This window comes from Carassius gibelio, chromosome B22 (genome assembly GCF_023724105.1).
Source record: "Carassius gibelio isolate Cgi1373 ecotype wild population from Czech Republic chromosome B22, carGib1.2-hapl.c, whole genome shotgun sequence".
Classification (NCBI taxonomy): Eukaryota; Metazoa; Chordata; class Actinopteri; order Cypriniformes; family Cyprinidae; genus Carassius; species Carassius gibelio.
Genome location: NC_068417.1, coordinates 13788090 through 13860178, shown reverse-complemented (window position 1 = coordinate 13860178; position 72089 = coordinate 13788090). Strand labels below are relative to the sequence as shown.

At 36.0% G+C, this 72089-nt stretch overlaps 3 protein-coding genes and 1 long non-coding RNA gene across 4 annotated transcripts; 1 reads left to right on the top strand and 3 right to left on the bottom strand.

Moving 5' to 3' along the window:
* Window positions 1-38672: 38672 nt before the first annotated feature.
* Window positions 38673-41739, bottom strand: LOC127987144 (uncharacterized). Its single transcript, XR_008161057.1, has 4 exons — window positions 41539-41739; window positions 40399-40514; window positions 40171-40255; window positions 38673-39682 (listed from the first exon to the last, which is right to left on the bottom strand). It is a non-coding gene; the product is annotated as an uncharacterized LOC127987144 (long non-coding RNA).
* Window positions 41740-42767: 1028 nt separating this feature from the next.
* Window positions 42768-43998, bottom strand: LOC127987131 (ribonuclease-like 3). The gene is made up of 2 exons (XM_052589431.1): window positions 43831-43998; window positions 42768-43629 (listed from the first exon to the last, which is right to left on the bottom strand). Exons 1-2 carry the CDS (start codon window positions 43984-43986, stop codon window positions 43180-43182), a joined length of 606 nt encoding a protein of 201 aa, XP_052445391.1. The 5' UTR covers window positions 43987-43998; the 3' UTR covers window positions 42768-43179.
* Window positions 43999-49256: 5258 nt separating this feature from the next.
* LOC127987075 (uncharacterized) lies at window positions 49257-58066 on the top strand. The gene is made up of 6 exons (XM_052589370.1): window positions 49257-49417; window positions 50202-50522; window positions 50817-51161; window positions 53495-53818; window positions 56413-56763; window positions 57032-58066. Exons 1-6 carry the CDS (start codon window positions 49369-49371, stop codon window positions 57151-57153), a joined length of 1512 nt encoding a protein of 503 aa, XP_052445330.1. The 5' UTR covers window positions 49257-49368; the 3' UTR covers window positions 57154-58066.
* Window positions 58005-61940, bottom strand: LOC127987095 (SLAM family member 5-like). Its single transcript, XM_052589389.1, has 5 exons — window positions 61663-61940; window positions 60861-61181; window positions 60076-60357; window positions 59421-59942; window positions 58005-58523 (listed from the first exon to the last, which is right to left on the bottom strand). Exons 1-4 carry the CDS (start codon window positions 61808-61810, stop codon window positions 59797-59799), a joined length of 897 nt encoding a protein of 298 aa, XP_052445349.1. The 5' UTR covers window positions 61811-61940; the 3' UTR covers window positions 58005-58523; window positions 59421-59796.
* Window positions 61941-72089: the final 10149 nt, after the last annotated feature.

Here is a 72089-nt window from a genome sequence, read left to right as displayed (position 1 = left end):
CAGAGTTTAACCTTCTACCTTCTGATTTTCATATTGAGTTATGAAAAAAAAAAAAAAAAAAAATAAATAAATAAATAAATAAATAAATAAATATATTATTTTTTTTTTTTTTTTGATCTGATGAATTGACATGCAGCTATTTATGTTTCTCAATCTCATGCCAATGTTATTTATTATACATCACACTCAGATCTTTAGACTTGTGTGTATTTTGAATATATATATTTTTTTTGTTGTTGTTGTTCAATTGTCAGTTAATGTTTTGCTTGTTCACTTTACATTTGAATGAAAGTGTTGTCTCTATCATTACATAAATTACATTTATGGAAAGCATTTTGTCATTTTTATTTGAAAATTTAAGGCAGTGGGGTAACATTTGATTATGATTATTGATTGAAGTATAAATAAATAAAAAATCCCTGTTGACAGCATGATTTAGGTTGACTGAACTAGAAAATAATAGTCAAGTCAACTTTAAGTTGTAACTTGGACTATTTCCACTCTAATTTGAAGTTGTTTCAACAAGAAACATGTTTTCAAGATAACAAAACAAAATTAGGTAGCAGGGTAACAAAGTATTTGTAGTTGACACAACAATTTTTTGTTTACAGTGAGGAAACCGTAAAGTGCTATAGTGTCAAATAATGAGTATTTTTTTCCTTCTTTTCTTGGTAGAAGACCCGGGCCGGCACGTGACATACCTATAAGGCGAACTAGGCAGCCGCATAGGGCGGCAGCTCAGCCAGGGCGGCAAGAGAGAGAGAGAGAGAGAGAGAGAGAGAGAGAGAGAGAGAGTTATTAATTTATGTGTTTGTTTTACATTACGTTACAATTATCACACTTATATCAACAGCATTTGCCCCCGCTCCATTAACTTTAAATTTAGAATAAAAATACCCGCCCGGCTGCGCCCTATTAGTATATATGTGCAAAATACTTTAACGTATATTCAAAAATGTCAAAACTAATAAAATTATCTGGTCATGAGTACAAAAGACAACGGCTTTTAATTGAGCAAGCACTGGAGAAACAATGAGGTTCAAATAATCAAATAAAGAAGTAAATGAATAAATGGTATTCAGCAATTACATGGCATTTGGCTCCCTTTGCAAGCATTTGTAATAGCATGTACATAAATTATTTATTTTGTATTTGCTTACATTATGCATGTTAACAGTTTTATTATTAACCAATCATTACTGCCTCATTGTTTATATATATATATATATATATATATATATATATATAATGCATTTTAAGTTATATATATTGATGTTAAGGCTATTTAAGTTAAGGCTATTGATGGCTTAGATCTGTTCTTATAGCAACAACAACAAAAAATATCACAGTATATTAATACTTTTTTTGTAAATTATTATTTGAAGTAACACAACATGGTTAATTTGCAGTTTCCATGGCTAGCGGTGTTATTGTAAAAACCATGGGTAATTTTTGTAAGGGAACCTGAAAATAATAATAATAATGTGCCTGAAAGTGATAAGGGCCTTGTTTTTACCTGGAAGATTTATAATTTATTTTAATATATATAAAAAATGTAAAAGGTGTGCATTGTAGCTCACACCTAAAAGAACACATTACAATTGTTTTATGACTGCAAGTCTTTCTCCTCAAATGCTATTGAGCTTCAAATTTGCGTTTGAGCGTTTGAGCCCTTGTGAAAAAGTAGCACAATTTACATATGATTTACAGTTTATTTTAATAAATATCAAACATTCAATAATAGCTGAAACCTAGATGAGCAATTACAGTTGTTTTTATGACTGCAAGTCATTCTCTTCAAATGCTACTGACGTTAGAAAAGTGTATACCAATATCACATGTAACTTTAGAGACGGTCCCTAAATTTGAGACTCTCGAACGTCCAACGTCAAGACAACTTTATTTTATTAATTGTTTTTACTTTATTAAGTTTATGTCCTTTACCCGGACAAAGATGTTCATTAATCAAATATGAACATCCAGCCACAAACATTAGGTGCGAGCGGTCTCGAGCGGAGATGGGAGAAGGGCGCATGTTTTTTTGTTTGTTTTTTTTTTAGCAATTGGGATGGTGCCCCCTCTAGGAGCTGGTGCCATACGCAGACTGCGGTACTGAATACATTAGTTCTTTAGGATTGCTCAAGACTGGAAAAGGCCCTGACGTGGCCCTTGATGTGCATGAATTGTTCGAAGATCTGACTTCTTTGGGCAGACGCCTGGTTGCTGGATCTAATCCACTGGATGTGCTTAAATTCATCTGTGAAAAAGGGATGGGATCAATTTTTCCAAATGTTTTTGTAGCATTGAGAGTGCTTCTCACTGTCCCCGTCACTGTGAGCTCTGGAGAACGCAGTTTCTCAAAAATTAAACTGATTAAAAATTATATCCGAAGTACAATGACACCAGACAGAATTAATGGACTAGCAACAATTGCAATTGTGCACGAACTTGCTGAAAAAGTTAAACTCGAAAACGCAATCAAAGCGTTTGCCGCTGTGAAACCCGACAAGCACGCTACTGAAATGTAGGCTATTAGTTGTGTGAATGTGTATTTGTGTGTATCAGTCAAGAAAAAATCGAAACCTACAGTATTTATGAGCTAAAAAAGTTGTGTGCATATGTTTAGTTTTATTCTGTACACTATTATAAAACAGAGATTATATGCAGCTGTTGCATTGTGTAGCATACTTTTTAATATAATCCAAACTGTAACTTCTGCGTGATTTTTTACATTTTATTGATTTTCTGAAAATCAGACCTGAATTCAAAATTTGTAAATTTTACAATATTGCTGATTAATTTGATACATTACAGCATACACTGTAAAAAGTGATTCTCTATACATAGAGAATCACTTTTTACAGTGTATGAAAATAATATTATTTAAACAGTCCTCTATCGGAAAATGGTAAAAAATAGTATTCTTTCAAATGGTGCACTTTTGTACCTTATTTTATCCCTAAAGGTTCATATCAGTATCTGGAAGATGCACTTAAATTGTAGCAGCAATTTCATTACTCATTAAAAAAAAAAAAAAAAAAAAAAAAAAAAAGAAACCATAAAAAGTTTTTATAACTTACCGATCAGACTCCAGCAGCACAAACAGAGCAAAGCAAACATGTGAAACATTTTCTTCATTAGTTCAGTGTCAGATCTAATAAAACATTTGTTGAGACACTGAATTCACTAGAACTGAATCCTCCCACAACAGAGTTTGCTCCTCCTTGTTCACAAACTACATTTGTATATGATTTGTTGTAGTTATGATCTGTTATAGTTTATTTGGCACTCATCAAGACATAATCTGTTCTTAATGAGTGAAGTATTCTTTATTTTTATCATTTAACATACATTTTAGCTGCCTTTTTAGTCTTTTTTAGTCTTTTAGTAGCTAAACATTGAAGAATAGCGTGTTAATTTTACATTTCACGGTGCAAAAGGAGCAAAACTCTAGTGATTTTAAAGTTATCAATTTTAGTTTATGTAAAAACCAAAGTAAAAAGTTAAAAGCATGTATGATCTGTCAGTAACAGTTTTACTGAGGGGCATCTTCTGAGTCAAACTGAAAGCTGCTGTGGTCTTTTTTTAGAAATGTGGTTTGATCTGTTGCTGGACACACATCTTGTAGATGAAAGTGTGTAGAGTGTGAAGAGTGTGTATTTGTAGAGTGTGAATTCACTGCGTGTGTTTTTAGTTTGGAGGAGAAAAGTGTCTTCCTGTTCTGCTACTAAGAATGGTAAAATTAAAAACAAGATATGAAAATAACAAGATGAGATAATGTTTGAGACAGGAAGAGAGAAACAATTACGAAATGATCACATTTAGATCAGCTTCAGTGTTTCTGTCATTAGTTAGCATCATTTAGTCTTTCCCGGCATTTTCATTTGAGTTCATTGGTTTGGTAAAATGCAGTTGAACATTTTTAAATCCATCCAATAAATGAAAACGTGAGCTTGAACTCAAAACACAATATATATCAGGCAAACACAGCCTCCTTCTTTGAGTTTTGAAATACAGTCAATCAGGAGCCTGGCTAAAGCAGCAGTTTAATTGTATTTTTATTTTTATTTTTCTAATTTTTAAATGCATCATATTCAGTCAGAGTGAATATTCAGATCAACATTTATGAGACCTAAATAAAATAATTTATTTGCTACATCTTAAAAATCCCAGTCCTGAAACAAAGCAGTAGAACTGAACAAGATTTGAGGTTTGTCTTTCATCATTTTAACACTAAATCAAGATAAATGATGACAATTTTGTTATCATCGATCATTATATTAAACTCTTCCTTGTGGAGCTCCATGTTCAACTGAATAAACTCTAGATGTTCTCACTCTAACCTGGATTGTCCGGTCAAATAAAAAGTCTAATAACCAGTTGTACATTCTTCCTGAGATACCCATGTTTTCATTTTTATTAGTAGTGCATCCTTCCAAAGCATATCATATGCCTTTTCCACATCTATGAAAACTCATATTAAAGCCTCTTTGTTTATCAGTGCTTTTATTATCTCTGACTCTATAATATTGAGTCCATGTTGACCTACCCTTTCGAAACCCACTGTGGAACAGCATGAACAAGTCTTTACTTTCTATCTCATATGTGAGTCTATTTATAATCAATCTTTGCATTATCTTACACGTGTTTGAAGTCAACGCTATTGGTCTGTAGCTTGCTGCTTTAGATCTGTCCTTCTCTGGCTTTACATTTGGAACAATTATTGAATGTTTCCATGATTTACAGTATGTAGTTTACCTTTTTCCCATATTTTATTATACAATTCTAATCTACTTGCAAGTTCAACATCTGATAATTTTCCTATCATGCTTTTGCAAATCTCATCCTATCCAGGCAAAGTTTATTTCTTTTTTTTCACTCATTATTGCTGTTTTAAGTATACATACAGAGAAAAAGCTGTATCTTGTCATTCAATCATTCTCATGGGCAGGCCTTGGTCAATGAAAGCAGCCATGATTTCCAGACCCTCATTGGCGATACCCATAATGCACTTAATTTCTCGCAAGTATGACATCACCTGACAAAGAGTGATTGTGGACCAGGGGCGAGGGTTTGGAGTCCGTATGGGTTTGTTCCTCCTTGGTTAGGAGTGGGCAATATGATAAAAATATAATGAATCTTTTTTTTTTTTTATATATATATATATAACTTCATCATGATTCTTTGTCATGTTGGCTTTTTTTTTTTTTTTAATTTTGCAAGCTGTTTGAGCATTACAGCCAAACAAATTTCCCTATTATAAAGCCTTTTAAGGTAACATTATGAAAAAGTATGGGAAAAAAAAGTATGAAAACGTATGGTGAATATTTAGGCCAAAGTGCATCGGTAAAGATAGAAATCTTTGTTTTTATTTTATCTTTGTCATTAAACAATTAGAACAAAGATACAAATTACAAATACAGATATTATGCTAATAAAAGAAAGTGTTTTATTTTCAGGTACAATAGATGTATTACAAAAATAATAATTAAATAAAACACTATATATACTGATTCCTATTAAAGCAACTGTATTAAAGTCTTTCTGTCAAGAGTACTGAGTGATTTTTGTCTATGTGTTTGGTGTTTTATTAACATTAAATGAATAATTCATCCAAAAATTAAAAGTGTTTTATTTTTTAATACCCTCATGTACTCACTCAAAAGTTATTTTAAGCCTAAAAAGAATGAGTTTCCTTCTTCTGCTAAACATAAACGCTATTTTGAAGAAGGTGGAAAAACCAAACAGTTTCTGGTCCACTGTGACTTCCATAGGTGTTTTATTTTTTTTCTTTCTACTATCAAAGTCAATGTGGACCAGCAACTGTTCGGTTACACAGATTCTTCAAAATGTCTTCTTTTGTGTTCAGCAAGACTTCAGCTGTCAGTTCAGTAATCAGGCACAGTCTGACAGGCTTTTTCTTTTTCATACCACGCTTTGATTGTGCTCAGAAAAATGTCAAAATGTGTCAAAAAAAGCACACAAACGAAACATTTAAATTACCAGTAAAGCTTTAAAGTGGAAGCAAAAAAAAAAAAAAAAAAAAAAAGAGAATATATAAAGATATATATAAATATTTGCTAGCACTGCATATTGCTAGCATTCATGTTAAGGGTGTAGCTAAAAGTGCCGGAACATCCTAACAGTTTTAAGTCATGCTAACAACATGTCAAAACAAACATGTTATATGTAATCCAAAACACAACTTTTAAAAATCTTATATACACAGAAAAAGCTTTGACCCTTAATAGTAAAATAGTAAGTTTAAAAGGTAAAATCTCTAATGAATATTCAATACGAAAACAACTTTACGGCAACTTCTTGAAGGCCGTAATACTAATGATTTCCTGCAGATGGAGCCACAAGATAACAAATCCTTCTAGATCTAATTTTTAATACATTTCTACCAGAAAGACTCGGGAGATAAAATGTAAGAAGCATACATTTATTGACAGCTCAGCTAATTAATATGTATCCTAATGATATTGAAAACAATTGTTAGTTACTAGACATGACTGGATGTATACCGTCCAATTAAAACAAAGTATTTGTCTAGGCTATTTCAATACAGTTCATAGTCAACATGAGCTGATGATGAATGGACCATGATAATTTCCACTTTAGACTATATTTTTATTTTAGATTTAACCCTGTTTTGCAAAGTGACCATTAACAATTATTAACCATTTGTATTACTAAACAAATAAAACAATAGCAACAGATAAAAAACAAAAAAACTTCAAGTCTATAACACGTCCAAAGCAGTTTCATCTATTCTTACAAATATTACTGGACCCCCCCCCCATGAATAATAATAATAACAATAATAATAATAATAACAATAATAATAATAATAATAATAATGATAATGATGATGATGATGATGATGATGATGATAATGATGATGATGATGATGATAATAATAATGATAATAATAATAATAATAATAATAATAATAATAATAATAATAATAATAATAATTTTGTTAGATTTAGCATTTTTATCTGTTGTTCTTAAACATTAAATGTGTTTACATGAATATATGTATTTTGTCAATAAGCACTACATTTAATTGTAATCTCATTCAGTTTAGTTAGCCCTTCTAAGTCAACAATCTGTACTAACAGCTAAAACAGCTACTACCAGCTTAAACCAGCTAAGAGCAGCCAACCAGCTGCCACTTTCACTTTCATATCCAATATGAACACAGCTTTACAGCACCTAATGTCCGCCAGAGAGAGCCACAGGATAAATTATTTTAGAATGTATAAGAATATAAAGTACAGATCCGTGTAATGAAGAAACTGACTGAAATTGGATCATCAGACTGAATATCTGATTATCACAAACACCAGAAGCACAGACTCTGGACTTTATGAACTAAATATCATCCACAGCATTCACCGTTGTCACAGGATCAGCATTGTCAATATAAAGAGATTCAGGATAACTGTCACTAGTGAGTATAATTTCATTTCACTTCAGTTGTATGATGTTGATTGAACCGGTAAATTGCGCCATCTGGTGTTCTTCTGAAGAACAGCTGCTAAAACAGCATCATGAAGTGAAGTGACATTCAGCCAAGTATGGTGACCCATACTCAGAATTTGTGCTCTGCATTTAACCCATCCGAAGTGCACACACACAGAGCAGTGAACACACACACACACAAAGGGACGGACTGGGACTAAAAAACGGCCCTGGACTTTGACTAGGCCCGGCCCAAAGCAATTGGCACGGAAAACAACAACAACAATAACGCCTGGCATGAGTGTCACAAGACTTTAACTGTGGCTCATGATACTATACCATCCAAATGATAGCAATAGCACTGATGTTGACTAGATGTTGTGTTAAAATGAAAAGAAAAGAAAAACCTCTAGGCTGTGACTATCTGACTTGGGGCGCTTAAAGTAATTTAAAGTTGAGATGGTTTTTCTCTGCCCTTGGTCTAAGCTCAACCAGAATAAACAAATGATGAAATGGATTTAAAGAAAAAAAAAGAAAAAAACAGGTTTTATTCCAAGATAGCATGGAATTGATTATAAAATATGATGTTATGACAGCATATTATACAATCTATTCCATGCTGTCTTAAAATGAATTTATTAATTAATAATCTTAATTAATTTATGCAGCAATTAATCTTAGTGCACAAATAATAATGTCACATCTAAATGAAAATACACCATTACAAATGTAACTTCAAATCTTAAAAGTTTGTAAGCATTAACTGTAACGTTACCAACATTTTTAAAAGTAAAAGCACAACATATTTCTTAATATAAGCTACTGCATGATACATTTTACAGCTAAAATGTTGAACTTGAGCTGTTTTAACTACTGTGATCATTAAAAATGTAGCAACCTGAATATCACTTCCTAACATCATCTCTAGCAAGTAACTCTCTTTCTCCTCTCATGTTCCATACTTGGATCTGGATCTGCCTGTGGAACCCGCTCATCTTTCTGTCCCTCATCTTCACTGGTGGCATGTTGCTGCATAACTGTCTGGCTCTCACTGCTGCTAATATTTAACTGTAAGGTGCTGCTGCTGACTATGCTGCAATATTTCAGAATCTAAATTCCGCAGTTTTTTTTTCTCTCGCGATCAGCCCCACCCTTTTCTTTCCGTTTTTTACCCGCGGCCGGGTAAGAGTGGAAGAGTTCCTACTCTTCCACTTCTTCTTCTCCTTACTTGGCGGCCACGGCCTCTGCAGCCATAGACCGTAAAAGAAAGAGTGCAGCTGGCATCCAAGGTGCATCACTGCCACCTACAGTACTGGAGTGTGAAACAGATCAGTGGGGGAAAAAAACCAACAGGTGATGACTGCGTGAGTGGTGGGCCGGCCCGCCGGCCGCCCTGGAGTTCCGGCCGTTCTGTGATTCTTCAGATCACACAAATGGCCAGTCCGCCCCTGCACACACACACACACCCGGAGCAGTGGGCAGCCATTAATGCTGCGGCGCCCAGGGAGCAGTTGGGGGTTCAGTGCCTTGCTCAAGGGCACCGCAGTCGTGATATTGAAGGTGCACAGCAAAATCCCCAGTGTTAATTTAACACTCCCCAGTGTTAATTTAACACTCTGAGTGTGGACTCATATAAACACTAAAGCAGTGTTAAAAGTAACACTGAAGCAGAGTTGAAGTTAATGAGATAATTAAGAAGTTAATTGAGTTATGATTGAGCATTATTGAAGACACCTGATGTTAACAAGCAGAATCACAAACGAGAAAAATCACAATTTGTGTGTCACCATTATAGTGGTCAGTGTTTGCTTTAGCTGGGATCTTGGCTTGTAACTTTTTACTTTTAAAGTTTGTTTGTCAAACCAAGAGCAAAAATCATCGCGTGTTGATGATTATGTTTTAATGTAATCGTTGTTTGACATGAGTCACTGAACTCATTTACAGTCTTTTCTCCAAGTAAAACTTCCATATTGATTGTCACATTGATTCCACAATGAAAAAAATCTGTATTTTCTATACATTTTGTAGGTATCTCTTGCAAGTGATTCTGATTTTTTTTATTATTATTATTAAAGAATTTTAATTTTAGGCACACACAGATAACAATAATCAACGTATGAATCTCAACAACGGTGACAAACAACATATTCAGATAAACAGACCAACTCTGAACATCACAAAACTAGATACAAAAAATGAACATAAAAACAGCAAAAATAAAATATAGTTAGAATAAAAAGTTAAAAAGACAGTTCAGCTCATAATTTATTCATGCCGCAATGCATGATGGGAGCCATGGATGAGTTTTTATTGGCTACAACATGCTTTTTTGATGGTCACCGTTGTTGTGATGCTCACACTGATTCTTGATGTCTGTGTGTCTAAACAAAAGATTTCTTTTTTACGTAGAACTAACTATTAAAAACATGTCATACTATGTCAGAAATGCTGGGTTGCTTACTTTTCTTTTTCTCTTAATTTATGTATGCAATAAATAAACTTAAACTCAGGCATTCAGGTCACTCTATAACAAATAGCTTTAACCACAATCAATAGCACACATGATTGCCTCTGCTGTGGTCTGTCTGTATGATATAATTCAGTCACCACAGCCACATAAAATCTAAAGTTAATAACTGAAGGGTCAAGATCCCAACTAAAGCAAACACTGAACACTATAATGGTGACACAAAAATTGTGATTTTCTCCGTTGGTGATTCTGCTTGTTAACATCAGGTGTCTTCAATAATGGTCAATCATAACTCAATTAACTTCTTAATTATCTCATTAACTTCAACTCTGCTTCAGTGTTACTTTTAACACTGCTTTAGTGTTTATATGAGTCCACACTCAAGAGTGTTAAATTAACACTGGGGATTTTGCTGTGTGGAGGGAGAACTGTACATGCACTCCCCCGACCCAAATTTCCATCCGGCCTGAGACTAGAACTCACAACCCTTCGATTGGGAGTCCGACTCTCTAACCATTAGGCCACGACTTCCAAATCACCACTGAGAGCTTTACATGTAGCAGCAGCAGCATTTAGAGAACTGTCTATAATAGCTCTTTTATAATTTACTCAGTTTTACGTCATACTATGGGCCTAATATCATCCATTTTGTGCATTTCAGATGACCACTTTCAATAGTTGGATGATAAACAGGTGAAAATAAATCCCACAGACTTGCAATGAAGGTGGAACCCAAGCCTTACCTAGAGACTAGGAGATCACAAGGGGGTTAGGTTTTGCTCTTTCGAAGGAATAACAAGTCCAGAGCGCCCATGTATAATTGTTCCAGAGATGCTTGAACACTATATGGCGCTCTACCCAGTGGCTCTTCTCATTTCTATTAAATAAATCCATGCTGTTAGATTTTACTTCATAATTGTGGGCTGAAAATGATTTCTAAACTGATAACAAGTCAGTATTCCAGCAGTCACTTCAATATAGTGACAGATTTCTCAGAACTATGTATAGAAATAATTTAACAGATTCCCACTGTGAAAACTTCCACACCATATCATCTTCTTAATGAAGGCTATTTAAGTAACTACGGTGTGTAAATTGGCAGAATCTTTTAATATAGTTTTACTCCACTAATATGTAGTTAATATTACCCAGCGTGTTGAGATGTGATGTTCATGATGGTCAGAGATCCAGTTTTATTGTCCATCTTCAGTCTGTCTCTAAATATCTCATCAAAATATCATGCCTATGGAGAAGATTCCTGCAGTTCTACTGATTTCAGCTATAAGAAACGTAATATATTTTGGTTTATCAGTGGTTTCTTTATGAGAAAAGCATTTATTTATTGTGCACCCTATCGGGTTAAAGTAGCGCTATTATTACAGGACCAGATATAAATGAAGTTGTGATTTTCTTAACGCATGTGAATGATAGGCTACAGCACCACTGTGCATTTGATATTCCACATTAGGTTCCTTTAAATAACTTTAAATCAAACACTGCGATACAAACCAGAGGGGAAAAAGCAATACATATAGAGATAAAAAAGAAAAGAAAAAAAACTGTAATAAAAGCATGAGTAAGGGCCCAATTTTTAATAAAGGCTCAATCATTAATTCCAGTATATGTGGAATTTGGTCACCGTTTTTTGGTGACATTTGCATACAAATGATCCTTTGTTTTCTGCAACGAAAAACAGAACAAAAAACAATAGTCAATCTGATGCAACAGACCAAAAAAAAGAAAAAAGAAAAAACAAACAAAAAAAAAAAGGCCTACTGTAACAAAATAGAAAATAGAGAACTTTTAATTTGAGTGTCAGAGGTTGCCTTCCATGTTTACTCGCAGGAGTTCATGAATCAGGCTTGCTTGCATGCGTTTCACCCCGTCATTTGCATCAAGATGATAATTTGCATTGCTGGCGGTCAGTGTCCCGTATAAGAGGAAAATATCATCTTATTCAAATGAATGAAACGTGATCATATCTTCGCTGATAATCTCTTGCAGCTACATTAGTATTCTGCGCTACTAACTTAAAGCCCAGGCCTACTGTCTTTTTTTTTTTTTTTTTTTTTTCATACAATGCTGCGTTTGATTAATTCATTACAAATCGTGAAGAGAAACAAATGTCTCTAGGTTCTCTTTTTTCCGGAACAATTTTATTGTATATATATATATATATATATATATATATATATATATATATATATATATATATATATATATATATATAAAATAAAAACATAAAATTGCAAATCAGACACTTGTATGTTAGTATTTACAGTAAGGTGCTAAGTGTAACAACAACAAAAAAGCTTTTTCTTTTGGCTAATTAACCAAGGCAGATCACACAGATCATCTCAGTGACTGTCTGATTCATACTGCATACAAATGAATACATGCATACATAAAAATAATGAACCAGCTTCAATCATCTTGACTGAGTGCAACACATCCTGCAAACAGTCATAAATGATCTTACCATTTTCCGTGCTGTTGGTTTAAACAATGCTGAATCACTTCTGGTCTCGGCTGCATTAAAAATAACCACAAATGTGTTAAAACAACAAAGCTTTCAATATTATACCAGAGTTTGTGCCTTAAAAAGCCAAATAATTGAGCATAGGATTGCTTTTTGTACTGACCTGTTTTTCTACATTTCTTGCAGATGCAAAAGATCCCGACTGCAGCTACAATCAACAGAGTTCCAGCAGCAGCAGAAATCAGAACTATGTACAGTAAAGATAGATCCTGATCTATAATAAACAATTCTGTAATAGAAAAAAAATTCATTTGAACAAATTAGTGAATTTGTTTGTCTGATCTACAACAAACACTATAAAAACATAAACACTATATAACATTTACAGTAAATCAATATTGACTTCACCATACCTGAACATGTGTGACAGAGTTGTGTGATGTCCAGATGTGTGGTCTGGTTTGTGATGGGATTGTTGATCACACAGCTGTAGCTGTTTTTCTCCTGATATTCCACCTCCAGAGGTAGAGAGAGACTGATGCTGAGATCAGACACACTGATGCTGGACAATAAACTTTTTCCTTTGTACCAGGAGAGAGTCACATGATTCACATTTACCACTGAACACACCAGTGAACAATTCTGCTGTGATGATGATGAAGAAGATGATGATGATGAAGAACATTGTGACAAGTTACTGCTGATGACAGGAACAGGAAGATGAGCTGAAAACATGATAGATTAAAGAGAAACCTGGATCAACAATCTTATTTTTTGTATTATCATGAAAATAGAAAGGCCTGTTAGAGTTTAAGTTTTTAATGTTTACTATAGTTATTTTGAACATTTAAAAGAGTTCAAACAACATTAAATAATGTTTTTATTTTATAATTATTATTATTTTATTTTTTATTTTTTTTTGGTTACCATTGTGGTGAAGAGTAGAGCTTGTGCTTAGGTTGTCATTAGCTGTCATACACACATGTAAAGGTTTGTGTTATTGTTTGATTTATTTTGCTTATTCTTAGGAAAGAACAAAATAGCCAACACAACACTTGCTCACATGCAAAGTGCGCTGCTTGTAGCACGCAAGTAATGATGATAGCAAAATGTTCGCATGACATTAGCACAGTTGGTGCTCATGTAGCCTAACCACAGGGTCTATACTTCAACATAATGGTAACCTCAAAATCAACATAAACTCTTTTATGTATTTAGCAGACATAGAAGACACTTTTATCAAAATCAACTGACAGTGCAGTCTGGCTATCATTTTTGTATGTTCCCTGGGAATCAAACCCACAACCTTTTGCACTGCTAACAAAATGATTTACCACTGAGCCACTAGAATACAATGGCATGTAAGTGTTTTAAACGTAAAAAAATAAGTAAAAAACAAACTTTAATATTTATTTCCAATAACACATTCCAATAACAGCACTTAATTTTCCTTTGTCTATACCCAAAGCATCATGTGAGCTAGAAACCCACTGCCCAGTTTCAGTCAATGCAACATAAATGATTCATGTAGGCCCAACTTAACTTCAACGCGAGAAATTTGCATTCAAGCTTTTGCTTCGGAGCCGAGCACATCACTTGCTGCAATCACCGGAGTGTTACAAGCGAGAGCTGGTGTTGGTGTGACGGCGAGATCCAGCGGTTCGTCTGGGTTTTCTGCGACAGCTCCCGCGTTCCCCTGAGCGCTTCAACACCTCTGAAAGGGCAATTTCTTTCACAAAAGAGATACGGGCCGATTTGCGTCTTTTTAAAGATGTCATTTCACACGTGTGTTTCTGGGTGCGGTCGATGCATCGCTCCTCGTGATGGTCACGATCGCTGTGTCACGTGTCTGGGTTCCAGCACGCTGAGACTGCGTTCGTGGATGGCTCATGTTCTCATTGCAGGGACATGACCATCTCGGCATTGAGATCGAGACTTGATTACCTTAAAAGGTATAGAGTCCCCTCTGCCACACCCTGTTCTAGCTATTCTTCTCGTAAGAGGGCTACTTCGGCTGGTGGCCAGGGTGATCTGAGGGATACTGTGTGGGCTTCCCCGACGAGCGAACCTCCTCGGGCCACACCCCCGTCATATACGCCGCAGCCGGTTGAGTTTCCCAGTCGGTTCAGCTGATTTGGGAACACTTCGGAGAAGCCTCTCCAGAAAATTCCCACTGCCAGTTGTTTTACTCCCTGACCGAGGGCACCCTCGGCATGGACGCCCTGGTACACATCTGGCCGCTGGGCCTGCGCAAGTATGCGTTTCCCCCAGTGAGCCTTCTTGCACAGACATTGAGGTCCTCATGGTTGCGCCTTTTTGGCCCGGCCGGACCTGGTTCCCCGAACTTGTACTCCTCGCGACAGCCCCTCCCTGGCCACTTCCTCTTAGGAAGGACTTTCTTTCTCAGACATAGGACACCCTCTGGCACCCACGTCCCGATCTGTGGAACCTTCATGTGTTCATATGGGTTCTGGACGGGTCACGGAAGGTTTAGGTACCTTGCCACCACAGGTGATAGCTACCATCACTTCAGCTAGAGCCATGTCCACCAGACATGCCTATGCTTTGAAGTGGAACCTCTTCCTCACTTGGTGTTCTTCACGATTGGGTCAGTGCTTTCCTTTCTTCAGGAGGGGTTGGAACGAAGGCTGTCTCATTCCACCCTCAAGGTCTATGTGGCCGTCATTTCGGCTCACCATGACCCTATTGAAGGTAAGTCTCTTGGGAGGCACGATCTGATCATCAGGTTCCTGAGAGGAGCAAAGAGGCTCAATCCGCCTCACCCTCAGCAAGTCCCTTCTTGGGACCTCGCAGTGTTTCTATCAGCACTGCAGAGAGCTCCCTTCGAACCCTTGCTCTTAGTAGAGCTAAAGTTTTTATCTTTGAAAACTGTGCTCCTGACGGCTTTGGCTTCGGTGAAGAGGGTCGGGGACCTGCTGGCATTTTCAGTTGACGAAGCGTGCCTGGAATTTGGGCCGGCTAACTCTCACGTTATCTTGAGACCCCGGCCTGGGTACGTGCCCAAAGTTCCCACCACTCCTTTTAGGGATCAGGTGGTGAACTTGCAAGCGCTGCCCCTGGAGGAGGCAGACCCAGCCCTGGCGCTGCTCTGCCCAGTATGTGCACTCCACACCTACGTGGACAGAACTCGGTGCCTTAGGACCTCAGACCAGCTCTTTGTCTGTTACGGAGGCCAGCAGAAGGGAAAGGCTGTCTCCAAGCAGAGGTTATCCCACTGGATAGTGGATGCTTTTGTCCTGGCTTATCAGGCTCAAGACCTGCCATGCCCCCTAGGGGTGAGAGCTCACTCAACTAGGAGTGTAGCTTCCTCCTGGGCGCTGGTGCATGGCGCCTCGCTAGCAGACATCTGTAGAGCTGCGGGCTGGGCGACACCTAACACATTCGCGAGATTTTATAATCTCTGTTTAGAGCCTGTGTCCTCCTGGGTACTGGCCCCTTCGGGCCAGTAAGGATGTGCTTGGTGTCAATCCGCTTGCTGCTCCATTCCACTCCGCGGACTGGATGCGTGCGCTATTCCCCTCAGGTGAGTTCCTCAGTCAGAACCCTGGGTTCGTCCAGCACTGTTGATGTCCAACACTTGCGTACATGCCACTTGCGTACAATACATTTGGTCAGCCCTGTGTGGGACTAGGTGCCTCCATGTGTCGTGATCCCCCTTTCTGGGTAATCCCACGTGTGTATGTCCACAGTAAGTCTCTCCGCAGCATGTGTCTTTCCCTTGGCAAGCCCCTTGCCAGCTCTGTCGTTGAAACTTCCACCCTGCGGGCTGGGTACCTCAGAGTTCTTATGTATCACCACCTTGGTACATACCTGCCTTCTGTAAGTCGTCTCACGGGCAGGCAGCCTGCTAGCATATGTCCAGCTGGAATATGCTGCCCAGTGTATTCTGTGTGAGCTATAGGCCCTAACTCGTGCTGGCCTCACGACAGGGTGCTATCACTCACACGGGTCGCTGGAAGACAGCCATGTGGCATTTTGTAAGGGACCCCATGTGTAACGTCAAACGTGACCGACTGAAAGGGAATGTCTTGGTTACGTATGTAACCCTCATTCCCTGAAGGAAGGAATGGAGATGTTACGTCCCCTTGCCACATTGCTGTTCCGCTGAACGGCCGGGTCACTGGCTCGGCTCCTCAGCGAAGACTTGAATGTGAGATGCTCACGTTGCTCCTTATATACCCGCTCTGCGGGGCGGAGCTCGCGATGCAAATTCTGCAGACCAAGGTACTTTGTGTACCATTGGCTCGTTTTGTACGAGTGGCGAGATCCCATTCGTAACGTCTCCATTCCCTCCTTCAGGGAACAAGGGTTACATACGTTACCAAGACGATTTATGTTGTTTTTGCTTATGTCATTAAAGGAAACTGAGCAAACAAGTTTTTTACATTATTATTATTATTATTATTGTTTTTTGTGTTTCTTGAGTGAGTTTTAAGTCTTCTGACGGTCAGTAAGAGTTGTTTAATCATCAAACATTTTATTATTCTGGATTTGGCAGCAGTAGACCTAAATTTATGGCATGAAGATGTTAACCGTGAAACAAATGTTAAAATACTGTAAGATAATAAAACCACATATATACATGCGTAAACGTAAACAATAAGAGTGTTAAAAGCAGCACAAAAAAACTAACTTTTACAAAATTGTATATAACTTTGCCACTGTGACTCTTTAAACCCAATGGTTATTTATTTAGTGAGGTGATGACCATTATGCCATAAACACCATTTATGAAGCCTAACTTGAAATTATTATTCTTTTAATAATAAAATATGTGTAGGGCAGGGCAAATTATCTTTACTCACCACAGACAGAAATACTGAATGGTTTTAATGTAAATTTCGCTCCACTTATCTTTACTTCATAAACTCCAGCGTGTTGAGTTGTGATGTTTGTGATGGTCAGAGATCCAGTTTGATTGTCCAGCTTCAGTCTGTCTCTGAATCTCCCATCAGGACCATCATATGTGGAAAAGATTTGGCTATTTATTTTAATCTTAGCTATGAGATACTTTTCATCTCCAAATTTCCACAGTATGTCATCGTCTTCACATATTTCAGTAAGATCAGTGTTCATAGTGACAGAATCTCCCTCCATCACTGACACCGACTTACCAAACACACCTGGAGAACAAACAGATTTTACTCTGATTAATGCTTCTGATTGTATAAAAAGCCTGAAATCAGTGATTGAAATTACATTCACTGTAGCAGTTTCTATAATTTTCGAAATACTCACCAATAAGACGACACCAGCAGAAACAGAACAAAACAAACATGTCTTTTAAAAAGGCTAATGATAAATGTGCTCTTGTGTATGTTGAAATGAAACTTGAACCGGCAACCAGCCAGTGAGCGAGCTGTTACCACACCGCAGCAACCTTTAACAGAGTAGTGTACAGCAGCTGAAAGCCACATGGACTAGTAATTCTTTCGTCATTTTATTACTTTATTGCACACACACACACATGTTTGTTTTTTGAAAAGTGGGGACATCCCATAGGCGTAATGGTTTTTATACTGTACAAACTGTATATTCTATGGCCCTACACCAACCCTACACCTAACCCTAATCCTCACAGGAAACTTTGTGCATTTTTACTTTCTCTAAAAAAAAAAAAAAAAATTCTGTATGATTTATAAGCGTTTGGAAAAATGGGGACATGGGTTATGTCCTCATAAGTCACCCTCTCCGTGTAATTCCTGTGTCATACCCATGTCATTATATGTTTATATTAGTTTCTTAAGGACATTTTACATAGAAGGAAATAAGTTGGGGTTTTTGGATTGTATTTGGATAATTGTATATGCAAGTGTTCATTCTATATGCACCAAGTGTATTTCGTTCATTCTAATTTTGTTATTTGTACTACACACTCCACTTTCCATAAGTACTTCTCTAACTCCGTTAAATAAGAAAAAAAATAAATTAGTTTAAATGGTGCAAATTTTCATAATTTCTGATTTTAAGATGATTTTAAAAGGGTTTTGTAACTTACTATGAACTATTGTATATGGAAAAACTCACATCGTGACTAACAGTACATCTAAGTCAAACTGAAAAAGGCTGTGGTTGGTATTCTATTGAGTTGTGGTTTGAGTCGGGCAAACAGCTTGTAGGTGAGAGGAGAAGTAAGTGTGTGTGAGCTTAGTTTGTGTGTGAAGAGTTAATGTCCTCACAAAACAGCTTTGGAGTCAGATAAAAAAGTATGGAATCCATCAAAAACAGTTAAATTGGGGTCAGTGGTGAAACTTGACCTTTACTATGATATTAAAGCATTCGTTGTAGTATCAGTTATTGTCTTGCAATGGCTAAACACCCTCTGGCTCCGCCTGCAACAGTAGCCACACCCCTACCTCATGCTATTGGCTGAGCTGGGAATTGACAGATCTGAGCAGATCACTCTCAGTGTTTTGATGATGCCTGGAAGGCTTAGTGTTCACACTTTTAGGGGAGACCAACCCATCAATGGCTAACTGTAGTAGTCAATTCTGAATAAATTTAGTTAAGATAATGCATTTTTACTCCAAACTTTTTACTGCACCTTTGTAAAGGTGTATTACTGGTTTGGTCAGTACAGATTAAAGAGGTCATATGATGCTGCTTATATGAACATTAGTTTGTATATTTGGTGTAATGCAATGTGTTTATGCTGTTTCAGGTAAAAAAAAAAAAAAGAATTCCATACTGTACATAATTGTCTCTCCTCTATGCCCAACATTTTTGAAAAACATTGATTTTTACAAAGCACATTGTTCTAAAAAGCACGGTGTGCTCTTATTGGCCAGCTATCCTGTGTGTTGTGATTGGCTGAATACCTCAAGTGTGTGATGGAAATGTTATGCTCCTCACCATTAGTGATGGGAAGTTCGATTATTTTCCGTGAATCGGTTCTTTCGGACGGTTTGATTCAATAAACCGGTTGAAAAAAAAAAAAACAGTTCACCGGTTCTTTTACACTCAACGTAATGACGTCATTGGCGATGACGTAATGGCGTCAAGTCTATCAAAACATTCAAATATATAAAGTCAGTAATCATAACTTTAGTCAGTTAAAAACCTCATAATCATGAATAGTTTACAATTAAGTTTTGCAACAACACACCCAAATACAGTAACAGCAACATAATGTGCATACGAGGATTATAAAGTAAATAAATTAGGTATGATCAGCGCAGAAACCATGATCAACTTACTATACATAATCCAATTGCGATGTATTTGTTATTAAATTAACTTATGTTTCGCCAGATTGCCCTTCATTCAAGCACTCGGTTTACCCGCGATCATATTAGCACAGAATCAGTTCAGAATCAATCACCAAAAGAATCAGTTCGGTTCAGACTGAATCACGCATGGGCAGTATCATCAGCTCCTCGGTTCTCGAATCGGATGCGTCCGAAAGAAACAGTTTTTGATTCAGTGTACTGATGATCCGAAAACCAATGCAACCAGTTTTTGACTCGAAAACGAGAATCACTCTAACGTGAACGTGCTGCAGTTCAGTATCATCAGCTGCTCTACTCGTGATCATGTTCTGTTTACTACAAACTCAATTTGTGAATGTGTCATCATTTACTATATAAACAGTACAGATGTTTCATAAATCATCCCTTATTCATATTAAACATAGAGTCTTTAGATTCTTAATTATTGTCAACTTCCCTGAAAACCCCTTTGGCCTATGGCCTATACATAATCTACAATATACAGATTAGAAACATTCATCTTAAATGTATTTATTAGTTATTTTATCACACTTTCCGATGTTTAACAAAATACTTGAAAAATTACACGCATGCACAATATCATCAGTTCATCAGTTTTCAAACTGGACTCGTCCGACAGAAACGGTTCTCAGTTCAGTGTAATGTTTGAGTAAATGAATTACTCCGGGATATTGGTTTGTTTGAACTCAGAGGGAGTGTCAGCCACATTAAAAAAGTTAACAGCTTAAGTCATTTGTGGATTAATGCTTACTGGAGACGGGAACCGTTTCAAACCATTCAGTTCGATTTGGTGAACTGGTTCAATCAGTTCACTAAGAAGAACTGGTTAAATTGAACGATTCGTTCGCAAATCGGACATCACTACTCACTATACTGTGATGCTGTGTCCCAGTGTGACAAAACAAAAACATTAAAAACCATTTCAGACGAAACATTGGTTGCATCCAGTATAATTACTGATTATAATGACTTTTACTGTTTTTAACACATTTAGTTTCATATCAAGACACTTAAGCACTTTGGATAAAAGCATCTGCTAAATGAATAAATGTAAATGTAAATGTTAAGCATAAAACCATGACTGCATTTGTGACTGGAGAAACAACAAGTGCTACTCTACACTGCCCAAAACTGGCGTTTGAATCGTCAGTGGCAAATTATTTACATATGTAAACACACTTACATACTGTGAGTCAGAATTTAGGCTGTCCTTGCAAAGTTGGAATTACCCCACTTTAAAGAAACGCAGACGGCATTGTAGGTTACTGTCTCAGGAAACACTCCATAAAATGCGCAGCACACATCTGAATATTTAGGTTGGTTTATCAGCATATCTTATCAGAGACACAATGTTTCCTCTACATCTAGTGATAGGCCTAAATATCTGAAGCATGGCCTACAATCATTGAGCATATTTGAGCAGTTCCTGGTCATGTGGTCTAATACAACAGGCACGCACATTTTTGCATAGCTTCTGCTCCCTCATTTGTGTTTTCTGCAGCTGATGTTGTCTAATTTTGTGCGTTCTCCCTCTGTGCTTGCTGGGAGAAGATATGTGGCAAGTGCAGAGAGTTACTGATGTATATCTGTGATGTATGGGGCAGCTGTGGTCTAATGGTTAGAGACTTGGATTTGTTATCTGAAGGTTGCTGGTTTGAGTCTTGGTGCTGGCAGGAGGGGGGTGAATCAACAGTGCTCTCTTCCACCCTAAATACACATGACTGAAGTTCCCTTGAGCAAGGCACTGAACCCCCAGTTGCTCCCGGGGCATTGGATATATTGCTTCTCATTGCTCCGGGGGTGTGTTCACTTCTCATCGCTGAGTGTGGGCACATGGATGGGCCAACTTTCGCTTTTTCTCACTTTCATATCAGCTGATAAGAAGGACTTCAATCCCAGAGTGATTCTTCTGCAACACCAGAAGTTTTTTTTTTTTTTTTTTTTTTGTGAATTCAATATACAGTTTTACATTATGTATTCAATACATGAATAATAATAATAATAATAATAATAATAATAATAATAATAATAATAATAATAATAATAATAATAATAATAAAACATTCAAAATTTATTTTAAAAATATCAATTTAATTTGTGTGGGGTTTGTAACAGTTCTCAAAGCCATACTCCTCCAGATAGAAGATAGAAATGTCTTTAAAGGGGAAAGTATTGTAATGCATCTCATTACAGACCTTGTATTTTTATACAAATTTATTTATATAAATTATTAAATTATTTGTATATAAACAATTTATATAAATACATTTGTACATTTGTAATAAAACACGTGAAGAAAGTCGACACATTCCACCAAAAAATAAGTGATAAAATGCGAGATAAAAACAAGCCTACTGAAAACACAGGGCAGAATCTTATATGTCTTATATTTAGTCTACCTTGTTTTATTATTAAAATGATCAACTGAAATGATAACCATCATTTAAAACCGCCTTATTCGGCCAGGGGTTTGAAATGAGCAATTTAATATAGGCTACTAATGTGATAAATCTGTACTGTGTAGTCTGTACCTACGATATTTTACAAAAGCAACACGGAGGAAAGTCTTTTAGCACATGCATGTTCAAAAAGCACAGAGGCGTTCACTGTATGTCATTGCTCTACCCTCTGTGAGGAGGCTGGTGATTAATAGTCTACTTTCACTTCTAACTGACTGCATCGCCATCCAAGCAGAAGTCAGGACTCTATTGTTTATGAGTCTGCATTCATGAGTGAAAAAGTGGTGAAAATGAAGCTTCTCTTTAATTTTCTTGTAGTGATCCTGTATTTTCTCGAGAATGGTAAGCTCTTCCTTTGTTCAAATCTCTTGTTCGCTCAAACTCTAATGTGTGTGTGTGTTTGTGTGTGTATAAGCGGTAGTCATTTTATGTATAGAGACGGTGATAACAGTGCTACCGCGGTCACATATTTCGATAGGTAGCACCTGTTAACAAGAAAAAGACGTAAAACGGGGTCCTTATGATCAGGTTAACTGATTTGGTATAAAAACCGAAAGTGGCATCATTCCGTCAGCAAATGTTGATGTTTTTAACATCAGTTCATAAACTGATCAAATGGCTAATTGGAATGTAACGTAAGTTGATTTGGATAAAAGCTTCTGCTTAACTAAAATATAATGTAGCCTAATAAATTCTGACAGTAGCACTCAATCAACCAGAGTGGATTTTTTAAAATATTATCTATCTATCTATCTGTCTATCTGTCTATCTGTCTGTCTGTCTGTCTGTCTATCTCTCTCTCTCTCTCTCTCTCTCACTTTCCGGTGTGACTGTTGCGCGAGGGTGTGGTTGCAGGTGCAGGTGCGTGGGAGAGAGCGGTTTGCGTGAGTAAATGTGAGATTGGGAGCGTGGTTCTTTTTTTCTCTATCTTTACTTTTCTATTTTTTCTTCTATGTTGTTTTAGTTTTATTTAGTTCATTATTAGTGGTGTAGTTTAAGTGGGTTCGTGGTTCTAGTGGAGGCGTCGACCGGTGTAACCGGGAGTCATGCCGGTTCGCGGTGTTGGAGGAGGAGCGGGGCTTGAAACGCTCACGCGTAGACATGCTTTTAAACTTTGTTTAAGTATTGACTGTTCTGTGGAGGATTGCGCTTTGGCAGTCGGGGAGATTGTTGGTTATGAAAGTGTTAAATCCGCGTCAAGGATGAACAACGGCGTCGTGATCTTTGTTGATAGTTTTGATAAAGTTGCAACAATTGTTGAACAAGGAGTAACGATCAAAGATATCTTGATTCAAGCGGTGCCGCTCGTTAATCCGGCAAAAAAGGTAATTCTGTCGCAAGTCCCTCCATTTATAAGTAATGAAATGTTAGAGAGAGAACTGTCGAGACATGGACAGCTAATGTCGCCGATTAAAACAATTGGCCTTGGCTGTAAATCTCCCCATTTGAGACATGTTGTCTCTTTTAGAAGACAGGTTTTCATGATCCTTAAAAACAACAGTGAAGAATTAAATTTAGTGTTCAAGTTCAGAGTGGATGATTATGATTACAATGTTTATGTAACGTCTGGAAGAATGAAATGTCTAGGATGTGCAATGGAGGGCCATCTTATACGATCATGCCCAAAGAAATTCCCTGTTGTGATTAATAATAAGACCATAGAACAGGGTGAGTCAAGTAAACCACAGAGACAAAAAAACAATGAGTCAAACGAATCTCAGGGACAAAAACAAAGTGAATCAAATGAAAATCAAGGGCAAAAACAAAGTGAGTTAATTGAAATACAGGGGCAAAAGCAGAGCAAATTAATTGAAACGCAGGGACAAAAGCAGAGTGAATCACATGAGATTCAGGGACAGAAACCGAGTGAATCACATGAGATTCAGGGACAGAAACAGAGTGAATCACATGAGATTCAGGGACAGAAACCGAGTGAATCACATGAGATTCAGGGACAGAAACCGAGTGAATCACATGAGATTCAGGGACAGAAACCGAGTGAATCACATGAGATTCAGGGACAGAAACAGAGTGAATCAGATAAAACTCAGGGGAAAAAACAGAATGAATTACAATTTTTTCAGGGACTAAAACGTAATGAATCAGACGGGTTAAAAACTGAAAAATCACACAAAGCTCAGAAGCTTGAACAAAATAAAAGATCAAGACAGAGGAATGAAGAGCTTTTTCAGGCCCCATCTCCAGTTAAAAACAGTCGACGGCATGATATGGAAAAGGCCAGAAATAGCACTCAGAAAGTAGTAGAGGAAGTGGAATGTCCTTTGACTGAAGAAAGTGAGATGCTGGTAGATGACAAATATGACGACGATATTGTTAAGGAAAAAAAAGCAAGAGATGAGTTTCAGGAAAAGATTTCTCTTCATGATTGCTCCCAAACTTCTTATAGTGACGTTGAGGTAACCTCTGATGCAGATTCTGTAGTTTCCTCACAATCCTTGCCCCTGGAAAGAGGGGGCTACTCTATGTTGAGTATTAAGAAGTTTCTTAAGAGCACTAAAGGAGCTAGGAATGTTAGACTTGAGAATGTGTTTCCTGATCTGCAACTTTTTATTGATTCAGTTAAGAATTTTCAGAAAAGTTCTGAAAGTGCAGGGGAAAAAATCTTTACTGATCAAGAGAGGTTTCGCTTAAAGAAACTTGTTTTAAAAGTTAGAAGACAGTTAGAAGATGGCGAATATGTTTAGTATTTCATATTTGTTTATTTCCTGTTTCTCTTTTGGTTTTCTTTTTTTCTTTTGTTTTATGAGTGAGTTGAAAATAGGCAGTCTGAATTTGAATGGAGCTAGAGATGAAAGAAAAAGAGCTACATTTTTCAGACTGTGCTCCCTTAAAAAATTAGATGTTATCTTTGTACAAGAGACACACAGTACTGTTGATAATGAAGTCGATTGGAAGAGAGAATGGGAGGGTGATGTTTTTTTAAGTCACAAAACTAGCAACAGTTGTGGAGTGGGTGTTCTTTTTTCCAAAAGTTTCAATCCTCAATCTGTTGAATGTGAAGAGTTTATTGAAGGTCGACTATTAAAAGTCAGAGTATTATATGAAAATGTACAATTTGTATTTATCACTGTATATGCCCCGGCTGTTGGTAAAGAGAGATTGACTTTTTTAGAAAAGGTAAATGATGTCATTAGAGATTGTAATGATAAAGAGTTTTTATTTCTAGGTGGAGACTGGAATTGCACAGAGAGTAGACTTGACAGAAATCATGTAGAGCCTCATCCTGCCTCTCGTACTCTTCTGATTCAGATGTTAGAGACTCATGAGCTACATGATGTGTGGAGAGGGTTACATGACAATCACAGGCAGTATACCTGGACTCATTGTAAAGACAATTTATTGTCTATGGCCAGACTTGATCGTTTTTATTGTTTTAAGCATCATTCTAGTGTTGTTAAAAATAGCTTTATTAGCCCTGCCGGTTTTTCTGATCACTCACTTGTTGTGATTTGTGTCTTTCTGAAGTGTGTAAAGCCCAGTAGCGCCTATTGGCATTTTAATACTTCTCTACTCGAAGATTCAAATTTTAAAGACACTTTTGTCTCTTTTTGGAAAAATCACCAAAGTACAAAAAATTATTTTATGTCTTTACAACAATGGTGGGACTTTGGAAAAGTTCAAACAAAACAGTTATGTCAACAGTATAATTGTAATGTTACCAAAGGTTTATTGAAATCAGTAAAAGCTCTGGAGGCTGAAGTAGAAGAGCTTCAGGTCTTGGCTGAAGCCACAAAGGATCAATGTTATCTTGAAGCTCTTGAGATAAAAAAGTCTGTGTTAACGTCCCTGCTTGGTGTATCAGCTCAAGGAGCTCTTATTAGGTCCCGCTTTAAGAGTGTGGCAGAAATGGATGTTCCTTCACACTTTTTTTTTGGATTGGAGCAGAAAAATGGTCAAAAGAGGTATATTCACAGTCTAAAGTCTGACTCCGGAAATGTGCTGTCTGATCATGCTGCTATCCGTAAGCTTGCTGTCAGTTTTTATAGTGATTTGTATAAATGTGAACACCAAGAAGAGCAGATGTTAGCTCAGAGTTTTTACTCTGGTCTTCCCCAGGTTAAACAGGAAAGTAATGTGGTGTTGGAAGCAGATATTTCCCTGGGGGAGCTGTATGTAGCTTTGCAGAGTATGCAGAGCAGGAAAACTCCTGGACTAGACGGTTTACCTGTTGATTTTTACAAGTGTTTTTGGTTCATAATTGGAGAAGATCTCCTGGCAGTGCTAAAGGATAGCTTAGCCAATGGACGTCTGCCTTTAAGTTGCAGGAGGGCAGTTCTTACTTTGCTACCTAAAAAAGGTGACCTGCAGCTCTTAAAAAACTGGAGGCCTGTGTCCCTGCTTTGTACTGATTATAAGTTACTATCCAAAGTTTTGGCAAATAGGCTTGTTAAAGTGATGGATCAAATTGTTTTGCCTGATCAGACCTATTGCGTTCCTGGCAGGTTGATTTCTGATAACATTGTTCTCATTCGAGACTTGTTAGAAATCTCTAAGCTTTTTGGTCTTAAAATGGGAATTATTTCAATCGATCAGGAAAAAGCTTTTGATCGTGTTGAACACATATATCTATGGCAAACAATGATCGCCTTTGGGTTTACTTCTGGTTTTATCAACAAGATCAAGACTTTGTACTGTGATGTTCAGAGTGTTTTAAAAGTCAATGGTGTTTTGAGCACTCCTTTTCAGGTCCAGCGGGGAATTAGACAGGGTTGTGCCCTCTCTGGCATGTTATACTCTCTGGCTTTTGAACCGTTTTTACATAAGCTTAGATCTGTCTTACAAGGTGTGATTTTACCAGGGTGCAGTTTACCTTTAAAGTTATCTGCATATGCAGATGACTTAGTTGTCATGGTGGATAACCAACAGGATATTGATATGCTAACTAATGTTATAGATCAATATGGTGTCATCTCTTCAGCCAGAGTTAACTGGAACAAAAGCGAAGCTCTCCGTATAGGAGTGATGGAAAACAATTTTCAGTTACCGGTGGGATTAAATTGGAAGACAGACGGGGGGTTAAAATATTTAGGTGTTTTTTTGGGCAATGAAACCTTTGTCCTTAAAAACTGGGATAATGTTCTTGAAAGGACTAAAGGTTGTTTTGCCAGATGGAAGTGGATTTTACCGAAAATGTCTTATAGAGGTAGAGTTCTTGTCATTAACAATCTGATTTCATCCACATTATGGCATCGTCTTTCATGTGTAGATCCTCCCCCAGATTTGCTGTCAAAGATTCAGGCACTTCTTGTTGACTTCTTCTGGGATCGTCTGCATTGGACACCTCAAAGTGTGTTATTTTTGCCGAAGGATGAAGGAGGACAAGGTTTAATTCATCTGAACAGTAGAGGGGCAACTTTACGTTTTCAGTTCGTGCAGAGGTTTCTGTGTGGTCCCGTAGACCTAGTGTGGAGACCGTTGGCATGTACGATCTTGAACCAATTAGGTGGACTTGGCCTAAACAGAACACTGTTTCTGATGGACTTAAAGCAGCTCAACACCAGTGGATTGCCAAGTTTCTACCGTGGGCTGTTCAGAGTCTGGAATCTGTTTAAAACGGAGAGGACAGAGCATCACACATCACTCTATTGGCTTCTTCAAGAGCCAGTGGTGTATGGGACGCGTTTGAGTGCGGCTTGTCCAATAGGTCCCAGTTTACTCAAACAGTTCTGTTTGTCCAATGTTGTGACTTTGGGGAATGTAATTCACTTTACAGGTGCAAACATGGATAATGCTCAACTCCTTGCTTCTCATTTAAAGGTGCATTCTGTTCGCATGATAGAATTGATGCTCAAAAAGTGGAAAGAGGCTTTAACAGATGCAGAGCGCACATTGCTGCATTTTTATGGTGGTGATTCTGTTCAACATAGTGTTGATGATTCCTTTCCCTTGATGAAGGTTCTCCCAGACTTTAAGGATTGTACAGGGTTTTTTTTAGGAATCAATAATCCCTGTCTGTCTATTCATGATACCGATAAGAAATTGTTATACAGATTGATTGTAAAAATCTTGAACAAAGATAAGTTAAATGGAAAAACTGACACTCCATGGAGAGCTCGCTTAGGTCTGATAGACGGTGTTGGACCTGAATGGAGATCGCTGTATAAACCACCATTGCTGAAGAAGGTTGCAGACTTGCAGTGGAGAGTTTTACACACCGCTGTGGCTGTTAACTCTTTTATCTTTGTTTTAAACTCTGATGTTAATCATGACTGTCCTTTTTGCACTCTTCGTGAGACAGTTTTTCACTGTTTTATAGACTGTTGTCGTCTTGTGCCACTGTTCTCCATGTTGGAAGAGCTGTTTAAATTGTTTGGTGTAGTTTTTTCCAAACAGTTGTTTATCTTAGGGTACAGGTATTCCCAAAAAAAGAGGGAGCAGTGTCAACTCTTTAATTTTATTTTGGGAAGAGCAAAGATGGCTGTGTATATGAGTAGACGAAATAAGGTTGAAGGATTTACAGATGATGATGCTGTTTTTGTATTTGTGAAAATGGTGAAATCACGTTTACGAATCGATTTTAATTACTACAGATTGATGAACGATTTGGGAAAGTTTTCCATTATTTGGTGTTACATGGATGTGCTTTGCTCTATTGTAGAGAATAATCTCATTTTCAAGAGTGTGTTGATTTAATGTGATTTTACTTGATTGAATGTTGTTCTTACAACTGTTTTAATAAAGTAATTGTAAAAATCAAAAAATCAAATCTCTCTCTCTCTCTCTCTCTCTCTCTCTCTCTCTCTCTCTCTCTATATATATATATATATATATATATATATATATATATATAAAAAACATAAAAATTTAAAAAAATATATATTTTTTCTTATTTATGGCCAGTACTCATGTATATCAAATGTATGTATTAATTTGTATAATGGAAAAGTTTAATTATATGAATGTGTGAATGCATAAAGGGGGCAAAAAATATGATGTGAATTGTTTTGTGTTGTGTGTTATCATTAATGAGAATGAGTGAATGTGCGAATCATTGATGTTCTTCTGCTGTTTTTGCATGTGATACATTATGAATTCAGACATACATCTGCTGACAATCTTTATGATCAGTAGAAAAACGTTTTTATAGCACTATTGTATATTTTTGTTTGACTTATGTTAACTTTTTTCTCCAGGTGTTTCGAGTGTTAATACAGACGTGTCAGCGGTTGAGGGAGATTCAGTCACTCTATGTGATGATATGGAAATAAACAAAAATGATGATATTAAATGGTATTTCAATAACACTCAAATCGCTCAAATCAGTGGAGATCAGAGTAAGATCTGTACAGTTGATCAGTGTAAAGAGAGATTCAGAGACAGACTGAAGCTGGATCATCAGACTGGATCTCTGACCATCATGAAAATCAGAACCACAGACTCTGGAGATTATAGAAAGGAGAACATCAGCGGCAGCTCAGACAGTTCAGAGATCTTCAGTGTTTCTGTTGATGGTGACCAGTTTCATTATTGCTTAAATTCAGTTAATATCTATTAAAAGTACATTGTTAATGTATCGTTTTTTTTTTTGTTTTTGTTTTTTTACAATTATATTGTTGTTATTTTCTTTACCTGTATATTAATTAACATACAGTATAGATAATCTCTTTACAAACTTGCTGTGCCATTTACATTACTAAACAGATCATTTTAGTTAAAACAGCCAATTACATTAGCAATCTCTTAGTTGTAAGAGGTAATTTTGTTCATAAGAAGCTGACTTTGAGCTCAGATGGAGATGACAGCTATCAAACAATCTGATCAGCTTTTGTTATTATCTCTTTAAATCTAATGTAAAATAATATGTAGCACGTGTTTATAAGCACATCATGTGTGACTGTTTCTTTTCAGACAGAAAGGCTGTGTTGTCACTTTCATGTTCAGATTTTTTGTTTGTTTGTTTGTTTTCCGCAGCACAATGATCCTCCAGAAGTTGTTGGTTTGTGTTTCAGGTGTTTCTGCTGCTGAACGAGATGTGTCAGGGATGGAAGGAAAATCTGTTGCTTTAGATCCTGGTGAAACAAAAAAGCCAAATTATCTGATGAGATGGTATTTTTATGACACTCTCATCGCTGAAATCACTGGAGATCAGAGTAAGATCTGTACAAATGTTCAGTGTAATGAAGGTACTGAGAGATTCAGAGACAGACTGAAACTAGACAATCAGACTGGATCTCTGACCATCATCAACACCACAAACACTGACTCTGGAGATTATAAACTTAAGATCACCATCAGTGACAGAAGCTGTAGTATCACCAGAGTGAAGAGATTCAGTGTTTCTGTCACTTGTGAGTATATAATTCAGTGCATTTTCTTTTGAGGAGTTTTAAATGGCAGTTCAGTATTTTTGACACAGTGTAATTATGTGGTGACTGCTTTTGCTAAAAACAACAAATTATGCATTCAATATACAACTGATGACCAAAGTAAAAAATATCACTCAAGGGTTGTTAATAGTGGATGGGTTATCATTCACTCTTGTAATAATGTCTTCAGCTGTTCCAGATGCAGGTCTGTCTTCAGGCGCTGTCGCAGGAATAGTTATTGTTGTTCTGCTGGTGGTGGCTGCTGCTGCTGCTGCTGGTGTGGTTTACCGTCGCCGCACGAGCCATACAGCTGTACCACATTAATGTAAGTATTACATACTGTACAGTTGATTTAAATATGAATATATATATATATATATATATATATATATATATATATATATATATATATATATATATATATATATATATATATATATATATATATATATATTATTATTTTTTTTTACTATTGTTAGTATTATTATAGAATTATATTTTTTATATGATGTCATTATAAAGTGTAAGGTGAAAAATATATGTAAACTTTGAACTGTCATCTTTGAATTTGTATTATATATATGTGTATCTGTATGTATGTATGTATATATATATTATTATAAAATACAAATACAAGTACATTTAAGAAATATGAATTTAAGAAATTACAACCTCTGTATGAGCAACAACAAAAAAAATAATATAAATAATAATAATTCTCCTCATTATTTTTACTTTGTGTAAATCTGTTTTCTTACAGGAGAATGACGATGTTAATGGCATTCCTTTAGGGGAAATTTCACATATACTGACCAAGGCTGATGAAGCTGATGAAGCTGACGAGGCTGACGAGGCTTCCATTACAACAATGTAACATTATTTTTAATTTGGTGCTTTCATTGAAACGGACACTAGAGAATTATGAAATGATGGAGAGAAGAGGATCAGATGAAATTCTTTGTTCACGGAGTAATTGTATCACATTTAGGAATATGAACTACGACTTATTTTCCAGATGATTAAATAGAAATTTGTTACCGTTGGTCTAGAAGTAAGAAACCCTTGGGAAAACTTAATTGTGTTTATATGCGATTCAGTTGAAATATGTACACTACGAATCAAAAAGTCAAGTAATTCCAGAAACCTTCATATCTGAATTGTTCTTATTTTCCATCAAACAGTTAAAATTGAAAACAGTGACGGCAACAAAAGCAGCAGAAAGGATGAATGAAAATGCTAATTCACTCTCTGACAAGAGGTAAAGCTCTTTGGCAAGCAGAAATACAGTGGTTACTATGGTTACCTCTGTAACCCGATAGCACACGTACATCTCAAAGATGTCTATTTGATGTGCCTGTGCCTTGTTTTTGTATATAGCAAGTACACTGACTATATACATTTCCCCTTAAAAAAAAATAAATAAAATAAATTACAAATTCTACTACTACTACAACTACTAACAGTCTACTTAAATGTAAGTGAATTTCTGCTTAATTCAAGACAACATATTTGCCAGTGGGGTCAAAAAAATAAAGAAATAATTCAAACAGAAAACAGTTTTATTTTTCAAAACCCTGACAGACATATTCCCTTGTTCTAAGCATAAACGTAAACACAGCTTAAAATCTTAAGTGATTTTGCTTCTCAAAGTAAGTTTGCAGAGTATAAAGAGGATTTTACTGCTCACACACAGTCTGGAGGACACGAGTGCTAGTAACAGTTTACACTACTCATATGTTTTTACTGGTGTTTTTGATAATATTGGAAAAAGTCTGTTATCATGATGTTGACTAAAGTTTATGATTTAACTATAAACACTAACCTTTAGTCATCCACCCTCATCAGAAAACACTGGCTGGCCAACTATGAATAGCGTTTTACATTTCCATTAGTTACATCAGAACCTAAACCAGCCTTAATAAGCTCAGAAATTCATTGATTTATTTTAAAGTTGGTGAAACTCTTTGCTGTTGCTGACGTTAAACTTGAAAAATAATAAATGTGATGTTTTTCTCAGGAGGAATGTTAAAGAACAGTTCACACAGATGTCTGTATACTTGATAAAACAATGCTATTAAATTAAAATAAGTCTTAATACGTTTGAAATTCACAAAAATTAGTCACTTATCTTACCTAAATTTGAGAAATTCTGTGAAATTTTATGTGTCATTTGATGTTGTCATTTGTCTTTCCTCATATCTCTTTCAGTTATGTTGTGATCATCTTTGATTGTCAAGTGTGATTTGTATTTTATTTTTTACTCAATGACTGATTGTATTTTGCTGACGCGTTTGTCTTGTCTTCATCACTGTTTGATGAAGATGATTGCTTTCACTCAAATACTCCACCAGGTCAGTCCAGCCGTCAGCTTTAGACTTGTGGATTTATTGTTCTTTCTTTTGGCAACACTCTTCTCTAGGTGCTCGTTGTAAAGAAGTAAGTTGCCTCAGTGGTGATGTATAATAATGTTTATTTATGTTGAGTAAATATTTTTTTTTTTAAGTAATGTAATTGTCAATGCTAATATATGCTAAACTTTTCATAACAACCTGCTCAACAAACTGTTTTTTTTTTTTTTTTTTTTTTTTTTTACAGTTTTTAAATATTGTGCCTTGCACTGTAGGCAGAATATTGTTAGACATTTGTCTTTATCGTTCCTTACCTTTACTTCAGCAAACAGTACAAGTAAAACCAGTAATGCAGATTTATTTTCTGAAACAAGGAAATGAACTTGATGAATATTTGTATGTTTTTAAACATGATTAAGAAATGTGTGATTCACTAATAATGTGTGGAATCCGTGTCTCTAAAAATATATTTGTGTGTTATCATAACCGTGGACTAAGCTAACAATGAATCAGCAGTTTACATTTCGATTTATGGAGACAGGTTAGTTTGCTTTTGTGTTTTTCCAGGCCATTTTGCTTGTGGTGGTTTTGTTCACCCTTCTGGTGGTTATTTCTTATATATTTTATGACCTGTAACCGTCAGTGTTGTGGGTAACACATTACAAGTAACTCAAGTAACGTAATCAGATTACTTTGTTTCAAGAAACTAATAAAGTAACACACTACTGTTATATTAAAAACCAACAAGCAAGCCTGGCGTGGATGAGTAAAGAGTAACGCTATGAATTGCTTTTCATAATAAGTGACTAAGTTACTTTTATTTTGGGACTAATGCGATATTGTAATTTAAAATTAAATGTAAAAATGTAATTGAATTAAACTTGCTGAATCTTGTGTTAAGCACAATTATGCAGAAACATGCATGAAGAAGTGCATGCCTTTAAAAGGATGTGACTCTTCAAAAGGAAATAAAATTAGCTCCGATATAATTAGAGATCGCAAGACAGTTTATTTAATTACAACAAACAATGCCATGTTTTAAAGTACATATAATGTTGGCACAGCTGTGATTCATTGGATGCACTGTCAACTTGTGTTTGCCGTATTTATGTGAAAAAACTGGTTGAAGCCACTGCTGATGACATTTATTATTGCTCTTAAAAAACAAAGAAATGTTCACGTGACCACAGGAAAATGGATGGTTGCTTGGAAAAACCGCAAATATTAGTGTGAAATTGTGCATTTGTGGATAGGATTTCTCACAGTTGTCTTATTTTGCCTGGAGGCTTTATAGTAATCAACAGCAATGTTGTGAATAATTCTTACAAAAATACGGATGCAACTTGCTCCAAACGTAAGATCAGACTTCCCTGTTGTTCATCAGTATCACTGCAGCTTGTTGTTGCAAAACTAACGTGACTTTTAAACACTGGGCCATGCAAACATTACCTTGAGTATTTAACCAGTTGACGGGAAGTTCATCGCCTTGACTAAATGCAAATGCCCACAGTGCTTTGTTTGAGCCTCTATGTGCCTATGACACTGTAGTTCTTGGGCCCGTCATTGCTGCTTGCAACTGCTTGCAACTATTGTAACTGTGCTTTATTATTAATTAATCATAACCTACATAAAAATAAAAAATAAAAATATATATATATTGCATATTCTGTTGTTGCTGAGATGCAAGACAATCAAGCAGTTGAGTTTAAGGGTCATAGAGACCTTTTATTTCAACCCATTCTCACTCCAAAGGCGTCAAAAACCGAAGCATGGTCAAGCGCCCCTAGCGTCACTTCTATGACGCCAAATGTGCCTCTCGGCGTCGAATATCGAAGCACTACGACCTTCATTGCTTTCAATGGGAAACTTTTGGCGTCAGAATTCGACACGAGGACATGAGATGTTTATCGCTATGAAATCACATTTTATAAAATGTATTCTGTCTTATTTATTAATCAGATTAGTGCCATATGTTTAATCGCTGTATTATATCGGTCATCCGCGGCTGTCTTTGAGTTTCATTGCGTTTAAATAAATGAACACAGCTGCTAATTAGTGTGATTAAACTCTATCTGTCACCTGACGTGCCATAGACCTTCGATCCGTTTTATATTATTATTAATTTCAGGATTAATGATGTAAGTTGTATTTGTAGTAAAATCATGGTAATCACGACACTTACAATAGTAATAAATGAAATGTGAAGTTAAAACACAGTAAACAGGACATTAGTAACTGTAACTGTAGTTTTACTATGGTATATTAATAATCAATACAACAATACAATAATCACCAAACCAGCTATGTTTGTATCACTGTAATGTTAGTGTTTTTATGTGCTTTTATATGACAGATATCACAGTAATCGTATGTTCTGTACCATGCTTTTAATACCTTTTAATGTAAATCCAAAAAAAAAAAAAAAATCAAATTAAAAATAAATAATAAAACATGCATTTTTCCATCTTGCAGTTCTTTCATATCAGTTTATATATATATATATATATATATATATATATATATATATATATATATATATATATATATATATATATATATAAATATATATATATAAATATTTTGCTCACAGATCATTATTAACATTCTGTATATAATTCAATTTTATTTACTCTCCCCTTTTTATTATTTTTATTTTTAGCTGAAAAGACGTAAAGGCAGTCAGCCCAGTGGTGTTTCTGGAGAGGGATTCCTTCAGAAATGGAGAAGACAGAAAGCTGCGGAGGCAGATATTTGCAGCAGTAAGTCTGTGATAGTTTGTCCCTTTTATCAAACATTCCTGCTGTTATAATTTGTACAGCATTTGTTGTTTCTTAAACTGTTGCACTGTCCAAATACCCACACTTGCCATCTTTGCACTTGACCACTTGATTACTTATTTGAAGTCTTTCCTGTATTTGGCCTAGTGTTCGAGTGAGCATGATGACCACAAGTGTATGTCGAACTTTTCATGACCTGATGACTGTGTTTCCCAATCCTGATCCTGGAGAACCCCAGCACTGCACGGTTTGGCGTCTCTCTTATCTAACAAACACACTTTTGAGGTCTTGGAGACTTCACTGATGAGCTGATGAGTTGAATCAGGTGTGTTTGATCAGGGAGACATCTCAAATGTGCAGTGTTGGGGTTCTCCAGGACCAGGATTGGGAGCCACTGCCTTATGGGACACTTATGTGTTTACAGAGATTTTTAATAACTAATTATCAATATTTCACATACTGTACATTGGACAGCTTCCCATGACCTCTTGTGAGATCTCGGCAAAAAATCTGACGATTTATTCCAAAACATGATGCATGATGGGATACACAAAGCTTTGTATAGTGCTCCGGAGCAGTATTGGAGAGGTTTAGTGTGTGTTAAGGACGCTGTGCTTTGGCATTATTAAGACCGGGGACAGTCTCGTTCACACACTGTCATGTACACACACTCTCAAGTGGCCAAGACTGCAAGTTTGGGTATCTGGACAGGGTCAAAGTCTTAAAAATGATCCCTAAACACATCACAGACTTAATAATCCAGTTTAACACTTGTATGATATTGTACAAGCCCAAGGACGGTCTCATCTGACACTATCAAAAGAATTCATATGACTATAGCTTGCTATTAATTACTTGCTTTCAATAATGGATGGTATAATAATATGGTCCAAACAAAACACAGTGTAATGTATAAGTTGAATGTAATTTAATATTTCCTTCCTTTCTGTCTTACAGGATTGTTTGAGGATAACGCTGTAGCTCCATCATGCACAAGGACTCACCTCGTTAACTCTTTATCCCCCGCACACACAGAAATGGTCCCTGGATCAGTGATTAGACTTTGCAGTGGTTTGATTTTTGCAGAAGATGTAACTTTGTTTTAATTATAAGCTCATAATGAATACATTACAGAACCAGTGATGAAAACAATAGTTAAAAATAGCGCTCCATATTAAAAATATATTGCACACTTGACATGCATGTCTTCATTGTGTTTTTTTGTGAGTTTGAAACATTTACATTGTGTTGTATAACATTTTGGGCACAACACTTTTTCCAGTGTTCTCTGAAAGACATACTGTATTTGTGTTTTGTTTTTTAATAAAAGCATTTTCATTTGCATACTGAAAATAGTTAATGTTTACAACATAACTGCCTTTTTATTTTTTATGGTGGCAAAAACGAGCTTGGTGACAGAGGATGCAGTGTAGTAATTTGGGCATGTTGTCTTTAAATGAGTTTGACATATAAATAAATAATGGAAGATCCTTACAAAAATATGCATGTTTATTATGCTTTATGTATTTATTTGTTCATTCATTCATTTATAATTTCAGTTTTTATTCCTAGAGTTCAAATGGTAGAGAATGGTAAATCACAGAGACACAAATGTGAACAATTTTAACTTTAAAACACAATGTAATATACAATGTACATTTTAGAAGCACGTCATTTGATTAGTAAATATATTTGTCTTTGGTCAAAAAAAAAAAATACAAATCTTAAAAATGTGTCTTATATTTAATGAGAGGAATCTATCTGTTGGATACAACTGCGACTGCTGGGCATGTGCACATCAATATTGCCCAATGTTTGTCAAGCTGAACAACGGAGGAAGGTGAAGACGTTAATAAAACAGAATCTAATAAGTAGCAAGCTTAATCTATTGTTAACCGAATCTATCCCTTCAGCCGAAAAACGAAAGACGTCGGTCATACATGGATAAGGAAGTGTGACGCTGCTGCTCAGCTTTGATGTCATTGGCTATGAATTTTCAGGACAGTCTGTGGTTGGACTATCTTTTAACCCATATTAAACAGCGCATCATGTTAAAAAGTATGTTTTGCTGCTATCATCACATTAGTAATATATTAAGTCAACAATGAAGTGTTGCTATCTTGACAAAAATGACATCTTTAGCGAGATCCTAATCCTAACCCTAAGCATAACTTCAATGAACTACAAAAAACAGCCCCCTAGTGTTGCCTTTGCATAGATAGAACGACGGAGGCTTGTGGGTAATGTAGTTTAAAACTTTTTATTAACGAAACGAAATAAATTATTTATTTTAAGGAAAACTGGATATCTAAATATGTTTATTGTGCAAACCTCTATGATATATTTGAGATGCAGGCTGAAATGTGGTATTTTACAGTGAGCAATATTTAAAATGCCTTTATGTCAGCTTTCCATTTATTTCTGAAAACTGAGCTCAACATTATTTTATCAGCATAGCATAAGTAATAATCCTGCCCATTTTCGCTTTGATATGTTAATTGGACTCTGATTTACAGCCATTTGAAAAGTACAGTTTTGGGCTCTTCCGGGGGATGCTACTGGGCCCCTGGGGGTAGAAGGGCAGTAAAACCTACATATATGTATTCTCCTCATCATGGACAACAAACTGAGCTGAGTCACATTTATATCTGACAGTTTTCACAGTCCTCTGTTTTCTATTCTATTCATCATGACTATTATACCTTTTGACAGGACATTGTGAGGCCATCTGATGAAACATTGAAAAATTTGAAAGAAATGATTTAATAATGAAAATAATAGATTATTTATTTGATTTTTGAAGTATATGGCAAGAAATATAATGGATGAACCTGCAACAACTTGCCTTTATCTATTCCCCACCTGTAAAGCAGTAATCAAGGACAATGTATACACATTGTGATACTTCACTATTACACAAGGACAAATTCATGCAGTGCTAAGAATATTAATTTATATATATTTATATATATATATATATATATATATATATATATATATATATATATATATATATATATATATATATATATATAACTATTTAGCAAAAATCAGTGTAAAAATGTCCTCCTCACCCTCACCGTATCTTGCTCCTCAGGTGCTGGACATCATGTGTGTGCTCTTGGTTTTAATGCAGTACAAGATCCACGTTGATCATTCCTGCTACATTCTCAGTTATCCCTCAAGTGTTTGTAACAATAAAGCCCATGGCACCATCTTGTAATGCAGAATAGTTAATCTCGTAACTCCCTTTATTTCACTAAAAAAATTGCATATTTGTTACTAAAATATAAAAAAATTACTTTCTGGTGTACTGATGTCCCAAATGGTATTAATCCGATCAAAAATGTTTATGTCTTAAATAAAAAAATAATCCCAATAATTAATATGTTGTTTTTCCAAGTCTAAAATAAACACATATGAGCCTACCTAGTAAAATTATGCATTTACCAAGAATCTTCAGAACACAATATTCACCATTTTCATTTTATTGAAGCATAGACTATAAAGTTGATAAAGTAGCATCAAGACGAATAAGATTAAATAAAAATAATTATCATCAAAAATACATTAACCTCATATATAAATCAGTTCACACAGATGAGTGATGAAATGTCCTTAAAAGTCACACAGTCCCATCCAGTCAACTGTGATACAGATCATGTGATATATATATATAAGACATGAGATACTGTTCCAGAAAATAATGATTCCCATCATCACATCTAAACTGGTTTCATCTCCCCATCATGATCTTCTTCTCTCGTGTCTGGAAACAGTTTGTGGTTGATATCCAGCACTGATGTGGTGTAGCTTGTTCTCAGCCAGAGGATCTCTCAGTCCTAACATCCCAGACCTGGTCAAAGTGAAACAAACAATCCAGATGAAGTTGTTTAATGGACAGAGAGCTCAGCTTATGTTCTGTGTGATTTTAGCAGGGTGAGCAACTATGACCCTTGTAGTTCAAGCTGTTTTGAGACCTTTTGAGAAGCTTTTTCTCTGAAGAGAATTTAGCACATCCTCTTCTTTCACTCCTTTCAAGAGCATCACTTGGTCAAAACCCCTCATTTGGCTGATGAGATCATCTGTACAAATTAAAATACTGCAATAAAAATTAAAGAATTAAGAAAAAGTTACAGAGGCAAAGGTCTTGCTCATTAGACTGCATTAGCATGTGTAATTCTCAGAGACTCTAGAATTCATCTATTGTTGCAGTAAATGTGTTTTTTTCCTCTAGAATCTTTCTCCAAAGTTCCTGACTTCTCTCACAAATGTGTTTTAGTCTGTGCAGTGTAAGGCCTGGCTTCAAACCAATCCACTATCAATTCACAATTTATAACATAACATTTAGAAAACAATGAAATAATGTACATTGGTGTTTATATCAACTAAACCAATTTCATGATACTTGTCTACTCTTAAAACAGGTGGTGTGTTTTTAAAAACATAATATTAAAAATGTCCAGTCACACTTTGCTAACATGCTGTAATTGTAATAGTAAAAAAAGAAATCAAGGCTGACATGACCAGTTCTGTGAGAGATCATTATAAAATGTTGTATAACACAGCATTGCTTCAACACACACATACCAGAGGACTTCTGTTTGTTTGAGCACAAGATGGCCATCTTCATTCCTCATCTTGAGCAAATCATTTCCTTGGTCTGCCTTCTCTTCTGTGAAACAAGATAATCTCTACTTACTCTGTGTGCAATTAATAATGCTCATTAAACATAATTAAGTTAATTTAAAGTAAGATTCAGACCAGAGCATTTGAGGAGTAAATGTTGATAAAAAAAAATATTCTAAACAAATGTACCTGGGAAGAGCTGATCATGGCAAGATTCGCTGAGACTCAGTAATAGCTCTTTTAGTTTTTAGGAAGGTTTGTGAGGGTTGGCTCTTGAGTGAGCTGTTGAGCTTGATATTTTAGACCTGAAAAAGAAGAACAGCATTAGGATTTTCTGCAAAAAATCCTGTAAGACAGAAAGAAGGAAATATTATTAATTACGTGCAACTTGTACATTACACCTCTCTTAAAGATGCTGTATAATTAAATGTTAAATGCATCCATTATTGAAAGCAAGTAATTAATAGCAAGCTATAGTCATATGAATTCTTTTGATAGTGTCAGATGAGACCGTCCTGGGGCTTGTACAATATCATACAAGTGTTAAACTGGATTATTAAGTCTGTGATGTGTTTAGGGATCATTTTTAAGACTTTGACCCTGTCCAGATACCCAAACTTGCAGTCTTGGCCACTTGAGAGTGTGTGTACATGACAGTGTGTGAACGAGACTGTCCCCGGTCTTAATAATGCCAAAGCACAGCGTCCTTAACACACACTAAACCTCTCCAATACTGCTCCGGAGCACTATACAAAGCTTTGTGTATCCCATCATGCATCATGTTTTGGAATAAATCGTCAGATTTTTTGCCGAGATCTCACAAGAGGTCATGGGAAGCTGTCCAATGTACAGTATGTGAAATATTGATAATTAGTTATTAAAAATCTCTGTAAACACATAAGTGTCCCATAAGGCAGTGGCTCCCAATCCTGGTCCTGGAGAACCCCAACACTGCACATTTGAGATGTCTCCCTGATCAAACACACCTGATTCAACTCATCAGCTCATCAGTGAAGTCTCCAAGACCTCAAAAGTGTGTTTGTTAGATAAGAGAGACGCCAAACCGTGCAGTGCTGGGGTTCTCCAGGATCAGGATTGGGAAACACAGTCATCAGGTCATGAAAAGTTCGACACACACTCGTGGTCATCATGCTCACTCGAACACTAGGCCAAATACAGGAAAGACTTCAAATAAGTAATCAAGTGGTCAAGTGCAAAGATGGCAAGTGTGGGTATTTGGACAGTGCAACAGTTTAAGAAACAACAAATGCTGTACAAATTATAACAGCAGGAATGTTTGATAAAAGGGACAAACTATCACAGACTTACTGCTGCAAATATCTGCCTCCGCAGCTTTCTGTCTTCTCCATTTCTGAAGGAATCCCTCTCCAGAAACACCACTGGGCTGACTGCCTTTACGTCTTTTCAGCTAAAAATAAAAATAATAAAAAGGGGAGAGTAAATAAAATTGAATTATATACAGAATGTTAATAATGATCTGTGAGCAAAATATTTATATATATATATATATATATATATATATATATATATATATATATATATATATATATATATAAAAACTGATATGAATGAACTGCAAAATGGAAAAATACATGTTTTATTATTTATTTTTAATTTGATTTTTTTTTTTTTTTTTGGATTTACATTAAAAGGTATTAAAAGCATGGTACAGAACATACGATTACTGTGATATCTGTCATATAAAAGCACATAAAAACACTAACATTACAGTGATACAAACATAGCTGGTTTTGTGATTATTGTGTGATTATTGATTATTGATTATTGTATTGTTGTATTGATTATTAATATACCATAGTAAAACTACAGTTACAGTTACTAATGTCCTGTTTACTGTGTTTTAACTTCACATTTCATTTATTACTATTGTAAGTGTCGTGATTACCATGATTTTACTACAAATACAACTTACATCATTGATCCTGAAATTAATAATAATATAAAACGGATCGAAGGTCTATGGCACGTCACGTGACAGATAGAGTTTAATCACACTAATTAGCAGCTGTGTTCATTTATTTAAACGCAATGAAACTCAAAGACAGCCGCGGATGACCGATATAATACAGCGATTAAACATATGGCACTAATTTGATTAATAAATAAGACAGAATACATTTTATAAAAGGCATTAAAAGAGCGTATATACGACTACTCACCCAAACTGTGGAACTGATAGCAAGTATCGCGATGTGTGCTGAATGAGACTTCTTGAACGTGATTTCATAGCGATAAACATCTCATGTCCTCGTGTCGAATTCTGACGCCAAAAGTTTCCCATTGAAAGCAATGAAGGTCGTAGTGCTTCGATATTCGACGCCGAGAGGCACATTTGGCGTCATAGAAGTGACGCTAGGGGCGCTTGACCATGCTTCGGTTTTTGACGCCTTTGGAGTGAGAATGGGTTGTTTATTTGAAGATTAGAGACAGGTGTTGAACATCTTTATCTTTCTTATCCTCATATATTTTTGCACATCCACTACTCCCAATAATAATAATTATTATTATTACTTAAATGCCAAAAATTGTTTTATTGTTCACAAATGCACAATTACACAAAGAGACTTGTAATGAATGTAAAAACAGACTGGTGCACCATGATATGAGAGACTGTATTCTTCATCCTACAGAGTGCCATGATGACAGAGGTCATTTATCTATTACTCCAATATAATTAGCGATAGTAATAAAGTTTTTTAAAGCACAAAAAACACAACAAACAATGTAATACATTTATTGGCACTGTGTTCATGTTCACAGCTGTGCCTCATTGGTTTACTTTAGACTTCATCAAGCAGTGGTTTGAAAATGAACAGCACATCTGAAAACATTGTTAAACGCCACTGCACATTTTGACAGAAAATATGTGGTGAACAAATGATTAGCAAAATATTGTAAAACTTTGTGAGGCTCTATTTAGCCTGTCATCTATGCATTAGTTATGCCTTCATCATAATGTACAGGCCATCCTCTATCACACCCCAAAACAATGTAACGCGTGGACTTCTTCCCTCTATATTGGCAATTTGGGTGTCTCTGGCCACTTTGTAATTTACATGTGACCAGAGGAAAACGCTGGTTGCTCTTAAACAGATTATTGCCCTGTGGAGTTCCTCCTCTGCCACAAACGACGTTAATATTATTCTTATTTGCTTGTATGAAAGTGTTGACTTCTTTGCAGCCATTTGTAGTTCCAGAGGCAGTGATGCCTCTATTTCTGATTTCTCTGTCACAATCACGTTCACTCACATGAGGACCCAAATGCTGATTGAGGAATTTTTGATAACGAGGCTTTATATCATCTGGTTGACCATAAGCAGTGAAAGAAGCAGCCGAGATCAGCAGCAGAATCACAGCAGACGCGTGGATCTCCATCACCTGGTGAACAACACACACATCAACACACCTTCTACTGATGTTTGACTTACTAAAGCAGTTTGATTTGATTTTCAGATATATATGATACTTTACTTTAACCCAGCTGTGCAACTTTTTGTTAAAGTGTTTTAATCAGTACATATTTTTCCCCAAATTTCTTGTATATCTTATACTTGCTGAGTAAAGTTCTAAAGTTCTTACCTTGTTGTTCTGAGTAAATGAATAGGTTGTTTTAACAGTAGTCTTTGCAGTAAGTTGTTCAGAGTCTTGATGGTGTGGTGTAGAACAGTCGCAGCGCAGGATCCCCGGAGAATCAAGCTGATGCAGAGAGAGAAGACGGGTCAGATTTATACTCATACAGCAACATACAGGATGTCCCGAGCATCCAATCAAAGTTCTCAGAGATCAAACAACACCCTTTATGGATGTTAAGACGTGTAAGATGTGCAAGGGAGCATCTCTCTCTCTCACTCTGTGTGTGTGTGTGTGTTTACTCAAGGTCTAGTTCTTGTTTTGTCTGGTGTGCACATAACTGCAGGAAATTATCCAAGGGATGTTTTACACAAGAATTATCAAAAGTGAAGGACAAGAAAAGATATATATATATATATATATATATATATATATATATATATATATATATATATATATATATATATATATATATAAACAATGGCCACATGAAATAATTTATAATTCAGTGCTTCACTTGTGATGGAAATCATTCAGGCAGTTTTATAAAGGAATAGTAGCTTTCAAATAATGACAATACAAAATCTTCAGTTCATAGTTTAATACTGTGGTCTATAATGAACAGCAAAGCTTGTCTTAATCATTTCTTCCAAATACTGTAATATACATGACCCACATGATTAGCAGAAATATCAACACAGGTATAACAGCATATTGAAATATGTGGCCCAATTAGAAAACATTGTCTCGTGTCTTTACCCCGATCCTATGCCTGTGGTGGGTCCAAAATAATGTCTTACACGTGATTGATCAAGTCTGAGATATTGTTGTGCTAGTTTGGAATCAAGACACAGCGAAAAAATATAGAACATTTTACATTTCAAGTAGCTGTGAGAATATATATTGTCTTTTTGCTGTGGACTTTTGCACACACTTTCACCACTTAATTTCTAAAAGTGATAGAATCAGTCACTCTTACATCAGAGCCAGTCTGAGGATCTTTTGCAACACAGACACTGACCCTCCGAACAGAAACATGCAATGTTTTCTGTGTCTCAGTCTTGCTTTCAAAACTTGAATCAGGTGCTTTATGCTTTAGATGCATGAAGCTCATTTTTGACAGCACATCATTTAATATTGTATAAAAGAGTGAACATCTAAGGCAGGGATAGGCAACTCCGGTCCTGGAGGGTTTAGCTCCAACCCTAATTAAACACACATGAACAAGGCAATCAGTGTTTTCGGGATTACTAGATAGATACAGGCAGGTGAGTTTTTATGAGGGCTGAAGCTAAACTCTATAGTGGCCCCCCAGGACCGGAGTTGCCTATCCGTGGTCTAAGGCTTGTATCCTTCAGTGGTGGACGAAGTACACAATCAAGTGCTTGAGTAAAAGAACAGATACGTATAGTAAAATATTTCTCCAGTAAAAGTACTCCTTTTTCAATTTTACCTGATATAAAATCAACTTTACAGCACTTTCTTGAAGCCCTTAATAATGATGATGTCCACCAGAGGGAGCCACAGTAGAACACATCATTTTAGAATGTAACAATATACAGGTGCTGATCGTTTAATTAGAATATCATCAAAAAGTTTTTTTATTTCACTATTTCCATTCAAAAGTGAAACTTGTATATTATATTCATTCATTACACACAAATTGATATATTTCAAATGTTTATTTATTTACATTTTGATGATTATAACTGACAACTAAGGAAAATCCCAAATTCAGTATCTCAGAAAATTTGAATATTCTGAAAAGGTTCAATATTGAAGACACCTGGTGCCACACTCTAAACACCTGCAAAGGCCTTTAAATGGTCTCTCAGTCTAGTTCTGTAGGCTACACAATAGAGTTGGGGTACTCGAACTTGGACTCGGACTCGAGTCCGGACTCGAGTCCAATTTTGAATGAACTCGGACTTGTCACGCACTCGGGTGAATTTGGACTCGGACTTGACACGGACTTGAACATTTTGGACTCGGAAAATATTCCGAGTACAGTCGAGTCCATGTCATGTGTAACAATAAAACCAGCATAAAATTGAAATGATAAATTAATGAATGTCTCCCCTTCTGTCATTTTACTGCACCACACCGGCAGGCAGAAGTCTCCTGCTTGCAGACGAAACACACGCACCACTCACTGGATATCAATGTGGATTAGTGATGAGAAGTTCGTTTCTTTTCCGCGAACCGGTTCTTTCGGACGGTTTGATTCAATAAACCGGTTGAAAAAAAAAAAACAGTTCACCGGATACATAATCCATTGCGATGTATTTGTTATTAAATGAACTTACGTTTCGTCAGATTGCCCTTCATTCAAGCCCTCGGTTTACCCGCACTCATTACATTAGCACAAAATCAGTTCAGAATCAATCACCAAAAGAATCAGTTCGGTTCAGACGCGCTGTGAGTCATTCGGCTTCATGCTGAATCACGAATGCGCAGTATCATCAGCTCCTCGGTTCTCGAATCGGACGCGTCCGAAAGAAACGGTTTTCGGTTCAGTTTACTGATGATCTGAAAACTGATACAACCGGTTCTTGACTCGAGAACGAGAATCGCTCAAAACCCGGGTAGGAAAATCTGACAGGGTAGGATAAAATGTCAGGACACCGGCACATGCTGCAGTTCAGTATCATCAGCTGCTCTACTCGTGTTCATGTTCTGTTTACTACAAACTCAGTTTGTGAATCTGTCATCATTAACTATAAATACAGTACAGATATTTCATAAATCATCCCTTATTCATATTAAACATGGAGTCTTTAGAGTCTTAATTATTGTCCAACTTCCCTGAAAACCCCTTTGGCCCATACATAATCTACAATATACAGATTAGAAACATGTAGCCCCTATCTTAAAAAAAAACGTATGTATATATATATATATATATATATATATATATATATATATATATATATATATATATATATATATATATATATATATATATATATATTTTTTATATATATATATATATATATATATATATATATATATATATAGTTTTATCACACTTTCCGATGTTTAACAAAATACTTGAAAAATTACACGCATGCGCAGTATCATCAGTTCATCGGTTCTCAAATCGGACGCCTCAGAAAGAAACGGTTTTCGGTTCAGTGTACTGGTGATCCGAAAACCGATGCAACCGACTACCAAAGACAGCAGCAGCAACCAACAGATGCTGCACAGATCAGCATTGCAGGATTTGCAAGACCAGAACTGACCAAACAAGCAGTGCTACTTTATGATGCAAGTTCTCCAAGACAACAAGAAATTCATAATGTCATCATTAAGGATCTCCTCATTGGCTGCTCTTTACCTCTGTCAAATGTGGGGGAGAGGCATTAAATAACTGAAATGTCATCTTTAACTGGAGGACAATATAGTGTGATACAATAATAAAATAGGTTCATTTGTATTTTCATGCACTTGTAATACAATAAAACCTTTGAAACCTTTTTTGATAGGAAACTAGTTCTGTTGACATAAAATAAAAATGTTCAATGGCAATGACTAGATGTAAAAGTGGTATTTTTTTTTATTACATTTTTATATTGCCATTGGTTTAATGGGTTGAAAGATTAAAATATTAATAGAATGTAAAAATGTACAATACCAATTTATAATCTTTTTTAATTTAATTACTTTCTGGACTCGGGCGGACTCGACTCGGACTCGGCCTTTAAGGACTCGGACTTGAGTCCAACTCGGCCCCTTTTGGACTCGGACTCGGACTTGGACTCGATGTTTGTGGACTTGGTCTTGACTCGTACTCGACAAAGGTGGACTCGGACCCAACTCTACTACACAATCATGGGGAAGACTGCTGACTTGACAGTTTTCCAAAAGACGACCATTGACACCTTGTACAAGGAGGGCAAGACACAAAAGGTCATTGCAAAAGAGGCTGGCTGTTCACAGAGCTCTCTGTCCAAGCACATTAATAGAGAGGCGAAGGGAAGGAAAAGATGTGGTAGAAACAAGTGTACAAGCAATAGGGATAACCGCACCCTGGAGAGGATTGTGAAACAAAACCCATTCAAAAATTTGGGGGAGATTCACAAAGAGTGGACTGCAGCTGGAGTCAGTGCTTCAAGAACCACTACACACAGACGTATGCAAGACATGGGTTTCAGCTGTCGCATTCCTTGTGTCAAGCCACTCTTGAACAACAGACAGCGTCAGAAGCGTCTTGCCTGGGCTAAAGACAAAAAGGACTTGACTGCTGCTGAGTGGTCCAAAGTTATGTGCTCTGATGAAAGTCAATTTAGCATTTCCTTTGAAAATCAGGGAAATAAACATTTGAAATATATCAGTCTGTGTGTAATGAATGAATATAATATACAAGTTTCACTTTTTGAATAGAATTAGTGTAATAAATCAACTTTTTGATGATATTCTAATTATATGACCAGCACCTGTATATCCCAGTGGTTTCACCGTGCACGTGCACGTTATGTAATAAACCTAATACAATATAAATATGATTAGTACCGAAGTGGCATGGTAAACATTCTTATATATTTATACTAAATATACAGCTTTGTGCTGCTTTTTGTCCAACATCTTTATTATTATTATTAGTATTATTATTATTGTTGTTGTTGTTGCAGAGAATGGAAACATAAAAATAGAATAATCATACATAACATAATATCAAGCACAAAAATAAAAAGGAAACAAATCACAAAAAAAGAATACAATAAAAATAAGAGGGTCATCATCTAAACATGATCACATGAAGAGATCAAAAGCAGTGGAGATCATAACAGTCCTCATAGCATTCTTATTAGTAGATATGAAGTATGAAATATTTTTCCATTTCTTTTAGAAAGACAGAGAAGACAGGTTTACAGCTGGAAAAATTGCATTTGTGAATGTGAAATTTACTAAGGGGGGAAAATAATAATAAAAACAAAACAAATATTTTCATTTGTGGGGTCTGAGTCATAAAGTCCAAATATAATGTTTCTCATATGTACTGAGAAGTCTGTCAAAATCGTACACTTGACAAAAACATTAATATCATCCCAAAAGCTTCTGAGTGTAGTGACATGACCAACATTTCATTCATCAACTTTTTGAACTTGCACAAAGATACAAAAACAGGGAAGCGTGACATAAATACACTCCAACAAGAAGCATTCATAAAATAAAAACATTCTGGAATTGCTTATCAAATTATAGTATTATTGATACATAAAAGTGCAATAATTAACTTACATTCTTTTGGTAAAGTTGTCACAATACATCAAAAACTTACAACTCTTTTTGTTATTTTTAACAAAAGAGATGAAACAAGAGAGTCCAATTCCACAAGAAAAATTCATCCAACATCACCAACGGTGTCAGGCAAGTGACGTCACTGACTTGTTTTTGACACGTGCTTCTGTTTTGGCATCGAAAGAGCTCGTGAACTTTGTCTTTCATTTTTGGTTCGGACACGCTGGGTTAAGTTTCAGGCTATGCCAAAATGGGCACAACTTCCACAAAAACGGCTCTTCTATTTCAACAGAAAAAGTGTTTAAAATGAAGGGCTTATTTGTTTTGCTCATATTGTGTCTGTGTTTCGCTCCTGGTAAGTTGTTTAAACATGTCTTTCCGTGAACGATAATAGCTAAGCTTTTTTAGTTTCATTTTGTGTCAGGTCTAATTAAAGCTGCGAAGTCTGTAAGTCTCTGTGTGTTCAAAACTTACAAAATTTATATAACACGTGAGTACATCATGAAACCATTTTCCAAACCGTTTCGGCACACCTATTATACTTTTTTTTACATTCGGACTATTTTAGATGTGTGTGACCTGTGTGACTTCAAAAGAAAAGTAGCTCCGGCTACTTTCAGTGTTCTTCCGCTAGGTGCGTAAAGTCCAGTTTATTAACCGCTAGTGAGCCAAAAGTTACAAACTGCAGCTTTAACTAGACAGAATGGTTTTATTGCTGTTTGAAGTGAAATAATTGTATTATTGCTGTTGGAAGTGACTAATGCCTGACATGGGTAGTGTTATCTATTGCTGTATGTGTGCACTTGGATGGGTTAAATGCAGAGCACCGATTCCGAGTATGGTAACCGTATTTGGCAAATGTCACGACTTTCTTTCACTTTCACTTTTAGATATGACTCGATTGTTAGGCCTATGAGTCATTATGTGGGATCATCCATGAGATGAGCGAATGTGTAAATCTGTGATGTTCTTCTGTTGTTTTGTTTGCATGTATTATACATAATAAATCTAGACATATTTATCTACCCTTAATAATTATTATCTTTATACACAAATTAAAGTACAGCACTGTCCTTTTGTATATTTGTATCCCTCTCTTCCAGCAGTGATTTGTAATTGTTTGCTCATTTCTTTTCCAGGTAATGATGACAATGATGACAGAGAAGAAGTGTTTATGATGGAGGGAGATTCAGTCACTCTGCACACTGATGTTAAAACAATCCAGCAAGAGAGAATTACATGGTATTTTAATGACACTCGCATCGCTCAAATACGCGGAGATCGGAGTAAGATCTGTACAGATGAACAGTGTAAAGAGAGATTCAGAGACAGACTGAAGCTGGACGGTCAGACGGGTGATCTCACCATCACAGACATCAGAACCACAGATGCTGGAGTTTTCCAACTTCATGCAGTCAGCAAAAGAATGATTCAAAAGGTCTTCAATGTCACTGTTATTGGTGAGTCATGTAACAAAGCATGTTAAATATGACTAAATCAATTTATTTGTTTTAATTGCTGTAACTTTATTGCGTTTGTACAGTTTCATTTTATTATTATTTATTTTTAAATAAGTCTTCATTATTTCTCTGCTCTTAAAGTATATATGCGCATCAGAGACTGTAAATCACAGAGACCCCACGTTTGGCAAGACACTCCAGAATGTTAACGCTACTCATTCTCATCTCTTTTTGGACTGTAGTTATTTAGTTTCCAAAAAAGATCCCGCAGTCATCTTTTGGTTTTCGTTTCAGATGTGTCTGGTGCAGAAACAGATCAAACAAATGCCAAGTCAGCGATGGAGGGAGAATCTGTCACTTTAGATCCTGGTCTGGTAAAAAATCCAAATGATTCAATGACATGGTTTTTTAATGATGCTTTCATCGCCGAAATCACTGGAGATCAGAGTATGATCTGTACAAATGATCAGTGTGAAGAGAGATTCAGAGACAGACTGAAGCTGGATCATCAGACTGGATCTCTGACCATCATCAACATCAACTCCACAGACGCTGGACTTTATAAACTACAAAACAGCAGCCACATCCATCCTCACCACAGCATCATCAGTATCAGACGGTTCAGCATTACTGTCACTGGTGAGTGTACTTTAGTCAATTGATGCACCTTGTTAAGAGTGATTTCTGATGACAGCACTGCTCAGTGTATTTGTGCTACGATTTACAAGATGTTGATGAAAAGCTTTTGTCTCATAGTCTACCATTATAGAGACATTATAGAGACATCAAATAGATATAATCCTAATTGAGATCAGGTCGTCGGGGCCCCTGCCTTCGAACGCTGCCCTATCCACATTGTACCAGCCTCCCACAGGTGGTGAGTCCATGAGAGGTCGGCCCCACGTTGCTCTTTCAGGATAAGCCAGGGCGGGCCCCATGAGGGGAGGCCTGGCTACCAGTCGCTCGCATTCGAGTCATGTGCCATGCCAGGTGATGTCATGATCCTTGTTTTTTTGATAATTCATAAAGGGCTATTGAACCGCTCTTAGTCTGACCCTTCACCTAGGACCTGTTTACACAAAATACATGTAGCTCCTAGTATCATTTGGGTACTCAAACCCCTCCACCACAATAAGGTTGAGGTTCAATGAGGATCTTGGTTCTCAGCCGGAAAGGGTGTTATGTCCCCTTCAGGTTGGTAGAGAGTTCCTGCCTCAAGTGGAGGAGATCAAGTCTCTTGGGATCTTGTTCACGAATGAGGGAAGGATGGAGCGCGAGATTGAAATTCGGATAGTTGCAGCTTTTGCAGTGATGCGGTCGATGTACCTGTCTGTCGTGGTAAAGAAGAAGCTTAGCTGCAAGGCGAATCTCCCTATTTACCGGTCGATCTACATTCCTACTCTCACCTATGGTCATGAGTTGTGGGTCATGACCGAAAGTACAAGATCCCGGATACAGGCGACTGAAATGAACTTTCTCTGTAGGGTATCTTGGCACTGGCTTAGAGATAGGGTGAGGAGCTCTGCCACTTGAGAGGAGCTCAGAGTAGAGCCACTACTCCTCCACATCGAGAGGAGCCAGCTGAGGTGGCTCGGGCATCTGTTCCGGATGCCTCCTGGACGCCTTCCTGGGAAGGTGTTCCGGGCACTTCCTACCAGGAGGAGGCCCTGGGCAAGACCGAGGACACGATGTAGGGACTATGCCTCTCAGCTGACCTGGGAACACCTTGGTATCCCCCCGGAAGAACTGGAGGAAGTGTCTAGGGAGAGGGAAGTCTGGGCATCTCTGCTTAGACTGCTACCTCCGCACTTAAACGATTCTTAAAACTACATCCGGTAACACAACAGTAGTAGTAGTGCTAAAATGTCAGTGGGTTTGGGCGTCTACCTTGACACTCGCTGTGAAAAATACTGAAGCGGAGTGAGAAAAATTATGAAATGGTTCCTGTGGAGATATTGGATCATTATCTCATGTGTGGAAAGACCTCTCAGCCAATCAGATTCGAGGACCAGAAAGAACTGTTGTGTATGTAATGTAGTATAATATATTATAACATCGTTTGAAATTAGATTGAGATATTCTATCATCTTTAAAATCATGTCAAAGTGATAATATGTTCTTACATGAAACAAACACGCTTATAATACGTTTAATATTAAGAACATGAACAGTGTTTGTCTTATTGTTTCTTAATTATTTTAAATCAATGTGAAAGTCAAAGTGCTGAGGAATTAATTTATTTCAGCAAAATATTAATTTTATGTTTTGTTTTATTTTTTTAATTGAGAATCACAACATATCATGTGTTTCTGCTAATTTATCAATACAATGGGCAATCGAAGGCAAAGTATAAAAACACCTGAAAGTGCTCAATAAATAAAATGCAGGTACAGTGTTATTAAGAGGCTGATTGCAGTGTTGAACGCTTCAGTGATGATGACTTTTTTGCAGGCAATAATGATTGAAATGAGTATCAGGTGTAGCCAAACCCAAATCGAACAAATCAAACATTTTGTCATTATTCACCTAGTCCCATGTCAGCCCAAACCCGTAAAAGCTTTGTTCACATATACATATAACACGTAACACATTTTACATATTTGGGATGAAAACAGGGAGGCTTGAGACTGTCCCAAAGACAAGATAGATGGACTATTCTGATGATGTCTTTCTTATTTTCATGGACCTTGACACTGTTATTTGTTTGGCAGTCTATAGGACAGTCTCAAGCTTACCGGCTTTCATCCAAAAATATCTTAAATTGTGTTCTTAAGACGAACAAAGCTTTTATAGGTCTGGAACAAAATGGGGGTAAGTGATTAATAACAAAATTTCCATTTTGTGATGGATTAACACTTTAAGGCCAATGGTTTTACTGTCAAAAAGCAGAAAGAGTGAAAGGCTCTCAACCTTTTAACAAGAATGTAACCTTTTTGTTGATGAATTTAATTAACTATTAATTTCTTCTTCAGGTGTGTCTGGTGTTGAGACCGATGGAGTGTCAGTGTCTGTGATGGAGGGAGATTCAGTAACTCTACATACAGATGTTGAAATAAGCCAACAGGATACAATGAGATGGTATTTGAATGACTTTCGCATTGCTCAAATCACTGGAGATCAGCGTAAGATCTGTACAGATGATCAGTGTAAAGAGAGATTCATCGATAGACTGAAGCTGGATCATCAGACTGGATCTCTGACCATCACAAACACCAGAACCACAGACTCTGGAGATTATAAACTACTAATAAGCAGCATACAAATCATTCAAAAGATCTTCCATGTTGCTGTTCATGGTGAGATGTTTAGCATTTCATAGCAGGTTAAATATGCTTTAATAATGCTTTATTATAATCCCACATGGAAAAAAACCTATATAAACATATAGGTTTTGATAGAGGTTTTTATATAGGTTTTTCATATTTGTTACATATATAAAATTAGCCGTTTTCCTATATTACATGTACATATATTTACATATATGCACACATATATGTACACATATATATGTGCATACATATACCTATATAGGTACATGTATGACCGTATATATGCACCTAGATGTTCACCTATAATAGTAAAATTAAAATCCATAGCTGCTAGGAAACATGAATAAAAGTCCAAAATGTAGAAATGTACATTATTTACTTACTCAAGATCAATCAAATAGTACAAAACAAAAAATAGTACAAGAACAAAAATAAGACAAAAAAACCTGCTAGGCAACATAAATACAAGTCCAACATATAGAAATGTACACTATGTATTTAAAAGAACAATCAAATAGTACAAGAACAAAAACAAGACAAAAAACTGAACAGAATTTTTTTTTTATCTTTATTAGTCTTTGAAGGTCTGTCATGACGCGCCTTATCATCCTCCTCCTCCTCTTCCTCTTCCTTCCTGTAGGGTGTCCGAGATTTTTATTTTTTCCTCTTTTTTTTTTTTGCGGCGCACAGATTTTTTAGCGGATAGGCATTTTCGTCCACACGGATCTGCCGTTTTGGAAGAGGGAAACCGATGATTTAAACCGTGTCCCAGAGTGGATATATTTGGAAACGCCGCCTTAGTGTTTCTTCTGGACGGCGAATCCGTACATTTTCTGAAAATATGGCGTCATTAGCCATATTTTTTATTAACTAAGAAATAACACAGATTAATAATTGTATTGTTCCATGTTCGTTTGTGTACCACGCACAAGGTTTATCTGCAAATCCATGTGTTCTTCTCCATTTTAAGTGTATCTCTGTGGCAGAAATACAGTGCCACATGCTGGTCTGGCATGTATACTACATCGGTTTCGTGTGGACGCGGATACTTCTTGAGACGAGGGAAAAAAAGTTTGGGGTCCGTCTCCGTGTGGATGGGGCCGAAGAAGTAACGGTTATGGATAGAAATGTAGCGGAGTAAAGAGTACAATATTTGCCTCTCAAATGTACTTGAGTAAAGTCATGAGTACTCCCCAAAAATGATACTCGAGTACAGTACAGATCACTCAAAATTGTAGCTACTTAAGAACTGTACTCAAGTAAATGTACTCTGTTACTGTCCGGCTCTGTATATCATGTTAATATATCGCCATAGTTAAATTCCATAACATGCCAATTACATGTGACACCAATTTAACATGTTCGCACATACATAAGTTCCTGCATAATATTTTTCGTTAATTCTTAATTTTTGCCTTGATAATAGAAAATATGAGCTAGGCATCATGTATGACAGTCAAAAATGGGATATGAGCTACAAAATGAACAGATCCTGCCATTAGCTATATAGAAGACATATCTTGTATGTACAGGGCTTATATGTGGATATGAAGAAGCAATACAGGAGACCTATATTTCCTGTATATGCACATATATGCACCTCAATTGTGCCTATATGTGGCATACATACGCATATGTGCAGTATATTTACGCATATATTTACGCATCTATGCATCTACGCATCATATATGTGCATATACACTGCATATAGGTTTCATATATATGCATATATCCACATATAGGTTCTTTCCATGTGGGATATTGACTAGGGGTGTGCAATAATGAGAAAAATAAAATATCTCAATATTTTCTGAAATTTTATTGATGTGCTGGTACAGGTTTAGGACTACCATGGACAGCTAAACAAAACTTTATATATTTCTTTACTTTAGATATTTTTCATATTATGTCAGGTGATTAATTTGCAGGATTTTAGCTTTTAAGTTAGAAATTAACTTAATTAAACCTAAGGTAAACATGTATTTTAAATATAAATTGAAGATCGCCAGTAAGTGGCACCATATTAATGCATGAGTGAGTCATTCATTCAATCAATTAGTTCAAATAGCTGTTTGATTCAGTAACAAAACACTAGGTTCGTTCGACTTGAGATGGCGCCGACGCCACATGACACAGCTGTTGCACGATTGGCCAGATTCACCACATGACAACGATCACATGTGTTTTGGGGTTTATTCAGCTTTTCAGTTCCAATAATGGCAACAAATCTGTGTTTTTATAACGGTAAAAGCTTTTTGAATTGTAGTCCCGCTTTTGTATTGAGTCTCTTTTATCATACAACACTGGTAAAAGCATATATACCCCACTGTATTAGTATTTAAATAGTATATGATTATGTTGAACTTTATTCTTTATGGTTCTAAAACACATCTTTATTGTCAAATCACATATAGTTTAAACAACAATTATGATATTATCATTGGCGATATACCATATATCGCACACTGTTAATAGTGATATTTAAAACAATTCCATGTGGATATATACTGCTTATTCTCCTGTATTTTAATTTATATGCAGACAGAATCTTCATCTCATGGAATTGATGGTATTTCTTTCATCAATATAGAGCTACAATCAGCTGTTGGTTTGTGTTCCAGATGTTCCTGCTGATGAACGAGATGAAATGGAGAGAAAGTCTGTGCATGAAGGAACATCTGTCACTTTAGACAGTCAAGAAATAACAAACAAAAATTATTTGATGAGATGGTATTTTAATGACATTCTCATCGCTGAAATCACTGGAGATCAGAGTAAGATCTGTACAGATGTTCAGTGTGATGAGAGATTCAGAGACAGACTGAAGCTGGATCATCAGACCGGATCTCTGACCATCATGAACATCAGAACAACAGACTCTGGACTTTATGAGCTAAAGATCATCCACAGCATCCGCCGTCGTCACAGCATCAGCATCATCCACATGAAGAGATTCAGCATTACTGTCACTAGTGAGTGTAATTTCATTTCAGTTTTATGTTATTGTAATCAGATTACATTGATGATAAATGCTGCTGCTTCATGTTGAGCTCTCAGTTGTGATGCTGCTTTAACAGCTGTTCTTCAGAAGAACAACAGATGGTGCAAATGTATCAGTTTAATCAACATTATACAGCTGATGATCAAAGAAGAAGAATGTAGGCTAAATATTAGAAAAAGAAAGTATTAGAAAAAGAAAGCATCTCTTGTAATAATGACTGTCTGTCTTTATCATTACAGATTCAAGTCTACCTTCAGGAGTTATAGCAGGAATATGTGCTGCTGTTGTTGGTGTTCTGCTGGTGATTGTAATTGTCATTTGTGTAAAGTGGAATAGGGGCCATACGAACAATGTAATATAACAATGATGTAATGCAACAGTGTAAAATTACTGTTTAAATTAACAGTGGGTTTAATTGATTTTTGTATCAGCATGATGCTATGTCCCTGATTTAGTATCATGGTGTAACATCAATTTTAGGTTTAAATTATCATCACTGTGTGATGGAGATGATTCACCTTCACCAGCGTTTCCATGGGTCCTTAACAATGTTTTAACTGTTGGATCTAATTTAAGGGCATAAAGAGTCTTAAAATATACTGGAATGTATCCAAGTGAATGTTTTCACTTTCCGAAAAATCTTAATTATGATTTCAAGAGATTCTACATTTGAGAAACTGTGTTATTGCTTAATGTGAGTAAACTTTAGAAGGCTATGATTTCATTGGAATGCACAATATTTATTCTAAGACAATAGAGCACATTTACTAATGACAATTGAATGTCTGGGAAAAACGCTGTATTTTCACCATTGCAAAAGCGCCACCTGTTGTCAGACAATGAATTCGCATATATAATTAGCCCGTCTGCTGTTTCTATTCAGAACAATTTGAAAATCGACCCATAATTTTAAACAACTGTACATGTGAACCATTAAATCACAGACAAGCTAACTGAAAAAAACAACAACAACAATAATAATAATAATACAAATAAAAATAATAATAATAATCACCTTGCTGCCAAAGTAAAATTTTTCATTTTCTTTAAGTTTAATAAAACATATTATTATGGTGTAAATGTTTTAAGAAAATTCATTGATTTTATTTTTTTTATGAAAGGTATGTCTGGTGAGTGAGTTTCTAAAATAGTGTCATATTATACTGCATTTTAAGATATTACATCATTACTAACTGGACATGTAATTTAAGGAATATTACTCTCGCACTCTCTCCCTCTCTCTCTCTCTCTCTATCTCTCTCTTTAGTAAGCTGCTTAAATATTGTAAATGATCAGTGTGTGAGACATTTGTATTTTTTGTTTTCTTTGACTTTGTATGTTTTCTGGGATTGATTAATAACACTACTGGTCAAATGCTTGAATATTTATTATTATTATTTTTATTTTTAAGAAGTCTTTAAGAAGTTAATTTGATGAAAAAAAAAACAAACAGTAAAAACGGTATTGTTGTGAAATATTATTACAATTTAACATTACTTGTATTCTATGTGAACATATTGTAAACTGTCATTTATTCCTGTAATTAAAGCTGAATGTTCATCATTACTCCAGCCTTCAGTGTCACATGATCCTTCAGAAATCATGCTAATAAGCCGACCACTTCCTAAACTCAACCACAGACTCAGACTCAGAGGGTTTTGTATAAGTTTCCTCTCTTCTCATGGCGACAGGTGTATAGTCCACATGCTCTTCCTCTTTATCTATCTTATTCTGTAACACACAAAAAAGCAAACAAACAAAAAAAAGAAAGAAAATTATATTTAAAAGCAAAATATTTTAAATAAGAAGAGTGGAAAATTCAAAATCACTTGCAGTGTGTATCTGTGCGAAAATATGGTTTATGTATTTATGTGTTTATTAGTCACATACGACCAGGGCTGGATTCATTTGATAAACGGTACTAAATGGTAATATTTTGGAATATTATTACAATTTAAAATAACTTTCTGCTAGAATATTTTGTAAAATGTAATACATTCCTGTGATCAAAGCAGAATTTTCAGTAATATTATTCCAGTCTTCAGTGTTACATGTTCCTTTTACATGGGTTTGTCCAAAAACATAAGAAACATCACAAATGTTTTACATACTGAGATGACAATGAGACACCTTTCTTGAGAAGCAAATGCAAGCGAAAGTGACGTGACATTCAGCCAAGTATGGTGACCCAGACTCAAAAATTTGTGCTCGGCATTTAACCCATCCGAAGTGCACACACACACAGCAGTGAACACACACACACACTCTCTGAACACACACCCGGAGGAGTGGGCAGCCATTTATTCTGCAGCACCCGGGGAGTAGTTGGGGGTTCAGCACCTTGCTTGTAAATAAAACTATAAAGGTTTGTTCACAAGATATAGGGATGTTAGTCATAATCGGCAACACTCAACCGATATACTGAACTGCACTTGAATATTAAATAATTACAAAATTATAAAATAACGTTTGGCCTCATAAAAAGCGGCTTTTATAATTATCGGATTTTGTGTTGGTGTGTGTGTATGTGATGGATTATTACTGACAAAAACACAAGTGTACACTGATCTAAATCTGACTCACTTCTGAAATCATACAGAGACACATGACAGGAATAAATAATCTTACCGATTTATGTGCATTTCTTTTGAAGAACACTGGCTCAGTGTAAATTATCTCGTCATCATGAGTCTCAACTGTTTCAACAGCAATTGCAGATGGATTAAAACAACAAAACGCATTCCTGTGTTTCCAGTGTTTTGATGCAGTTTTTGTGCTAATGAGACGAGTAAAGATAGCTGACCAGTGCAGTTATATAGATATAGATATAGATATAGACATAGATATAGATAAGTATTCTCACATGAGTGTAAATCCACAGAATCCACCAACCCAATAAATACATATTATTATTTCTTTCAATTTCTTATAAAAGGGAACTACATTATGTTAGCTACAAGAATTGTTATAAAATGGTAATTAGGGATTTAAATTAATCAAAAATTTAGGGAATATTTAGGAACTTGCCTTCTTGATCAGTTTTTCTGTATTTCTTGTAGATCCAGAAGACCACGACTGCAGTGACAATCAGCAGAGATCCAGCAACAGGAACAGAGATCACCACTAAATAAGATAAAGCTAGACCCTGATCTGTAGAAGACAAAATGAGCTGTTAGTGTGACTGAATCTGTGTGTCTGATCTACAACAGTCACTATACATCAGCACTGTAGAACTGAGAGATATGTGCTTAGAAAATGAACATTAAAATCAACATCATCATACCTTTACATGGTTGACAGAGTTGAGTGATGTCCAGATGTGTGGTCTGGTTTGTGATGGGATTGTTGATCACACAGCTGTAGCTGTTTTTCTCCTGATATTCCACCTCCAGAGGTAGAGAGAGACTGATGCTGAGATCAGACACACTGATGCTGGACAATAAACTGTTTCCTTTGTACCAGGAGAGAGTCACATGACCCACATTCACCACTGAACACACCAGTGAACAATATGATGATCCTGATGAACTACAGTCTCTGGTAATGTTTGGAACAGGCAGACGAGCTGGAAAATATGAGAATGGTCCCTTTAAATAAATAAATAAAAACTATGGTTTACAGTGAGGTGCTTACAATAGCAGAGAAAAACATAAACAAATAAATATCAACATAAAGCTTATTGTTTCGATATCAAAACCACAAGAATTGAACAATATATGTTAACACGAGTTCAGTGTTAAAAATCACTTACTAACCGTTGCTGTGTAAAGTTATGGTTAGGGTTATCTAATTTTACTACTTTGGCACATGGATAAGTTTTAGAACCATAAAACACTAACTGTAAAAATCATTTAAAAAGCTTCACAATTCAAATAATACACATTTTAAGAGAACAATTAATGTAAGTCTTTTTATCATACGCTTCACATTTGTATTTTTATATGCTCCTAATATGAACACCATTACCTTCCAAGCTCCTCTTCTCTGTTTTTATTTTGGGAGTTTTCTTTTTAATCTAAAATATTCTTCTGATAAAATGTGAATATTTGAAACACAATCTCCACTCACCATAGACAGAAACACTGAATGCTTTTGAAGTCAGTTTCGCTCCATGTATCTCTAGCTTATAGTCTCCAGTGTGTTGAGTTGTGATGTTTGTGATGGTCAGAGATACAGTTTGATTGTTCAGCTTCAGTCTGTCTCTGAATCTCCCATCAGGAACATCATCATATGTGGTGAAGATTCCAGCCCCTATATTTATTTTAGCTAAAACAAACTTTTTTGCCCCAAAATTCCACAGTATTTCATCGTCTTCACGTATTTCAGTGAGATCAGTGTGTAGTGTGACAGAATCTCCCTCCATCACTGACACTGTGTCACTAAACACACCTGAAAATATGAAAAGATGTTTTGTCACAGATTATGTCTCCTGATAATTTACAAAGCCTGAAATCAGTTTGTAGTGGTTTTAAATGTGAATTGAAGAACATCAGTAGAGACGGAAATGATTTGAATACACTTCTATATATACAATATACACTTCTAAAAATAAAGGTGCTTAAAAGGTTCTTCACTGCAATTCCATAGAAGCACTATGTTTGGTTCTGCAATGAACCATTCCGTCAAAGGTTCTTTAAAGAACCATCTCTTTCTTACCTTTTTTTATAATCTGAAGAACCTTCTTTCACCACAAAGAAACTTTTGTGAAACAGAAAGGTTCTTCAGATGTTAAATGATCTTAATGGAACCATTTACACATTAAAACCAAAGTTATTCTATGTCATTGTGAAGCACCTTTATTTTTAAGAGTGTACTTACAGTAGCGTTATTATTGTGTAATTGAGGCCATACAAATACATATATAACTTACCAATCAGGCTCCACAAGCACATACAGAACAAAATAAACATGTGAAACATTTTCTTCAACAGTTCAGAGTCTGATCTAATGTCTGTCAGCCGAAAAACAGCAGAACGGTGTGTGCATCCTCCCTCGACTGTTTGACCCTTCTCGTTCATACACACACATAACACACACACACACACACACACACACACACACTGAACGCATGTTATAGTTACATATACCTGTTATTTACCCTTTAAATATTTATATTAGGGAAAGCATTCCACATTTTTATCATTTTGAATGTTACATTTTATTTTATTTTTTCATTTTATATGTGTTGTCGGATAAAGAAAGCTAAATGTTCTATTGTCTGTTTTTTTTTTTTTGTTGTACATTTCATGGTCCAATAAAACCTAACTCTAATGAGTTTAAAAACTCGAATGATATTGTGTTTGCGTTTATGTGTGTGTGTGTGTGTGTGTGTGTGTGTATATATATATATATATATATATATATATATATATATATATATATAGTTTTTTTTCTCAGATTTTGTTTATAGAATGATCAAAGTACACTGAAAAAAATAAATAAAGAATGCCTAAAAATGGCAACACGTGTATTACAGAATATATTCAAGTACAAAAATAAAAAAATACAAAAAAACAAAAATTAAGATCATTGCACAAACTTACAGTACATGCATTAATTTATACAAACAACCTAATTTTAAATCAGGGTTAAATCAGGTGAAAGTAGCTCTTTTATGTGACATTTGCAGGTTGTTACTTCTTACAGTCACATTCATAATGTCTCTCGTCTCACATGACACAGTTTACAGAAATATCCTCCGACACTAACAGTTTAGACTCTGAGTCAAACTGAAACCTGCTGCGGTTGGTTTTCTTCAGAAACGTGGTTTGATCTTTTGGCTCACAAAGCATCTCTTGCATGAGATTGGGGATTGAGAGCGTATGTGTTTAGTTTGTAGGAGATGGGCTTCTTCCTGTCCTGCATAAGTCTACGGTAACAACACACCAAGATGAGAAACTGACTTTTATTCCTACTCAAAACATATGCAGGTGCACTCATGCAAACATTCATGCAGAAGTTCAGTTCATACAGAACCTTAGGGTTCTAGACTCATTTTATGCTATCTTTATGCCAAAAGGGTTTTCTATATCTTCACTTTATAATGTAACAACAACAATATATACACTCAGTGTTCAAAAAAAAAAAAAAAAAAAAAAAAAAAACGTTGATGGTTCTAGTTCTAACAAAGAATAATAAGAACATAAGATGACTTCTAAATCTTTTAGTGATGAATCAGTTTTCCAGTCTTGAAATAATAATATTCAGGAGGGACTAGAGTCTGTGGAAATATGCTGTGATCAGCACATGGTTGCATGAACGCACCTGCATATGCTTCGAGTCGGAGCGAGAAAAGGATGCAGGTTTTGTGGTGATCATGAAGCTGCATATGCATTGACTCTAAACCCAAAACTAAGTGTTCATTTGTTTTAACCACTTCACCTCTAGTGTGGTGTAAGGACACATTAGCTGAACTTACTCAGGTTTTACACATATGAACTGATTTTAATTAGACTGTTTAGAAAACTGTGTTATGAAAATTATTGGGAATGTTTGACCATTGTTGCAGGAGGTCACTGAAAGGTCACTAGAAACCTCACTCACAGATGTGCTATATGCAGTATATATGAACACAGTGTTTTTAATGCTGTGTGTAATTATTGAACCAAGCAATTGTAGTTTTAAGTGAAAGGCACAGACTGATTCAATAATGACAATATATTCAGACTTCGAGTGTGCACTTGGGAATCACTACGAACCTCCTTTTTGGCTCACCATATTGTTGAACTCAAATAAATAAATAAATAAATAAATAAATAAATAAAATAAAAACAGAATGTTGGGTTTACTTTAAGTTGTAAGAACTAAATAAAGTACTATGTTACTTGTGATGTTAAACTAACTGCCTGCGATGATTTGGGCAGTGGGTGATAGGGACTATTGTACTCCTGGGTTACACCCCAAATCTTTCTGAGAAAGACGCTGGGGTTCATATTTACCACAACCAGGTGCCTTTTTACAGTATGGTTTATAGGATCAAGAAAGAGCACAGGATGAGCTCCCTCTGCTGGCCTCACTAACACCTCTTCCAGCAGCAACCTGCTCTTCTCAGGACATCTCCCATCCAGGTACTGACCCGACTCAACCCCGCGTCATAGCTGTGTGAGCAGAGTCAGCGTGGGGGGTAACAGCCCTTTCCTTCTCATTGGAAAAGCATGGTGTTGACTAAGAATGTCCTACATAAAATCACTTCTGCCGCTCGACAGAGCGACAAACGAATAAAAACTGAGCCGTATTGGCTCGGACTGTTGAAAGGGGAGAGCGGGGTCGAAAGTAACATGGGACGAAAGTAACAAAGCGATTTTCTCTGAGCCTCTTTTTGTATTTCTATTCCCAGCTATGACAGCATATTCAGCATGCAATCTTTGACAGAGCTGAGAAACATCACGTGATTTCCTCATAGTTTCCCGAAGTTAGGTCCGTAAAACTGTTTTCGAGTAGTTTTAAAGTAACTGTTGTTACTTTTGTCCCGCTACAGTGACAAAAAGTATTTATTTTGTTCCAGTGCAAGCTATATTGTGAATTTCTGTGTCTTGCATCATTTCTTACAAATGATAATGTCATATTATAGGCAAGGCAAGGCAAGTTTATTTATATAGCACATTTCATACACAATGGTAATTCAAAGTGCTTTACATCAAAGAAAGTAAAATAATCATGAAAAATAAGAAAAAAAAATGAAAATAAAACAAGCAATTTTAAAACTTTTAAAATTATTAAAACATTTACTTAAAATCAATTTAAAAACAGTTAAAAATTGATTTTATATAAAATAAAACAGTGAAGATATATTGCAATCAGTTCGGACATAGCACAGTGCTCATTCAATAAATGCACAACTAAACAGATGGGTTTTAAGTCTAGATTTAAATGTGACTAGTGTTTTAGCACATCTGATCTCTTCTGGAAGCTGATTCCAACTGCGGGCAGCATAGTAACTAAAGGCGGACTCCCCTTGTTTTGTGTGAACCTTTGGTATTTCTATCTGACTCGATTCTAGTGATCTGAGTGCTCTGTTAGGTTTATATTCAGTGAGCATATCTGAAATATATTTCGGTCCTAGGTCATGCAGTGACTTATATACGAGTAAAAGTATTTCAAAATCAATCCTAAATGTAACTGGAAGCCAGTGTAAGGACCTGAGGACTGGTGTGATATGCTCAGATTTTCTGGTTCTAGTCAGAATCCTGGCAGCAGCATTCTGGATGAGCTGCAGCTGTCTAATGGTCTTTTTGGGAAGGCCAGTGAGGAGCCCATTACAATAGTCCACCCTGCTGGTGATAAAAGCATGTACTAGTTTCTCCAAGTCTTGGCTGGAAACAAAACATCTAATTCTTGCAATGTTTTTTAAATGATAGTATGCTGATTTAGTTACTGCTTTGACATGACTACTGAAACTAAGGTCTGTGTCCAGAATCACACCAAGATTCCTGACTTGTTTTTTTTTAGTTGTATGACCCGTAGAGTCAAGGTATGCATTCACCTTGAGAACTTCATCTTTGTTTCCAAATGCAATGACTTCAGTTTTTTCCTTGTTTAACTGAAGAAAGTTCTGGCACATCCAACTATTAATTTCATCAATGCATTGGCAGAGGGAGTCAATGGGGCTGTAGTCATTTGGAGTTAAGGCTAGGTAAATCTGGGTATCATCAGCATAGCTGTGATAGGCAATTTGGTTATTTCTTATTATTTGACTCAGTGGAAGCATATACAGGCTAAACAAGAGCGGTGCAAGAATTGAGCCTTGTGGGACTCCGCATGTCATGGGCGTCCACTTAGACTTGTGCTCTCCTAGACTCACATAATAGCCTCTCCCTTCTAAGTATGACTTGAACCATTTGAGTACCATCCCAGAAAGCCCGACCCAGTTTTCCAGTCTCTCTAGTAGTATGTTATGATCGACAGTGTCAAACGCAGCACTGAGATCTAGCAATACCAGCACCGATATTTTGCCAGAGTCGCAATTTAAGCGAATATCATTTATTATCTTAATGAGTGCTGTCTCTGTGCTGTGATGCGGCCGAAAACCAGATTGAAAATTGTGCAGGTATCCATTTGAGTTTAAGTATTTGTTAATCTGATTAAAAACTACCTTTTCTATAATTTTGCCTATAAAAGGAAGATTAGATATTGGTCTGAAATTGCTCAAAATTGTGTTATCAAGATTGCTCTTTTTCAGGAGGGGCTTAACAACTGCAGTTTTTAGGGAGTTTGGAAATGTCCCAGAAAGAAGTGAGGCGTTCACCACTTCTAAAAGATCTGCTTCTAAGCAGTTAAGCACACTTTTGAAAAAAGATGTGGGAAGTGTGTCAAGACAGCAGGTTGATGATTTTAGGTGCTGCACTATGTCTTCCAGAATTTTGCTATCAATTGTTTAAAAAATAGACAAAGTATCTTTTTGATATTGTGGCCGAATCTGTCTGACCTCTGCATTACTTGAGGATGTGCTAATCGCCTTCCTGATATTGATGATCTTCTCAGAAAAGAAGGAAGCAAACTCATTGCATTTGCTGTCTGATAGCATTTCACTGGGAATCTGACTTGGGGGGTTTGTCAGTCTCTCAACAGTGGCAAAAAGAGTACGAGTGCTATTTAAGTTACTGTTTATACGGTTTGAGAAGAAATTCTCTCTATCTGTGGCTAGTTTAACATTATAAGCATGAAGGCTGTCTTTATAGATGCTATAGTGAATTTCAAGTTTTGTCTTCCGCCACATCCTCTCTGCTTTTCTGCATTGTCTTTTCATAGTCTGAACTGCTGTTGATCTTCTCCAAACTGATTTCTGTCTGTTTGTTTTCTTACTTACTATTATTGGAGCAATATCATCAATAACATTCTTAACTTTTGAGTTGAAGGAATCAAGGAGAATATCAACAGAGTCTGCAGAAATGCTTGGTGTTAAAGATATAGCCTCCGTAAATAGTACACGTGTGTTCTCGTTTATGCATCTCCTTCTGACAGAGACAGATCTAGATTCAGTGGTAGCAGAGATCAATATATCAAAGAAAATACAGAAGTGATCAGATAGTGCTATGTCCTTAATAACAATGGATGAAATGTTTAGACCCCTACTGATGATTAAGTCTAGAGTGTGTCCACCTTTGTCAAACTCTGAGGAAATCATTGATAACATTTCTGTGACCTCTTCAACAAAGGCAGGAGAGTATTTTGGAGGCCTGTAAATAATAATAATCAGAATGCGTGGGGCACCTTTCAGCACAATCCCTAGATATTCGAAAGACAAGTACTGACCAAATGACACTTGCTTGCATTGATAGACATCTTTAAATAGAGCAGCTACACCTCCACCTCTCCTAACAGTCCTGCAGACACTCATGTAAGTTAAGTTAGGAGGGGCTGCTTCATTGAGGACTGTTGCACTGCAGCTGTCTTCTAGCCATGTTTCAGTTAGAAATATAAAATCCAAATTTTTGTGGTTATAAAGTCATTGATTAGAAATGATTTATTTTTTAGTGAGTGAATGTTTAAAAGTGCTAACTTGATGGCAGTGCTTTGTGTCTTTATATCAATCTTAGTTTGATGCATAATAGGCCGCAGATTAGATGAGTTTGCACTTCGGCTTGAGATGGCTCCAGATTTTCTATCACGTGATAAAACTGAAATAGAGAAAGCTACAGGCACACTGGGTTCCCGCTTGTTCTGTAAGCATTTGTGAATGTTGCTGCTATTATAGCGGGGACCCAACACATATCATTGGGAGCTGCTATCAGTTGTTTTTGGTTCACCTTCAGCAGATAGAGGGTTTGGGCCCTGGCGTTGTGGCAGTGGTCGGAGAGCTCTCACAGGAACAGGGCCCACAGTCTTTGGTTGTTGGGGGGCCCGCCATTTTTTTTGTTGATATCTGGGGGCTAGCAGCAAATGAGTGAGAGAGGTTAGTCCCAGCATGCACCAATTCCTCCATTTTCTGTGAGAAGCACAGAAGTGGAGATGCTGGAGAGAGTGATAATGTGTCTGGTGAGATGGGCTGTGTCGCTGGTGTTTCCGGTGGCTGTGATGTGTTGTCCTGGCTTCCCTGGCTGTTTTTAAGAAAGTCATCCCTGAGTGCTGAATCTTGTAGCGGTTTTGATACATCACAGTCTGTCTGTGAGGAGCTCTGTTGGCAGGGCTCAGCAGGGATAGTGTCCATCAGCAGTGATTGTTTTGGCTGCGTGGTGTTATCAGTGTCATTGCGGGATATGTCAACCACATGATGACTCGGACCCGGTGTGTGTGTGCTGAATGGATTGACACACTCTGCTGAAGGATGATGGAGGGAGAAGTAGATATTGTCCTTAAGCACTCTGGCACCAAGTTTGTTTGGGTGGAGGCCATCTGGTTTAAACAATTGTCTATGGCCCCAGAAAAGATTGAAGTTGTCGATGATATTTACTCCTTTTATATTACAAGATCTTTGTAGCCATGTGTTCAGCCCAAGCAACCGTGAAAACATATTTGTTCCCCTTGCTGGGAGTGGTCCACTGATGAACGACTGAACTTTGAGTCTTCGAAGTGTTTCAAAGAGTTCAATGAAGTCCTTCTTAAGGAGTTCTGACTGCTCTTTCCGAATATCATTCTTCCCCACATGGATGATGATTCGATTTGCAGTCTTGTGCTTCATCAGAATGTTCTGAAGTTCCTTGTTCACATCAGAGACCGTTGCTTGAGGAAGGCAGCATGTTGTTGTAGTCCTGCTACGGATGTTTCTGATAATAGAGTCACCCACTATCAGAGTCCTGGGCTCGGCTGCGCTCTGAGCTGAAAGCCGCTGTCTGCTCGTCCTTGAGCGCCTGTTAGTAGCGATGTTAGCTGCTGGCTGATCAGATCCATGTTTAAATACATTTGGGGATTCCTCACCCGCATTCATAAATACTTGAAATCTGTTCTCAAGATGTATAGGGGGTGGTAGAATACCAGTATTTACAAGCCTTGTCATAGTCGAATCTGGCGTAGAGGAAGCTATGGCAGCAATACGAGAAACTCGTGACAATCTGATGTCTCGTGTTCCTTTGGGTCTCGCTCCCTGTTTGTGCCATCGATCAGTTTTGGCTTGTTCCTCTACACTTGGTATAAACTGTTGAGATTCAGAAGATTCATGGGACTCACCGGCTGTATGCTGAGGGGGTCCATGACGATGGTCTGCTAAGTGTTCCGTCTGTTTTGGAAGTCCAGAAAGTAACTTTGTTTCAAGAATCACAATCCTTTTTCTGCAAGTTTGCAGCAGTTCATGCAACAAGTAGATCCAACAGGAGGCATTTTCTCTCTCTTCTGTTTGAATGTAGGCAGTTGTTTTCCCGTCACAGGAATGTAAGCTGTTAGCAGTGGGAGACAAAGTCTTCTTTTTGTAGTATTATTCCAGTCCCAATGTTTTTAGTTTTAGCGTTTGTGCCAACAATCTGTTGTTTGAGCACTGTGCTGATCTCTTGAAGTAAAAATCTTAGAAAAATTATAAAAAAGTACAGAAATAAGAAGCAAAGCGCAGAGCAGTAAGCTAGAACGTCCGAACGGTAGCAAAGCCGGAAGCAAAAAGAATATGTCTTAGTGAGGGTCAGAAAGACAGACAGAGGTCTTGTTTTATCCAGATGTTTTAGAGAGGGCGTTTCTGGACATAGAGGAATATCTCTCTCTGGGCAGCTGCTACGTTGCATTTGTATTTAGGGTTTAGCCATATCTTAGCCTTTACACCTCCACCTGTGAATTTGCAGTGTTTCCAGATGTTTTAATGCACATGTTCAATTCATGCATAAAAACAACTGGATGGAAACATAAATAGGCCTACTGTTACATTATGTTTAGAGTTTTTTTATTATGCTAATGTGATTAAATTTTAATATTGTACATTCTGTTGAAATATTTATAAAAATAAAAAAAACAATACATTGAAATTGACAATAAAAAAATACAGTCAGGCTTTGAGACATCTGATGAAACTTTAATTTAAAATGAAAAAATGAAAATATTATATATATATATATATATATATATATATATATATATATATATATATATATATATATATATATATATATATATATATATATCAAAGATAAGGGACAAAATATGTTTGCAGTTACATATTCACAAGGTCACAATCAGGTATTCTTAAGAAAAATAAGAGTAACAGAAATACATCTTGCTTATATTGTTGTGTTACTTTTGTCCCAACCGACGGGGTCGAAAGAACAATGTGCATATTATGTTCAAAGTGAAAATGTACTGAAGTCTTTCAACATTTCTCTAAAATACCACCTGGTATTGATAGACCACCCTTATGAGTTACTGGCCACAGCAGAAATATATCTCTGTCTACAACATTATCTTTTAAAATTACGTTTTTCTGAAACATGGTACTTTCGCCCCTGCTCTCCCCTACTGTATCTGTGCCAGAACAAACGACCCAAAGAAATGGCCAGAGGTTTCGTTTCCTGACATTTTATTTTACGTAATGGAGCAAGAGAACGCTTACTACAAGCCTATGAGAATTATATATTTTCACAAATACATGCCGTCAAATAAATATTAACATGAACATTTGTGTAAACAGCACGTACAAATAGCGCTAACGCAGATTTAAGAGCGTGACGACACGTCTCTACGTCATCGCGCTGCAGAGCGTAGGGAGCCTGTCTCCCAAGTTATAGTTTCACTTTCATTCATGACACGACGGTTACTTAATGAACCAGTACACTGGATAATAGCCGGTGTAAAATAATAATAATAATAATAATAATAATAATAATAATAATAATAATAATAATAATAATAATAATAATAATAATAATAATAAGACACAATGGCTTCGGGTTACTGAAGAATTCAGCACTATATCAAAATTGTAATCTATAATTCTTTCTGCGTTCAAACGATTTGTGCTAACCGAAATTTGCGGTTAAAACGTGTTTTCAGTGAAAACCGTTCCAAACACGCGCAGGATGCTTCGTGGGAGCAGCAGGATCTGTGAGAAAGGCGTGTCCAGAAGGATTACTTCAGGGATGGTGTTTGATAACGGATTACATCATGCAGAAGCAACCCATGTCTTCTGTACTGGGAGTATTCTTCTGTCGGTGGGTCGAAGCGTGTATCAAACTGAAACAACAGTCAATTAATCGATAATAATAGGCTATAAACACATTATATTCATTGACATTTTATTGTTTATTTGTAATTAATGTTATTGACCTTTAAATGAAACTTCTGCAATGGGTTTGTAAAATGTTTTTTGTTTTGGCCTGAGACACTTGTTGTTGGAATTAAAATTTTAATAATAATAATAATAATAATAATAATAATAATAATAATAATAATAATAATAATGATTATTATTATTATTATTATTATTATTATTATTATTATTATTATAATTATATATGTTTTGCACATTCTTGTATTACATCCATATAATAGGTAAAAATTGATAGGTAAAAATTGATAGCCTGAATGCACTGTAAGTCGCTTTGGATAAAAGCTTCTGCTAAATGCATACATTTATATATTTATTTATTTTATTTATTTACATCTCCCTAAGTACCACTGTGATACAGTTTCATTTTTTTTTCTTCATAATTGGATGCAAAACTCATGAGTGATCCTATTTACCTCGCCATACAGACATAAAAAAATAAAATAAAAAAATAAAAATACTTTTGATACTTTTGGCTGGCTTTGGGATAACCATGAGGATGTGATATTGAATGTGTGTTTGACATTATGTTTGGCTTAGTGCAGGTTTTATTAATTCTCACACTGCCTTATGTGTTTCTCTGTCTTGACCCACAACATAAGCATGTCATGACTTAAAGCTGAATGTTTACAAAAAATTATATGTGTTAATTTGAATAAACATTTATGTAGCCTTTTCCAATATAATATTTTATCTGGTCTTCCAGATAGGAAGGACTCAGATAACTTAAAAACTGTTGAACTGAAAACATTTTATTATTATTATTATTATTATTATTATTATTATTATTATTATTATTATTATTATTATTATTAATAATAAGTATAATTTATACATGAGTATAATTTATACAATTAATTCCCAACATCAACTGTCTCAGGCCAAAACATGCATAACATTTTTTTCAAAAACATTTGAAAAATCCATAAAAAAATATTTTTATTGAAATATTAATATTATATTAATACATTAAATACAATTAAAGAATCAGAGTGTAGATGGTGTGACCGCGTTTCTCTGAAGCACATATGCTATTTCTTTATAGCAGTCCAAAGTTGTATTATTATTATTATTATTATTATTATTATTATTATTATTATTATTATTATTATGTATTTATT

Bases quoted from the DNA above. Each gene is read 5' to 3' on its own strand.
- LOC127987095 (XM_052589389.1), bottom strand. From the start codon at position 61,810: ATGAACGAGAAGGGTCAAACAGTCGAGGGAGGATGCACACACCGTTCT. The intron at 61,182-61,662 runs GTAAGTTATATA...TCATATTTTCAG, and splicing joins GTGCTTGTGGAGCCTGATTG to GTGTGTTTAGTGACACAGTG. The intron at 59,943-60,075 runs GTATGATGATGT...TGTCTTCTACAG, and splicing joins ACTCTGTCAACCATGTAAAG to ATCAGGGTCTAGCTTTATCT.
- LOC127987075 (XM_052589370.1), top strand. From the start codon at position 49,369: ATGAAGGGCTTATTTGTTTTGCTCATATTGTGTCTGTGTTTCGCTCCT. The intron at 50,523-50,816 runs GTGAGTCATGTA...TTTTCGTTTCAG, and splicing joins CTTCAATGTCACTGTTATTG to ATGTGTCTGGTGCAGAAACA. The intron at 53,819-56,412 runs GTGAGATGTTTA...TTTGTGTTCCAG, and splicing joins CTTCCATGTTGCTGTTCATG to ATGTTCCTGCTGATGAACGA.
- LOC127987131 (XM_052589431.1), bottom strand. From the start codon at position 43,986: ATGAGTATAAATCTGACCCGTCTTCTCTCTCTGCATCAGCTTGATTCT. The intron at 43,630-43,830 runs GTAAGAACTTTA...GTTGTTCACCAG, and splicing joins CATTTACTCAGAACAACAAG to GTGATGGAGATCCACGCGTC.